This window comes from Taudactylus pleione, unplaced genomic scaffold (genome assembly GCF_031769625.1).
Source record: "Taudactylus pleione unplaced genomic scaffold, aTauple2 ptg000296l, whole genome shotgun sequence".
Taxonomy (NCBI): domain Eukaryota; kingdom Metazoa; phylum Chordata; class Amphibia; order Anura; family Myobatrachidae; genus Taudactylus; species Taudactylus pleione.
Window position 1 is genome coordinate 4,601,591 of NW_028284698.1, and position 72,089 is coordinate 4,673,679.

A 72,089-nucleotide genomic window follows, 5' to 3' on the forward strand; every position below is an offset into this window, starting at 1 on the left:
CTAGATGGGTCACGTGTTTGTGCCGCCCACTCGTGTCGCTTAGCATAGTCATCCAGCTACCTCGGTGCAACCTTTTGGACATAAAAACACTATTGTGAGGTGTGAGGTGTTCAGAATAGACTGGAAATGAGTGGAAATTAAGGTTATTGAGGTTAATAATAGCATAGGAGCAGAAAAACCTACAAATTCTGTGATTTTAGCTGTTATGCTTTTTTTCAAAAAAATACAGATCCAAAACACAAAACCCAGAACCCAAAACACGGAAGGGTGGTTTTGGCAAAACCAATCCAGATCCAAAACACAAAGAAAGAGCCAGATCCAAAACCAAAACACGAAAAGTGGCCGGTGCACACCCCTATTATATAAATATATTTATATATATATATGTGTGTGTATAAAGTCCATAGAGCAAGTCTGCACACTCCTATCCTCGTTAGAAATATCAGGTGCACGGTTCAAATACATACTGTCGGCTGTGGCATATTGGCTCCACATCGACTCAAGCATACTTGCTCCACGGTGGTTAAGATGCATGATGACACTGCAGCTGCCGTTTTTTATGCTGGATTTCTGCTGTCGATTTATTATCAGATGGGAGTCTGTTAAGCATATGCTGCTATTCTATGACGCACATCAGCATTTTATTTGCCATGTGACCATCTCTATTTTCATGCTGCTCAGTACTTAATACTAAGTGATTTTTTTGGTGTAACCTGGAGTGCTGTGTTTTTTCTGTGAATACAGAGAAGTGTGACTATATATATATATATATATATATATATATATATATTATATATATATATAAAATACCAAAATGCCTGGCACTCCCAATAACACACTGTAATTTGTCTGCTGCCGGTGCCTTCACAAAAGGAAATAGTACAGTATAGCAAGGTGCGGCACTCAGGGCATAAATAAGAACACAACTCGCGGCTGGTATAGTCAACGTTTCAGTTCTTGATAAAAGTTCTGCCAAGAACTGAAACGTTGACTATACCAGCCGCGAGTTGTGTTCTTATTTATGCCTTGAGTGCCGCACCTTGCTATACTATATATATATATATATATATATATATATATCAGCTCTTAGTCGCCACCGCTATAGGAGCCTCCGGGTCAGTGCTGCTTCTGGAGATAGCAGATGACTTCCACGTCTCACATCAGTTTAGACCACGTCTAACCAGTTTCAACCAATCAGCATTAAGCCCATTGAATATGGGCACATATTCAATGGGATGCCATTACCGCCGGCATCCCCCGCTGCCGACCCACACTGGCAGCATCCCCTGCTGCCGACACTCCCGCTGCTGACACTACTGGCACCCTGCATTGAGGACACCGGAACCCCAGCTCTACCGACACCACCGTCACCCTGCATCGAGGACACTGCCAGCACTGAGGACACTGCCCACGTACTGATGACACCGTCAGCTACCCCACACTGCCGGCACTCCCACATTGAGGACACCACCGTCACTCCTGCACTGTCGACACTGTCAGTACACGTGCACTGAGGACAGCACTGGCACCCCCGCTTTGCCGACACCCTGCACTGAGGACACTGCCAGCACCCCTGCACCCCCCACGTACTGAGGACACCGTCAGCAACCCCACACTGGCGGCACTCCCACACTGAGGACATCACCGGCACCCCTGCACTGCCGACACTGTCAGCACACATGCACTGAGGACCCGCTTTGCCGACACCTTGCACTGAGGACACTGCCAGCACTCCCCACGTACTGAGGACACCGTCAGCAACCTCACACTGCCGACGCTCTCACACTGAGGACACCACCGGCACACATGCACTGAGGACACCGCTGGCACCCCTGCTTTGCCAACACTACCGGCACCCTGCACTAAGGACACTGCCAGCAACCCCACACTACTGCCCCATGTATTGAGGATGCTGTCAGCGGCCCCACACTGCCACTACTCCCACACTGAGGGCATCCCCGCACAGACGACACTGTCAGCACTTCTGCACTGAGGACACCGCTGGCACCCCCACTCTGCCGACACTGCTGGCACTATGCACTCAGGACACTGTCAGGACCCCCACTCTGCCAACACCACCAACACCGTCAGCACTTCCGCATTGAGGACACCGCCAGCACCCCACACTGCCTGTCACAGTAAGTGCACTATTGGTGTATCCAACCCACACTGTATAACACACTGTGGGCCTGATTCAGAGCCGCTCGTAAGCGGCCGCTCGTTCGCTCCGAGCGATGTTCGCACAACTGCGCATGCGTATGGGTTGTAATACGCATGCGCAAACCAGTCATTGCGGTCGGAAATTGTGTGCTCGCAAAATAGCGAATGCCTGATAATTTGAGTGACAGGATGAGGCGTTTGTGGGTGGTAACAGGGGAAGGTGCTTGAAAACGGGGAGTGGAGATCCGAACGCAGGCGTGCCAAAAGGTCAAAACGGGCGTTTTAAGGGTGTGCATAATTAACAAAGCAGCGTCATTGACCACGTCACTTGGTTGTCTTTTAGCCTGAACTGCTCGCATGATTGCGGAACGAAAATGCTACCACAAGCACTGCGAGCAGTTCATACACCTTTCGATGTACTCGATTAATCTAATAAATAGCGGAGATGACGTAGGATGCGAGCGGCCAGGGGGCATTTTTTCAAAAATAGCGAGCGCATGTTTCGTTCGCTCATTCAGACACAGAGGCGTCAACAGACCGCAAACAGCGAGCGCTCAATTTAAATAGACGGCCCTTTTTTCTGAACGTGCAAGCGCAAATAGCGTCCAGCTCTGAATCAGGCCCTGTATCTGTGGTAGAAGTTGAACTGCCACATGTTAGTGCCGCCCACTGTTGTCGCTTAGCTTAGTCAGCCAGCTAGCTGGATGCAACCTTTTGGCCCTAAACTAGATGGAAAAATCAATATTGTGAGGTGGCCAAAATTGATTGGAAATGACTGGAAATAAATGATATTGAGGTTAATAATACTGTAGGAACAAAAACAGGCCCAAATTATGTGATTTTAGCTGTTTATATGATTTTTTAGAAAAAATACAGATCCAAAAACAAAAAATAAAACACTCAAGGGCGGTTTTGGGAAAACCAATCCAGATCCAAAACAATAGGAGATACAGATCCAAAACCAAAACACGGGGGTCAGCGCACATATCTAAAAACAAGTATTCCAGTAAAATTTGGGGTACTTGAAAATGGGTGCTAGTATATTTATATGTCTCTAAAGTGAACTTATAAAAAACATCAAAAAAACACCTGCGGCATACACCTGCAATCCTAAAAACACCTGACCCATTTTTGCAGACCCCCCAAGAAGTCTATTTCGCTAGTTTTTATGCTTCTCCCACCACTTTTTACTTTTTCACCCTAAAAATGAAAGTACTTATTTGGGGTGTTCATAGGTTTTTTTTTTATTATGTTTTTTGTTAGATTTTTCCTTTGGGGGGACTGTGCCAAGGAGTCTGAGTAATTTCCCCATGTTTCCTCCCCAAAATAACGATTTTGCACTTCTTTTCACCTGCTATTCATTGGAGAAACTTTTTTACCTATTACATTGCATTGAGTTTCCGCTTAGGCGAGATAAGTTCCGAACAGTCGAAAAGAGGCAATATGCGAAACTTTTTCGCAGTTTACGGCTTTTCACTGCTAATTGAATATGGCCCTAAGACTGCAAAGGACAACACTTCCGATAAGAACTGTGATTTGTGGTGTAAGGACTTCTGGGTCTATAACTTGGGAGTCTTTCTTTGCATGCGCGAGTAGCGGGGACCCTGGGAGGGATTGTATTGGATCCCTCTCTGGGAAATTCTGTGGTAAGAAACCCATAGGCTTCTATTATCCGGAGTTTGGTGTATATGGGAAATGTGTTTTTCGGGCATTTTTGAGTATTGTGCATCCCACCCTATAAGTCATTATCGATTAAGGCACTCACACTAAATTAAGACTGCCCCACCAGACTCAGGACAGTTGGCAGATTGTCATGCTTTTACCTACCTGTCGCTGTTGGTGTCATAAGCTCAGTTTCTGCTTGTCTAGAACCTGGAATATTTGCACCCTGTTTGGAAATATATGGAAAGCTTAATACTACCTCTAGGCCTCCTCCCCCCAGCTATTGGCAGAACCTATAGCTGTTCATATAGGTGGCAGCGGTGTGTGATGGAGATCAGTCCACACGTTGAATAACTTAACCAGGTCTTTGGTTTATTAACCAAGTAACATAGCACGGTGTGAGACAACTCAGGATTAATGCAGCGCAACTAAGATACATGCAGTATGATACAGATACAGCCAATAGTTGGTTAACAGAGGTAGCATGTGGTGTATGGGCTTTGCACATGATCATGTACACGCAGTGATGGCAGTGGGACTTGTAGTTCCAAAAGCGGTGATGACACAATGGTAAGTGGGTATGCTGGGTCTTGTAGCTGAAGAGCTACAGGTTGGCCAGGCTTGGACTAGCATATCATGCCTAGCAAATGACCAGCATATCAAGCCCATGAAATGATCAGTTGAATCATTATAGTTGCCTACACTCCCAGAAGGTGTGGTCCCCTGCGGCTCCAGAAGAGTGGCTGGATCTCCCGCATGCTGCCCACTTACTAGCATAGTGAACAGGATGGGGAGATAATTGTCAGGAATCATGGGTCCATAGGGAGGGGCAGGGCTAAAATACTGTACTGCAAATCGCACCATTTTAGCTCCACCCTCTCCCCACAAACCTATGATTTGTGACAGGGCTGGGCCTAATGACGTGAGTCCGGCTCCGCCCCTCAATTGGTCAGCTGCATCTCCTTTCCGGGCTTCTCTTGGAGAGGAGAAACCAAAAGTAGGCAAGTATGGTATACATTAGGTATAATGGGTGCAGGGTGTGCGGTGCACACAGGCACGATGCCAGAGAGGGGGTCCACACGGAACACCTCTTATATTATACCGCCCCTGTTAGCATTCCATGCTCAGCATGAGCAGTGTGAATTAGTGAGCACAAACCCTGGACCCATGAGCAGTGTGACTTAGTGAACACGAACCCTGGACCCATGAGCAGTGTGACTTAGTGAACACGAACCCTGGACTCATGAGCAGTGTGACTTAGTGAACACACACCCTGGACCCAGGAGCAGTGTGACTTAGTGAACACGAACCCTGGACCCATGAGCAGTGTGACTTAGTGAACACGAACCCTGGACCCATGAGCAGTGTGACTTAGTGAACATGAACCCTGGACCCATGAGCACATGACATGACTTAGACGTATGCGCATGAGAAAAAAAATCTCTTAACTGCGTTCAACTAAGAATCAGGCCCATAATGTCAGCACTGCTATTTTAGCCTAAAACTAACCATAACCCTAATTGCAGCCTAACCCTAACCTTAATAGCAGCCTAACCCTAACCCTAACAATAAATACAGCCTACCCCTAATTGCAGCCTAACCCTAACCTTAATAGCAGCCTAATGCTAACCCTAACAATAAATACAGCCTAACCCTAATTGCAGCCTAACCTTAATAGCAGCCTAATGCTATCCCTAACAATAAATACAGCCTAACCCTAATTGCGACTAACCCCAACCCTAATTGCATGTATTGAAATTGTGCCTTTTGACATTCACAGTGTTGACACTTTGAACATATCAACATTGAGAATGTTGACATGATTATTTTTGACATTCTGAATGTCTGGGACTAGTTCAGCTGCATGTTTGATTGTTATTACAATACAGCTGAAATGGTGCTCACTCTTCCAGTGCAGCCCCATTTCTGTCTGCTATTATAATGCAACTGTTTGTCTGTTACTAGCAACCCCATATCTATTGTGTATCTCTTTTACAATACAGCCTGATATGTATCCACCATTGCAGTGCAGCCCCATGCCAGATCACTATTATAGAGCAGCATAATGGTAGGGTTGGCCATCAACCATGAATGATTAGTAAACATTAATGGTATTGCCATCAATGGTGAAGGTGCCATGTTTCCCCGCAATCGACGGCAGAGATCCGATGGTGATAGTGTTTTTTTTAGTTGAGCTGCACTTAGTGCCAGCCTATCTTGCATGTTTAAAAGCCCCGTCCACCTCTGATTGGATACCTGAGTTTCCACTAAATGATTCTACTTTCGATGGAAAGTATCAGCGGGTTCACTGATGTAGACCCATCCTGCTTCTCTGATTGGCTATTACAGCATACCTCAAAATATTTCAAAATCCAAGTTTGGGACAAAAAAAAGCTCTGCATGAACACTGCCCAATCCGAAGCCAAAAAACCCATGTTTGAACAAAACTCTACCCATATTTTGGTTTGCTATTATGAGGTATGTTACAGCGGACACTGTAAATGTACAGAGGGCCTTCAATGGTGGAAAAGAGCTGCAGTCAAGAGACAGGTAACATGTAAATAATGTATTGTATCTTGATGGTTCTTTGATGAAAATTTGGAGTATATTGTTATTTTAAGGTTACAATATTGTGATTTGTTTCTATGTAAAATATATATTATTGTAACAGTGCTATGAATTAAATATAACTTGCTTATAGAAGCTGAAATATTTATTGATGAAGCTTTGGGTATAGACGACCAGGTGGATCAAATAAACATACTCAGTAGGGATCCATCATAAAAAAAAAAAAATAACATATAAATGTTGAATAAATATACTGTTAATATTCTCACAAATCATTAGAGCAATTAATACTACATAATCATCCTATTGTACAGTAAGTTCTTTATATAAGTTATTTGTAACAACTAACTGATTTATATTATGTCATGAAAGTGACTTCTTTTTGTCAATTACTTAGCTGAATAAATATTGTGCTTGTCAAATTTATATGATATATTTTAATATCACTTGCAATCAAAATGGAATTTGGGTTGAACTTCACTGTCCCATTTATTATTTAGATTCAGTAAAAGAAACTGCTTTTATATAATTAGTTCAAATGGTCTGGCAGCTGGGTTGTTCAAACTGAAGTTCATTGATAAAATATGTTATACCGCTTTTATACCGAAATTCCGGGTCTGACCCGGAGGTTGGAACACTGCTCCAATGTGGATCAGACCCGGAATTTCCCCGGCGACGTTCACAATGGAGCCGTGTCTGCAGAGACCCGGCTTTTCCGGCATTGAAGTGGACGCTTGGAGATGACGTAATCTCCAAGCGCCACTGACCCGGATCGCGCCATTTACACTGCAGGGTTTCACGGGTTATTCCCATGTTAAACCCTGCAAGTTACCTGGGTTGGATTGTCGGGACACTCGACCTGGCAATCCAACCCTTTCCCTTTTACACCAAGGAGCTACCCGGGTTAACCCTGCAGTAACCCGGGTTTTAGCTCTGGTGTAAAAGGGGTATACGTTTCTATACCTATGTAACCCGGGTACAATATGAACATCTCTTTGCAACATTTTTTTTATTTTTTTTGTGTTCTAAAGTAGTGGTTCTCAACCTAAACAGGTCATGGCTTGAGGTTGAGGACATGTTTGTGGAAGCAGGTGAAATAATTACTGACCCAGCAGCATAGATTGACTCGCCTGTGCATGATTAACGATATCCACAAAACATGGCCTGTTGGTGGTACCTGAGGACTGGAGTTGAGAACCCCTGTTTCAAAGCATATAATTTCTACCAGTGTACAGAAGTTATTAATGTAATAATGTTAACTATCCACTAGAGGGAGGCAAACACATTTTAAAAGGGGACATAAAAACAAAGTTAGGGATCATTTGAGACAGTACATAACATTAATCATTTGCAGTTTATAGTTTGACCGGAGGTCCGGAGCACATAGAGAACACCAGAGGAACTAATTTACTGTAAAACAATGCAATCATTAATGTTAACTCTTACCTATTTTACCGCTTTGCCAATGTGTTTATAATACATTGAGAACACCCGCTTGTAGCCAGGGCCAAGGCATTCTACCCCAAATTTTGCTATGGGCCCAGGCAGAGCAGTCCATTCTCCAGCGGCTCTCGCTCTGCTCCTCTAAGCATGGGGAGGGGCCTGCACATGTATAGTGTAGTCCCATTTGGACTTCATTACGCTGGCTTGTGGTAACAGCGACTCCTGCAGGAAGTTATGAACTAAGGAGCTCATTCAGACCCGCTCACTAGATGTGTTCGCTGGCTCCCTGCGTATGCATATCCAGTGCATGCCCAACAAAGCAGGCGATTGCAAGGCATTAGCACGCCCACTATGTCTTGGCGTGCGATCACTTAGTGTATGCAGACGCCCACCAGCCATTCTTAAGATGCCCACTTGCGCACGTCATCTCCTGGAACTGCTTGAAAATATTGGTACATCGAGCACCATCGGATATGATCGCAGCGCTTGAGGTTGACAATACCTTGCCGCAAGCACTGTGATCACTTCAGAGTGAAATCCCACCAAGTGACGTGTACTATGATGCTGCCTTTTATTTATGCACGCCTTTGAAACGGCATTTAAACACTCAGGCACGCCTGCGTTTGCACCTCCACTCCCCTGTTACCAGTGGCCGGCCCCTGTCACCACCCACAAACGGCTTCTCCTGTCACTCACTCTGCCTGGCTGTCTATGCGCAGCGAGCGAACACATCCTGATCTCTTACACTGGTTCGCGAATACACGTATGCATATGTAAAAAAGCAACTATTGGCCAGCTACGAGCGTTCGCATCATAGTGAGCTTGTCTGAATCAGCTCCTAAGACCACTGCTTGTTGGCAGCTGTTATGGCACCTCCCCTCCCCTGCCTATAGCCACTGCACTCCATGCAATGGTGGTAGTTCCATAACTTGTTATAGGACACATTTACCCAAATGTATGTTAGGGGGGGTGATCAACTGTGATGCCTACACAAAAATAAAAAAATATACAGTACTGTGCAAAAGTTTTAGGCAGGTGAGAAAAAATGCTGCAAAGTAAGAATGCTTTCAAAACTAGAAGTGTTAATAGTTTATTGTTATCAATTAACAAAATGCAAAAATAATGAACAAAAGAGAAATCTACATCCCTTTGCCTTCAAAACACCATCAATTCTTCTAGGTACACTTGTACACAGTTTTTGAAGGAACTCGGCATGGAGGTTGTTCCAAACATCTTGGAGAACTAACCACAGATCTTCTGTGGATGTAGGCTTGATCAAATCCTTCTATCTCTTCATGTAATCCCAGACAGACTCAATGATGTTGAGATCAGGGCTGTGTGGGGGCCATATCATCACTTCCAGGACTCCTTGTACTTCTTTACGCTGAATATAGTTCTTAATGACATTGGATGTATGCTTGGGGTCATTGACCTCCTGCAGAATAAAAATGGAGCCAATCAGATGCCATCCTGATGGTATTGCATGATGGATAAGTACCTGCCTGTATTTCTCAGCATTGAGGGCACTATTAATCCTGGCCAAATCCCCAACTCCATTTGCTGAAATGCAGCCCCAAACTTGCAAGGAACCTTCACCATGCTACACTGTAGCCTGTAGACACTCTAGCCTGTAGACACCCCACCACCCTCCCCCCCCCCCTTTGTTCAAATAGGGACATAAGATAATGCACCTGAAAAAAGGGCCATGGCCTCATGGGGAAGAGCCAGGGAAGAGATACGGGAAGCCAGGAGATGCTGGGGATAAAAGAAGAGGACGTAACAAGTGTGAATGATAATAAACAGGAAAATTGCCTTTGGGTAAATTAACAAACTTTAACGGCATTGCTGCTGCTGATGATGATGATGATGATGATGATGATGATGATGATGATGACCACAACTACTATTATTATTATTACTACTGTATTATTATCATCAGAATTTTCACTTTCTATTTATATCGCAGCAACATATACTGCACTGTACAAAGATGTTTATTCATCTACTGTATAGTACACTTGTCCCAATGGGATGGGAGCTTACCATCTAATTTCTCTCTACTACAAGAACACAAGCACATAATTTTGTTACAACCTAATTAACCAATTTATTTTCAGTGCAGACTATACCTGTACCTTGGTCAAATTTAAACTCTGGGACCTAATGGTTCTGTGCCACCATGATTACCGGACCCCTCTTAAAAGGCCGGGCCCGGGTAAATAGTATCTGCCCCCCCTTTCGGCGCCCCTGGGGATAGAACAGGTTGAGTCTCCCATATCCAAATATTCCGAAATACGGAATATTCCAAAATACAGAATTTGTTTTAGCATGACTGACATAGTGAAACATTTTCTTTCTGATGGTTCAATGTACACAAACTTTGCTTAAGGCACATAATTATTAAACATATTGTATCAAATTACCTCCAGGCTCTGTGTATCTATTCCTTTATATACAAATGCTTGTTGTTTGCCTTATTATATTGTAGCTTTATACGGCTTCCATGTGGCATGTTTATATAGATTCAGATATATATTTAGTATTTGTTGTTTTCACCCAATAGAGGATAAAGGTATTTATGTATTTTTTATATAATAAATAGATATAATGATTTAAGTATTTGATACCGTGATAAAATTTGGTGCACTGTCTTTTACAAACTTACTGCTCAATTAACAGAATGCAATTAGCACACAAGTGAAAACTGATGATCTACCAAGGTTTGGATAGGTTACCACCCATATAAATTGTAATCCTTGGACACAGTGGTCACTTCAGCCTTTTCATAAAACCCCTGTGGAGGGGAGAAACGCGTCAAGGGAGTGAACTACAACTTGCACTTGTTCCTGGAAATGACACAGCGAGTATCCCTCCAGCCGCTATTCATCTATTCACCGCTACTCACCACATTCATGTGCTCACAGCTGAGAGCTTGCCGGAGCATCCGGATCTCTTGGGGAATACACTGACGGTGAGCGGCCACACTGCATGTGCTATTGCCAAAGTAAATCATGTTTTGTCTCCATCACTTCAGCCAGTACAGGTATTACACTGTATCCACTCCACGCTGTGCTAACACTGGAATGAAATTACGTTGTGCCTTCATCGCTTCAGCCAGCACAGGCATTCTACTGCGTCTACCCAACACTGTGTCATTGTTCCCCTGGTCAATACAAGAGGCATATTGTACTCACAGCATTGCCTATATACTGTCTGAGGACTCTGGGACTTTTTGGAACCTCATATCTGACAAACGGGGGAGCAGTGAGTGCTTTATACCTAAAAGACATTCTCTGCTGGCTTTCCCCTCCTGGAAATTGGGAAGCAAATTACACATTTATCAATTGTGACATTCTCTAGACAGGAGTTTTCACAGACATTTATTTTAATCAGGAAGGAATTATATTATCCATGTATTCATTATTTCTAGGAATCCTTTTTGATGGGATCATGAATATATTTTTATTGGTGCACTGGTGTAATATGCTGGTTGTATTTTTATAAGTACAGAAAGCAGTTCTAGTTTTATATGTATTTTAATATGAATAAATAATTGGAATGAACCAATTTTGAATACCTAATTGCATTTCTGATGACCATCAGCGCAGAGACACTTTTCTTGCATTTGTATTTTCTCTGAGAGGATTTGTGGTAGTCTCCTCTGTATGTCAGCTGCTGTGGATTCACCTAAAGATCCATGATTGATTAAGCACCCCACTGTGTTGGTGTTTTCTGTGTATAAGCTGTATATGAAACATAAATGAATTTCATGTATGTACAAAAACTTTGTTTGATGCACAATATTATTGAAAATATTGTATAAAATTACCTGCAGGCTGTGTGTATAAGGTGTATATAAAACATAAATGCATTCTGTGTTTAGATATGGGTCTCATTCCCAAGATATTTCATTATGGTATGCAAATATTCCGATAACCAAAATACTCCTAGTCCTAAGCATTTTGGATATGGGAGACTCAACCTGTATATGAAATAGACCTCCAGTCTCAGCATATAACAGTGGACCTTCAAATCTGATGGGAAATGTGTTTTAGAAAATATTTATCCAATCTGGTGGATAGTGAATAAAGCAGACACCCAGTTTTGTGGCTAGTATACAAATCAGACCATTTATTTGGTGACTAGTATAAATAGAGATCAAATTTGGTGACTAGCACCAATTTCCACATTAATATTCTTACCCAGTAGCTCTGATTAGCTTCCATTGTTTAACCAGCTTCTACAGTACATCATGCTACTATGACAAAGTGGAGCACTGGGAGTTCTCTAATAGGGGTGAATGACAACACCTGCTGGCTCTTCCTCCTAGCAATCAACAAAAAAGACCGTTGGTGCAACAGGTACCTTTTCATGTTGAATTGCTAGGCAATAGTCCTTAGTCCATCTATTATGGCAAGCAGTGGTCAGAATCAACCCAAGGCCCAGCTTTAGGTCCAAAATCCTTTTCGTTCACAAGATACTCAAGTTTACTTGAGATCTCCTTAATGCAAGATTTTTTTGGATTACAAACTTTTCAACTATCCTGAATCATGGATAAGGGTAATGCAGTGCTCTTGGCTATTTTTACTATTGATGCATGCAATGGAAATATTAACAGGGAGGGCAAATTTGTGTTTTGCCCTTATTACATGAATTATTTAGGGCAGGATGTACTAACACTAACCTGCGGTCAAACCTCTAAAAACTGCAGGTTTTGGTGGTTTGACACCATTTCCCATATGTATCAAGCTCCGGAAAGTCTTGCTTTCCTATAGATACCGAATAGAAGCCTAAGGGCTTCTTACCAGAGAATTCCCCAAGACGGATCCAATAGGATCCCACACACTGGCCCTCATTCAGAGGCGGTCAGAGGATGCAAGCGGTCGCTCAGAAACTGCATCCTGACCGGCCGCCTCTGTTTCGGTCGTTAGGCTGTGGGTTTACACCCACAGCTCTAACGACCGCTAGGGTGACCATCGGGGCTTACGACGAGACCCTAGGGTAGGGTCTCACTTGTCGTAAGCCCCGGAGAGCTTCTGGCCTCCCCCAAATGGCAGGCGTTCCCATGGAAACGCCTCTGTTTGGGCCGCCACTCCCTCGGCCCGCCTTCCAAACGGGGCGAGCTGTCAATCAACATCGACAGCTCGCCCCCTTTGGAAAAAGACCCGCTACGACCGACGCTGTCGGTCGTAGCGGGTCTCACGCATGCGCACGAAGGAGCCGGCTCCCTCGTGCGCATGCACACTGGACAAACATGGAGGCGCCGTGCGGTCGTAGACCATACGGCCGCCTCTGAATGAAGCCCACTGTCCCCCGCGGCTCATGCTTGTACAGGCCGAGGGTCGGTGCAAGGGTTCTAGCTGCCCTAGACAAAGCTACGTAATACCGCCCTTGCTCCCCCCAGCTCCCCACATGCACACCCATTCCAGTCTGACCCTCGTACACATTCACAAGTCAGACTTGCGGCTACTTAAAGATGTGCCATGAGAAAAGACACATGCACCAACCCTCATTCCCAGTACTGGAGTTTCTTCAGGTCATACGAACATAACACAATCCTGACACATAAATACAGAATTACACAGACACACATATACAGTTAAGCTGGGTACACACCTAAAACATATATCTGCATATGATGGTTGTTCAAACACACTGAACAACCATCATCTGTCAACTGGCCACAGGTACCGCTGGCCAGGGGTTGCGTCGCGTCCCCCTTCCCACGGCCTCTGCTGCAAGTGTAATGGCAGTACACAGACACATATCTAAACAAACACAGGCCCTCATTCAGAGCCGTTCGCTATTTGTGGTCGCTCGTTTAAAAACAAGGGGTGGCTATTCAAATGATCCGTACGCACATTGCAGTCTGTTCACACCTCTAAGTCTGAACGAGCGAGCAAAACATACGCTCGTTTATTTGTTAAAAACGCCCCCTGGCCGCTCGCATCCTACGTCATGTCCGTTATTTATTAGATTAATCGAGTACATCGACCAGCGTATGAACTGCTCGCTATTCTTGTGGTTGGTGTTTGCTACCACAAATTTGCGAGCAGTTCTGGCTATAAAATAACCCAGTGACGTGGTCACTGACGCTGCTGTTTTAAATATGCACACCCATAAAACGCCCGTTTTGACCTTTAAGCACGCCTGCGTTCGGATCTCCACTCCCCATTTTCAAGCACCTTCCCCTGTTACCACCCACATACGCCTCATTCTGTCACTCAAAATAGCAGGCACTCGCTATATTGCGTACCAACGATTTTCGGCCGCACTGACTGGTTCGCGCATGCGTACTAAAAACCGTACGCATGCGCAGATGTGCAAACATCGCTCGGAACGAGCGTACTGCCGCTAACGAGCGGCTCTGAATGAGGGCCACAGATTGGGGCAATACAATCTAATTTATTGTCCCTCATACCTTGCAGATTGGGAGTTGTCACTGATAGGAGGGATGGAGCTGTAACAGTCCACTATCTCCTATGTTACATTGCAGGAGGTAGTGTTGTATCCTCTGCTGGGTAGCCACGCCCCTTGCTAGGACACTGCTTCATCCTTCTACTCTTCCTTCTGCCAACAAGGCAATTTATCTGAACTAATGGCTTAGAGGGGTCCTTGAGGGAGAATGGCCTGTATGCCCCCATGGCACTATGACCCATCACCCTTAGCAGCAGTTGCTAGCTCCTTGTCTGGAAGGCAGAGCTCCTGCCCAGTGTTGCCAACTCTGAAATGTAAAATAAGCAACCAATAAGTAAAGAACAAGCCCAAAACAGGCCCAAACCAATCATAAAAAGCCCAATAAAAAAGCCCAATTTATGGGGGTGTCTCTTTGTCCTCACTCTCTACCTGCCTAACTTCCTTTATTCCCCCTATCACTAACCTAAATATTTTAGTGTGTGCACAGCCTTATTATCTGCCTATATTGCTTTTCTCCCTCTACACCAGCCTCCATATTTTTAACTCCTCCTTCATTTCATACCTCATTCCCTTGCCAGTCTTCAGCTGGGTACACACTTGCTGATGTGTGTACCCAGCGAAACGATGCCCGACCATGCAATATATATCGGGCGGTCGATAGATACTGCACGATGCGGTGACCGAACGCCTGATATGTCGGGCACCAGCTCCATCCACTATGACAGCGTCGGCACCTGGGTCGATCCATCAGCCCTACATGCAGGCTGACGGAAGGACCCCAATGGACAACCCATGGGAGTGCGCATGGTCACGCATAGTGGGTACACACTGGCTGATTTGGACAATATGTCAGCCCAATCAGCAGGATCCAGTGACATATAATCTAGTGTGTACCCACCTTTCCTTTACCTGACTCCCCATTCTTCTCACCCCTCTTTATTACCTCCTTCAATCCTGTCACCTGTCTAATTCTATTATCCCTTCACTATAACAGCCTCATTTCCATCATCTAGTTTACCTCTCCCTCTTACTTGCCCCCTCCAACTTCACCCTGTCCACCGGCTACTGCCCTCTATTCCCCAGGCACAGCCCCCCCCCCCTCCCTCAGTCACTACTGGTGTAAAAAATACACACACACATACACTTACCTCCAGGGGCGCCTCGGCAATGCACACAAAAAACACAAGCTCAAAAACAAGCTACCTTAAAGAAAGAATCCCAAAAACAAACAACTCTCGAAAAAAAGAAGCCCAATTCTTCGGACTTGGGAACTATGCTCCTGCCTGGCTAGGAGGGAAGTGGAGGCGCAGCAAGAGCAGGATTGGAGATGGCTGGTACTCAGGAGAAGCTCAGTGCTGCACTGGCGTTGTACAGCACACATGTAAGTAAGGGCCATGAAGCATAGAACAGGAAGAAGTGTTTAGATAGCGCCAGCTGCGTCGAAGAAAGAGACATCCTTTACTTTTTTTTAAGAGTGATGGCAGGTGGTCTCTTTTGCAGTTTTAATCACAAAACTATATGCATATGTCATTGATAAACGCTGCTATGCATGCGGTAAGTGATGGGATGTATCACATTCTAAATGTGATGCATTATGCATCCCGCTCTTAGAATGATCAGATGTATTTTGGTCCTTTTTCTATGAGGGAATGTTTAAATGGACATTTTTTTAGAGGAGAGACAGCATGCCATCCATTCAAACAGAGTAACCTTGTCAGAAGTCTTGCCGGATCTTACATCAAGTCTGTCCCAGGATATGACATCGGGCTCCAGATAAAGAAATTAAAAGGACCAATCATATTTTTAAAATTCCCACTGTATTTGTCTAATGCAGTGGTTCTCAAACTTGGGGCCTGATTCAGAGCCGGACGCTATTTGCGCTCACTCGTTCAGAAAAAGGGACCGGCTATTTAAATTGAGCGCTCGCTCTTTGCGGTCTGTTGACGCCTCTATGTCTGAGCGAGCATACGAAACATGCGCTCGCTATTTTGTAAAGGCGCCCCCTGGCCGCTCGCATCCAACGTCATCTCCGCTATTTATTAGATTAATCGAGTACATCGAAAGGCGTCTGAACTGCTCGCAGTGCTTGTGGAAGGATTTTCCTACCGCAATCATGCGAACAGTTCAGGCTAAGAAACAACCAAGTGACGTGGTCGATGACGCTGCTTTGTTAATTATGCACACCCTTAAAATGCCCGTTTTGACCGTTTGGCACGCCTGCGTTCGGATCTCCACTCCCCGTTTTCAAGCACCTTCCCCTGTTACCACCCACAAACCCCTCATCCTGTCACTCAAATTAGCAGGCACTCGCTATTTTGCGAACACACGATTTCCGACCGCACTGACTGGTTGGCGCATGCGCATTACGAACCATACGCATGCGCAGATGTGCGAACATCGCTCGGAGCGAACGAACGGCCGCTTACGAGCGGCTCTGAATCAGGCCCTTGGTCCTCAGGACCCCACACAGTTCAAGTTTTCCAGGTCACCAAACAGGAGAACGGGTGTATTCATTACTCACTAACACATATTATAAGATCTACAGGTGGAGCTAATTATTTCACTTGTAATTCTGTGAGGAGATCTGGAAAACATGCACTGTTTGGGGTCCTGAGCACCGAGTTTGAGAACCTGTGTTCTAATGAATGTTAAGAGCATGGGCGTAACTACCATAGGTACAAGGGGTGCAGCTACTATGGGGCCCAGAGCTGAGGGGGGCACATCTTCCTTGTCAAAGTTACATGTGTTCTATACACTTTTCTTCTTTCTTGTCAAAGTTACATGTGTTTCATATACAGTATGTTTCACCATTGGGCGGGACATAGGGGCCGTTGCAAACTTTTGCTATGGGGCCTTCAAGAGACAGGGCCGATGCTAGGTTACTTGGCACCCAGTGCTGTCCTGTGCTCCCCCTCTGCCTCTTCCCTCCCCGCTCACTCCCCCTGAGCTTATACTAATACCGCCAGCGGGTGGGTGGAGGGCGGGGTTCTTCCGATGCCGGACCATGGCGCCCTTGTGTGGCTGCACGCACGGAATCGGCCTCGGGCCGGCCTTGTTAAAAGATAATTTCTAAGATTTAACCTAGTTTGCGCATACTATGATTTCATTGTGGACATGACCACAATGTATCACAGTGTGGGGTTGATGTACTGTATCAAGCAGTCAAAAGAATGAGAAGTGGACCAGTGGAAAAGATGCCCATAGCAACCAATAAGCTTTGATGTAGCATTTATCAAGTATATTCTATAAAATGACAGGTAAAAAGCTTACTGGTTGCTATAGGACACTTTTCCACTGGTCCACTTCTCCACTGTTTTCTATGCTTCATTCATCAGCCCTGGTCTGGTGCTAGGGTGTTAGGTGGGGATGCAGTCAGGAAGCCGATGGTCGAAATGCCGACCGCCAGCTTCCCGACTGTAAAATCCCAGCAGGGTACTAATGAGAGGTTTTGAAATCCTGACGCCTGTCATTATACCTATGCCAGGAGCCCGAAGCCCGGCATACTGAACGAAGGTAAGCCGGGCGGCGGGCGCGGAGAGCCACGGGGGGGAGGGTTAGGTTAGGGGCTCCCAGGGGGGGACTTAGGGCTAGCCACCCCCTCTGGGAGGGTAAGGGTTAGGCTAGGGGGGAAGGGGGGTTTACGGTTAGGCACCCCTGGGCGGAGGTTAAGGCTAGGCAGCCCCCCCGGGAGACTTAGGTTTAGGCTGCGGGGACAGGGGGGTCAGGTTTAGGCACTTAGGGGGGGTTAGGGTTAGGCACTAGGGGTGGAGGTTAGGGTTAGGCACCCCTAAATTAGGGTTAGGAGGGGAGTAGGGTTAGTAAATACTTACCTTTTTAGCTGTCGGGATTTTCACCTCTGCCGATCTTCCGGTGTTGGGATTTGAACCGATCCCGTTAGGTGGCCCCCTGCAAACTATAAATTTGCACCCTCCCTCCTATTTGTAATAAAGGAACAGTTGAAGGGGTGCACCACAAAATGGGCGTGATCTCACAAAAATGGGGCTTGGCCACACAAGAGTACCCTCTATTCAAATGATGCTGCGCAGTAGCACAATGTTATTTACATTACACCGCACATAGTGCACCTGATTCAGAGCCGCTCGCTGCAGGCAAGCGCTGGCTTTGAATCAGGACTTTTTTGTTTTTTCTTTCCGCCTCCATGCCGCTCGCAAAGCTGTGGGTGACCACCCACAGCTTGTGCGAGCGGCCTGGCGATGGTCGTGATTATCACAACTATCAGGCTTGCGACGAGACCCTGTGGTAGGGTCTTGGCTCCCGCAAGCCCGAGTGGACTTCCTGCTCTAATAGAGCAGGAAGTACACTACTGCCATCACGAGTGAAGTCAGTAGGGCCGCCCACAAACGGCAGGCGTTCCTAAGGGAACGCCTGCATTTGTGCAAGCCTACAAAACGGGGCGAGCTGTCAATCAACATCGACAGCCGCCCCATCTTGTAGTGAGCCCCGTAGCAACTGAACTTCAGTCACTCGCTGGTGAATCGGCAGCCAATCAGGAGTGGCCGCAGTGGTGGCTCCTGAATGGCTGCCGGGTTGCAAGCTTCTATTGACTTGCGCCTCGGCACCAAATTTGAAATGCCGCTGCCACTTGGGCTCCTCTCTCTATCTGGGACTGGGTGAGTGCTAGTGGCATGCAGGAGCAGCAGTTCGGCAACCATCTGCCAGCGAGGAGAGGTTAGCCGTTAAGAGAGCAGCTGGGGAAGAGAAAGCAGCAGCGGGGGAGAAGCTACCTACAACCACTGCCATGCCATGTGATGTGAAGAGGAAGTACCCTCTCGGGCCGGAGAGGCTTCAGGGGATCCCACTTCCCATCCAGATATTCCTGTTACAGAGACCAGGTACAGACCAGTACAGCGACCCCTGTTATCACACCCTCAACCTGCACTCTCACCCTGCGCTCTCACCCTGCACTTACCCCCTCACCGTGCTCTCACCCCCTCATACTGCTTTTACACCCACACTCTTTTTTAAACTGGTTTCCCCACCAATTGATTCCACACCTCCACTGTAGCACCACCCACATTATTCACAACAATACCCACCTCTGACAAACTGCCCCCCACCCTCCACCTGTCAAAGGTAAGGGGCCCTGTCTGTTTTGCCAGTTCGGGGCCCCACAATTTCTGATGGCAGTACATTAATATGGGTGCAGGTAGATTTTTGTGTAATAAAATTGCAATTTAAAAAAAAAGTTAAAAATACACCTGGTGCAGCAACCTGCAATGTTTAAAACACATGTCCCAGCCCCCCAAAATACTTGACCCAATACTTTAAACCAATTTTCCAACATTTTTTATTTTTTTCACCTCATAAATTACGTATCATTATTAGCCAAATTAAGATAATTAAAAAAATATTTTGCCTAATTTGTCATTGGGGGGGTGTCCAAGGGGTTCTGAACCAAGAGCCTGATTCAGCGAGGAACACGTATGCATCACAGTGCGTGAACTAGCCATTGTGATAGGAATAGGCAGTGACTATGCAGACCCATCGCAGAGTGATTAACAGGAAGTGCCGTTTGTGTGTGGTGACTGCGGGGTGGTTGGGCAAATGCAGGCGTACCAGCGCGTTTCCAAGGCTTGACAAAGACCAACAGGTCAAAACGCGTCAGCGGCAGGTGTATGGCCTTAGAAGGATCGCCCTGGATATCATATAAGCTCTGGGACCCTCTGTTTTGACCCTCTGGAAATTTCCGGAATTTCTTTGGGATACCGGTAATCTAGGGGTCCCAGTGCTTCTACTCTGGGTATGTTCCATTTTTATTCATATCCCTGAGAAGCGGATAATTGATTTATTTGGTGTACATCATTTGTACATCTATATGTTGATTCAATATGCTTGATTGATCTACTGATAAAAGTTTTTATGAGATATGATGTGTATGATAATTTGTTCTCATTAGTTTAGAGATTGAAGCGCTAGAAAGTTGTGTCCCACAACCCATTTGTCTATTATTATACTTGGTCCAAAGGTGAATAGGACCTGGGACAGAACACCAGCAGCTAGAGATCTATAGCGCCCGGGAGTGCCCTACCCCCACTTTAAAGATATTGAAATGCCTGTTATTAAGTGGAGAGTACACATGTTGGTGTTCCAGAGGTACAGCAGCGAATAACGGTGTGGTTGGGATAACTAGTGAACGTGGTTGGGATAACTAGTGGACTGCCACCTTATTATTATTAATATTATTATCATCCTGTATTTATATGGTGCCACAAGGGTTCCACAGCACCTTGCAAAGTACATAAACAAATGAGCAAACACGAAGACAGTGACTTACAGTACAAACCAATGCAGGACTAGGACATGGTTTATAAACATTGCTGCATTAGCGAATATAACACTCAAATAAGCAGCAGGGTGTTAGCAACCAAGTATTAGGTGGCATTGTGGGGACTTAGGAGTAGATGATAGAATGAGTAAGGGAAGGAGAAGCACATGAGAGCTTACATTCTAAAGGGGAGGGGCAACAGACAGGGGTGATGAGGAAGGAGTAGGTGATGATGAAGAAGCTGGTCTTGAGAGCCCATTTGAAGATTTGTAGAGAGGTGGAGAATCTGAAAGGGAGAGGGAGAGAGTTCCAGAGGTAGGGAGCAGCATGGGCAAAATCTAGCAGGTAAGAGTGGGAGGAAGTAATCACTTTGCAGGAGAGGCGACGTGCATTTGTTGAGCGAAGTGGGTAGGCGGGAGTGTGAAGGAAGATGAGGTCTGAGATGTAAATAGGAGAGGATTGGTTGAAGGCTTTGTGAGTGAATGTAAGAACTTTGAATCAAGTTCTGAAGGGGAAGGGTAGCCAGTGTAGTGCTTTTGTAGGAGAGGGGAGGCAGATATAGAATGTTTGGAGAGGAAGGAGAGACAAGCAGCAGCATTGAAGATAGATTGGAGTGGAGAGAGGAGGGAGTCAGGGAGGCCAGACAGAAGGAGGTTATAGTAGTCCAGTCTGGAGATGACCAGTGAGTGGATGAGGGTCTTAGTAGCATCCATGGTGAGAAAGGGTCTGATCCTGGAAATATTTTTGAGGTGAAAAAGGCAGGACTGCAAAAGGTACTGAGTCAAGGATAACTCCAGGACAGGACATTTGGGGGCTAGAGGAGATGGTTATGCTGCCAATAAATAATGAAATTGTGGTAAGTGAGGTTATGCAGGAGGGTGGGACGATGATCAGCTCAGCCAACCTGTTAAGTGAAAGTGCTGAGACATCCAGGAACAGACAGCACAGAGACAATTAGAGATATGAGTGAGGAGAGAGGGGGAAAGGTCAGGGAAAGAAAGGTATATCTGAGTATCATCAGCATAGAGATGATATTGGTGGCCAAAAGAGCCAGTGAGTTCATCTAAAGAAGATGTATAGAGGGAGAATAGAAGATGTCCAAGGACAGGACCTTGGGGAACACCTACCATTAGTGGAAGTGGAGAGGGGACAGAAAAGTAGGACAGCCAGGAGAGGGCAGAATCACATAGACCAAGGGAGTGAAGGATTTGCAGGAGGAAGGGGTGGTCCACAGTGTCCAAATTGAGGAGAATTAAAGAGTAGTGGCCCCTGGATTTGGAAGCATTTAGGTCGTTGCTGACTTTCGTGTGGGCAGTTTTAGTGCAGTAGAGAGAATGGAAGCCAGACTGATATGGGTCAAGTAGGCTGTGGGAGGAAAGAAAGGCAGTAAGGTGGTTGTAACAATATGCTCAAGGAGTTTGGAGGCAAAAGGGAGGATAGAGATGAGTTGTTAGTTGTAGAGACAGTTAGGATCAAGGGTAGTTTTTTTTAAGAATGGGGAGACAAGGGAATGCTTGAATGCAGAAGGGACAGTGCCTGATGGTGATGACGAAAGTGGGAAAGATGGGAACAGGTAGAAAGAGAGAGGTCACGGAGGAGGGGGAAAGGGATAGGGTCAAGAGGGGAAGTAGACCAGATGAGGGCCATGACTTCTTCTCCAGATACAGGGGAGAAAGATGTCAGAGTTGGTAAAATGAATGGGGAGGAGTGGTCAGCGAAAGAAGTGGGTAGAGTGCTGAGGGTCTGGTGGAATGCAATATCCTGATGTATGGAGCCAATTTTAGATATAAAATAGGTGGCAAAGTCAAGGGGAGAGTGTGAAGAGGGGGTGCGCATAGGAGAGAGTTGAAAGCGGTGAAGAGACACCACTTACATTCATCTTAAATACGTTACGGAAATGTGATGAAATATAAAACAGTAGGTGTGATTAAGGATTAAGGACCTGATTCAGACCCGCTCATTAGAAGCGATCGCTCGCTCCCAGCATATAGAAATTCAGCAAAGTGACGTCAAGGCAGCCGCTCGCAGGGCAAGTCATAAGCACACCTACTATGTATTGGCGAGTGATCATTTTTTGTTTTTAGATGCCCACCAGCCTGTCTTAATATGCCCACGTGCGTATGTCATCTCCAGGGAGTGCAAGAAACCATTGGTACATCGAGCACCATCTGATGCGATCGCAGCTCTTGAGGTTGACTATACCCTGCTGCAAGCACTGCGAGCACTTCAGTGTAGATTTCAAGCAAGTGATGTGTCCTATGATGCTGGCTGTTAATTATGCATGCCTCTGAAACGGCGTTGAATTTCTCAGGCCGCCTGCGTACGCACCTCCACTCCCCCGTTTCCAGTGGCCAGCCCCAGTTACCACCCACAAACGGCTTGACCTGTCACTCATTCAGCTGGGCTGTCTATGCTTGGCGAGCGAGAGTTTCCCCATCGCTCGTACCAGTTTGCGCAAGTGCAATACGAGGCGTACGCATGCGCAGATTGAAAATCATTGCTCACTCCGATCGAGCGGCCGCTTGCGAATGGGTCTGAATCAGGCCCTAAGTCTGCACCAAAACTATCACAAAGTGGTTACATCTCTTCATTGAATCAGGATTTTTATTGAGGGCCCTCTGACCTGTAACTGGTAGCACCAGTGCCAGTATAGTAGATGTAATTGGAAACAGAAAACTTTAGGTCTGAACTTTTTTAAGTAGTAGCAGCATAAAAGCAATGTAGCTTTATTTTTCTGTTGCCACCAGACATGCCACCTGTAAATTGGATTAAAGCCAGTCGCATCTTTTATTTTAGAAATAGTTAATAGCTGCACGCTGATATTTAGCGATTTTCCTGAAGGAGCAGAGTAAGTTGGCAAGTGATATGCTGGGGGAATTCCTTCTGCTATTGCCGGAACACAGAGAGCTGGCAATAAGGTGACACTTACACAACTTCTGCACCATAGGAGAACTATACAGGGATAACAGGTCCTCATTAGCAATTCTCACAGCCTAGTTCTATAGCCAATTTCACAAACGTGCATTGTAACCAGAGCACATATGTAATGGTCCTCACTGTATCACACCTATGCTTTCTTACTGTTTATTATACAACATACATAAAATGCCACCTTGGTGTTTAGCACTGTACACTGTTACCACATGGAAAGATCAGAAACAAATACATGGTGTCTTGTGGTACTAAATCCTCTAAAACAACAGTAATGAAACACATTTAGTGACAAGCTAACATTATTATATATATATATATATATATATATATATATATATATATATATATATATATATAAACTAGAAGAGATAACATTGTAACCCTTATATTATTAGCAGTATTGTGTTTCATTCAAAACTAACATGAATATAACCCTAAAGATTCTGCCAGAATTGTATTATTTTAATATATAACATTCTATGTAATATTATCTAATCATAACTGTCTACTCTAAAACTAATCTGGATGATGTTGACATGAATTGTGACATTTTGTATAATCAATTACTTTTATTTTTATAGATGAACCCTATTTGGGGGGATTATCATTGTTAAATAGTTGTACTGCATAAAAAATTATAGAATACAAACTTTGCAATGCTCCCTTATAGATCTGCAGAAACTGCTTTCAATGGAAGTACTAAGTAAAGTGTGTTTCATGCTTTGGATTACACGAGAGGACTATACAGAGTGCTAGTATGTACACAGACCTTACTGCTGCATGAACCACTGAACGGTCTTTTTCAGAATAGGACAATTGTTGCCGCGTAATAATCTCTGACTCCCTGTGTTGCTTAAATGCTTGCACCGGTTCCTGCTTATAAATTGTCCAAAAGGTACCCACCCCATTGCTGATGACATGGATTATGTGACCCTGTGGAAGGGACAGTGGCAGGACCAATGAGAGGGGCAGAGGAGCATGCTCCCTAGTGACAGTGCTGTTGTGCATGTTACATCTTCTGCCCATCACACACAGAGCAGTCACCATGCAGACTCCAGCACCCTCCTCACAGGACAGCTCCACAGAGACAGACTGTCCCCAGCAGCCTCCTGCTCACACCCTTACCCCTCACTGCATAGACAGCATTCTGGGAAGAGCACCCACCTCAGATGGAAAGAAGAGATCCCCAGAGGACCTAACAGAGACCTCGTTAAAAAGTTGTGAGTACTTGTTCTCCTGTCTCAGGAGTTCTCAGTCTGTACTGTGCGGTAGGGAGAGAGGGTACCGTACATATAAGTAATTCTAACAACTATATTAAGTTGTTATGGACATCTTAAACCCCTTTGTGCTGCTACTAAAATAACAATGTTGATGTATCGGTTATTAAAAGTGCTTAAAACGTATAAACAGTTGTTACAATTAATTGTTAAGGAATTATTTTTATATTTCATTAACTTTATGGTATTAAGTGTTATTTGTATGGTTAGGTGGTTTTATGTGGTAGACTAACAAATATACATTTTAGTGCTGCGGTTTCCAAATCACTTATTCAAACTAAAACAATGTTTAGCTGTTTTTTATTGCTTAACTGTTATTATTTAAGTATGAGTTTCTCTCTCTTTGGATAGTTAAAGTTTTTATTTTTTGGAAATTGTACACCTGTGCAATATATTATACTAATTTCCATATGCGCACCCATTTGGTAGGCTTTCATCCTACCTATGTGTTTAGTCACTAACAATTATACATTTTAGTGCTGCGGTTTCCAAATCACTTATTCAAACTAGAATATCGCTTAGCTTGCATTTCAATTAATGATGTATCTTTATAGATAAACATATTTTTACAATAAATAAACTAACTGAAATGCAAAATAATACAATGATAATATGGTTCGAATTACATCAAATGTTCAGGCTTTATTCTTAACCCTGTAATAACTGGTGATACCTGCCTTGCATGCACTGCAATTTAGTAATATGAGCTTTATATCCCTATCCCTTTATAAATGGTGGTACTTGTATATCACAATTTTGCCTATGACCACAATATTTAAATATGTGGTTGAAAACTAGATATCAGTCTTTTTAACAATGCATTCAATCTACAGTACTTCAACATAAAAGCATTACTGTATATGTAACTTTAGGATAAAAACACAAACTCATAATGTAAAAACACACAGATAACAATCAATCTCCCAGGGATCTGCATATATATAATAGTGTGTTATCTCAAGCTTCTTTTCCTTTTGTAAAAATATATTTAAACAATTATAGATTGCCTGCTTTATACTGTACCTGTAGCTTGTATACTATATAGATTTATTTATATGGCACCATAAAATGTATGCAGTGCATTAAGGCATACCAATCTAATATACTGAGAGGAACAGCACCCACAGACATAAGAACATGGTGTGCGAGATGGTCATGCTCCAAGCCTAACTAAATACGCAAAAATCAACTTTCTCAGCTACATTCTCTTCCTTACATGCCCTGTGTCTTATAAAATATATACAGTAATATATATATAATTATATATATATTATATATATATATATAATTTTATTTTTACCTAAGGTGCATTCTTAACCAAGTCACAATAGCATTGAATTATAAACTATGTATGAAACATTAGATGTGGAAAATGATAACCAGAAAAGCATTAAATCTATGACTTTTGTTCAGGTCTCACAGGTGAAATAGCCTCTCCTGTGAAAAGTATCTATAATCCTGCACCCCATGTCCAGCATACAGTGGGAGAAAGTTCACCAAGCAGAGTGTCCAACGGGAGCATCCATGCAGGAGAGGGACCAAGGAGGAATGATGAGGATCGAAATGCAGAAAAGAAAGAACAACCTGAGAAACAGTCCAGTACTGGCTGTGACCCGTCCATATCCACAGGGGCCGAGAAAAGGAAGCAGCGACGCTACCGCACCACCTTCAGTAACCTACAACTAGAGGAGCTGGAGCGGGCCTTTGTGAAGTCCCATTATCCAGATGTATTCACCAGGTCATTTTCATTAGTTTACTTTACCTTTCTGTTGCATTGATAGCCTGCCTAACATATATATATAACTTTTAAAATATCTTCAAACCTAACCATGCCATTTAAAAAATATATCATTACCCAGCAATGAGCTATCTCCTTATAAATATCCTGAGAATGGTATAAGCTCTAAACATATGCCACTCCAAACCGCACCAAGATACAGGAATAGGTAACCTTAATGCACAATCGGCTGCTGAACCACACCATAGCCTAGGATATGGGTTAATTTGTAATGGAGACAGAACACAACTGGGATCCTTTAATATGAAGTTACCTTAGTACTTAAAAAGTGTCCTTACTCTTCATTTTGGGTGCCAAACACAGGACAATTATTCATTGTTAGGGTTTATAGGGAGTATATGTGGACTTTTCCTGGATGAACTATATTATGTGAAAGCCCCACTGAAAAAGCCTAAGCTGGGCTCCTAAAAATCTCCTATGATGATTGGGCATTGGGAATGAACACACTCCTCACAGGTGAAACTTGCACATTTAATAAATTAACCATTAATACCATTAATATTATTGAAGCGTCATGTATAATAGATTTTCCATATACAGAAAATACAATGCAAACACAATAATCAAAACAGTAAGATGATACAAATATACATCTCTATATATTAAGCTGACATTATAAATTTAATTGTAACAGTGTAATATCTTTTGTAAATATATTCAACAAATAAATTGTCATTTATATAAATAATATATAACAAATTAAATTAAATTAAAATAAAAGAACTGTCTCCTTCCCTTCCCAAGCACCCCACCCCCTCCCCCCACTGCCGGCCCACCTAGTCAGGATCCGCATCTAAAATGATAGGCGGATAATTATCGACCATTCGCAGTAAATACCATGAAGTAGTATGGAGACTTTGGTGTATTTGACGTCTCATATCTATAGACAACATAGAAAAATGTGAGTTCTATTCTTACCCAATTCATCAGTGGGTGAAGCAATGGTACTAAGCAGAGGTTACGATGCACAAATGTATCTTCCCCTCCTGGCTGTATCTAGGAGTCTCAGTCCTACAACAGCCCTTCTACAGTATAATACAAGCAAAAAATCTAGACAGTCTTAGAAAAATTGGGACAAATGATAGCCATTTTATAAATCTAATACCACTGAGATAAAGGCCGTTTCAAAAAGTCTTTTGTATTCAGGGACCATTAAAAAGTAATATTTCATATGTATGAATAGTAGTGTGCCTCCTGTTCACTGTCTATCACTGTCCTATGGGTATAAAGATTGCTATAACTAAGACTAGTGACACTGTACATTTGTTCACTTACAGTTTCATATAACTGGATTCTAACTTTAAGATTTAGTATGATGAATTATCAGTTACAAATTGTAGTATGCCCCATGCTTTTGTGATGCTATCTGTCAGATATGACGGGTACAAAAACATTATTTCAGGCTGCCATGAAAGTAGCTGACTGACACATCCAGTGTAATGGACACGTAAATACAAGTGGTTGTTCCCAGTCCCAGATAAATCACTGAAAAGTATAATCACATAATATTTGTAAGACTATGGGCTGCAGCCTGACGGGCAACACAGCAGGTTTATTCAGGAAACAACACCATACAAGGCATTAGCTCTGTATTCATTACAGGATGTGAAACTTTAATGCACATTAACTTTAATTTACATGCACAGTACTTAGTACAAAATTCATAGTGTATCTGAGCCCCAGGCAACTACTGATGTTTCCAAAATGTAAATTAAGTAATCATTAACGCAAACAAAACCTGTAGTAATTAAGCATTCTATAAAATTATATTTTCAAATACCATAAGGAGTTTGCAGACTGGTTTTCTCGCACAAATAGTTTTATTATTTGAATCTGTGATGGGAATTAAAATGCAGTAAAAGCTGTTACTCAACAGATTGTGGGAAATAATAACAGTTTTATTAAAAGGTTTTAAACTAAAATGAATACACAATATTTATAGCAAACAAATAGTGATATAATGTGTCTCAAAAAAAAGTGATAACAACTAGTGGAAACTCCCATGGAGCGTAGAAAGCATTAGATTTGGAATTATGGGAATAAATTCCACATGTATTATTACAAAATATTGCATACAATAAAACACAATAAAATAATATTCAAATTGAATTAGTACATATACAATAAAAACGGATACATATAGAATAAATGGACTACGGAATAACTGATAACATTAAATTTCCCTCACTACTGCAGTTGGAGGAGATAGTAAAAGTTGATTGTTTGCACAGTAAACAAATAGATATCTCCTGTAAGACACTGGTAAAGTTGATATTAATGTAATGATGGTAGATTAATCCACAATGGTCTCAAGGGCTCAAAGTTGAATACTTCATTAATCCTGGAGAAATCCGGGTATTAAAAGACATCTCTTGGACTTGTTACAATTCTGCAATTTAAATAATTTACTAAAGTAGCAGCTGCAAAGTTGTAAGCATCACTGCTCTCTGCACAGACACCCAGCATTCATATATAAATATAAGTATATATCTATGTACAAGGCTGGATTCAGTGACATGAGATGACCAGTCAGTGAGAGAATAACTGAGCCCTACTGTAAGTGTCTGATTAGTAGTTATAAGCTGTATAACCTTATAATAGAAGAGTCCTGTCATCAGATCTCTCTGGTTATGCTCCACAGAAATGTAGAGACATAATTATAACTATAATGTATTATTATGCTATTTATATTTCACAAAGGCAGCAAACAGTTTAATTGCAATGTTTATGTGGGGTAATTCTTTATTATCTAGCCAACTTAGAAAGGAATATAAATCTATTTAGCTTGATAAAGTTACAGCTCTTATAAATGACTCTGTAACTATGAAATTACAGCAGGAAATAATATAGGTTGTGTCCCTATATTATATAGGAGCTAAACAGAAAACATGATATATTTGGAAAAGTCAGTGTAGCAGACATCTGTGCCTACATGTCAGTATGATTAATTACTATTTTATACTTTCTATATACTGGATGCAGAACATAGGGACAGGTGTGTACTATGAACACAAATGATGAGCTGCACACACTTTATATACATGGGGACTACATATACCGCGCACTGGACACAGAATGACTACTTTCTGTACACACTCACTTTCAATACATTTTGGCAAAAATAGACTAAGAACATATTTTGGGATTTTCACACACAACAAGATACATGATACTAAGACTGTATCCATCCTTACAGATTAATAATAGTACTGAGAATTACAACCAGATATTGAGCTAAGCACAGGTATATCGCTGCCCAGCATCCCGTCCACAGGCAATATAACTACATCCCTTTTGTATATGTATACAGCATTATATGAGAGAAGTACATGCAGCAATGATCACTGTATTATTCAGATGGTCAAAAAGATGATAAAAAAAAACACAGGGACATTCTCACAGGCAAACATTTCCAGGGACAAATCTTTACAACAAGGGACTTAGAGCCACTTAATAAATATGTTACTTAAATTACTTCTACCATCTCAGGTTTAAGGTTAATCTACATGAACGGTTTCTTGAGCTTCATTTCAAACAGGATGGGATACTTAAACCTTTATTGCACACCTGCTCTGCTGTCCCTATGCACAGCAGTAATGTACACAGCTCTGAAGTTACTACAAGAAAATTATACTACCGTTTTTCCCCGATAATAAGACACTGTCTTATTTTTTTTTTTGGTCAAAAGAACTCCATAGGGCTTATTTTCGGGGTAGGGCTTATTTTAATTGACATTGACAGCATCATGCCCTCAGACCTGCTTTTATCCCCATCATGCCCTCAGTCCTGCTTTTATCCCCATCATGGCCTCGGTCCTGCTTTTATCCCCATCATGGCCTCAGTCCTGCTTTTATCCTCATCATGGTCTCAGTCCTGCTTTTATCCCCATCATGCCCTCAGTCCTGCTTTTATCCCCATCATGCCCTCAGTCCTGCTTTTATCCCCATCATGGCCTCAGTCCTGCTTTTATCCCCATCATGCCCTCAGTCCTGCTTTTATCCCCATCATGCCCTCAGTCCTGCTTTTATCCCCATCATGCCCTCAGTCCTGCTTTTATCCCCATCATGGCCTCAGTCCTGCTTTTATCCCCATCATGGCCTCAGTCCTGCTTTTATCCTCATCATGGCCTCAGTCCTGCTTTTATCCCCATCATGCCCTCAGTCCTGCTTTTATCGCCATCATGCCCTCAGTCCTGCTTTTATCCCCATCATGGCCTCAGTCCTGCTTTTATCCCCATCATGCCCTCAGTCCTGCTTTTATCCCCATCATGCCCTCAGTCCTGCTTTTATCCCCATCATGGCCTCAGTCCTGCTTTTATCCCCATCATGCCCTCAGTCCTGCTTTTATCCCCATCATGGCCTCAGTCCTGCTTTTATCCCCATCATGGCCTCAGTCCTGCTTTTATCCCCATCATGCCCTCAGTCCTGCTTTTATCCCCATCATGCCCTCAGTCCTGCTTTTATCCCCATCATGCCCTCAGTCCTGCTTTTATCCCCATCATGCCCTCAGTCCTGCTTTTATCCCCATCATGCCCTCAGTCCTGCTTTTATCCCCATCATGTCCTCAGTCCTGCTTTTATCCCCCTCATGGCCTCAGTCCTGCTTTTATCCCCATCATGGCCTCAGTCCTGCTTTTATCCTCATCATGGCCTCAGTCCTGCTTTTATCCCCATCATGCCCTCAGTCCTGCTTTTATCCCCATCATGCCCTCAGTCCTGCTTTTATCCCCATCATGGCCTCAGTCCTGCTTTTATCCCCATCATGCCCTCAGTCCTGCTTTTATCCCCATCATGCCCTCAGTCCTGCTTTTATCCCCATCATGGCCTCAGTCCTGCTTTTATCCCCATCATGCCCTCAGTCCTGCTTTTATCCCCATCATGCCCTCAGTCCTGCTTTTATCCCCATCATGGCCTCAGTCCTGCTTTTATCCCCATCATGCCCTCAGTCCTGCTTTTATCCCCATCATGGCCTCAGTCCTGCTTTTATCCCCATCATGCCCTCAGTCCTGCTTTTATCCCCATCATGGCCTCAGTCCTGCTTTTACCCCCATCATGCCCTCAGTCCTGCTTTTATCCCCATCATGGCCTCAGTCCTGCTTTTATCCCCATCATGACCTCAGTCCTGCTTTTATCCCCATCATGACCTCAGTCCTGCTTTATCCCCATCATGACCTCAGTCCTGCTTTTATCCCCATCATGCCCTCAGTCCTGCTTTTATCCTCATCATGGCCTCAGTCCTGCTTTTATCCTCATCATGCCCTCAGTTCTGCTTTTATCCTCATCATGGCCTCAGTCCTGCTTTTATCCTCATCATGGCCTCAGTCCTGCTTTTATCCCCATCATGCCCTCAGTCCTGCTTTTATCCCCATCATGCCCTCAGACCTGCTTTTATCCCCATCATGCCCTCAGTCCTGCTTTACAATTCTTTACTTACCATTATTTTTTTTTCCTCTTTTTTTTTTGTTAGGGCTTATTTTTGGGGTAGGGCTTATTTTGGACCATTTTTCAAAAATAAGGGTAGGGCTTTTTTTCGGGGTAGGTCTTATTATTCGGGGAAACACAGTAGCAGCATAGCGGTCATTGGCTAATGTAGCGTACTGTGTTACAGACACTGTTCCCTCTATGCAGAATCCTAATTTCCAAATCACTCAATGTAGCTGAAACACTGTCTGACAGAGCAGTTTATTTTCCAATCTATGGCAGCAACTATGTTTATAGGAAGGAGATTCCCAGTTTAACATGGGAGCAGTCAGTGAGTAGCTTCTAAATTATAATCTAGATAAGTGGTTCTAAACTTAGGGGTTCTCGTTGGGACAGTCATGGGTGCTTAAAAAATTTCTGTGGTGGGATGGGACATCCAGGTGATAATTAAATACATAGAAAAAGCAGTGTCCTAGGGATCTTTAGCCCTGTGCATCACAGACACTGATAAGAAAATGAAAAAGACCATCCCTGTATCCAAGAAAAAGAACGCAGATGTGGGCTAGAGTCTTATTGTCAATATTACATTTTCCATAAATTGTAATATGTAAGAAATATATATGTATAATCCATTCTACTCTGTTTTAAAATCTTTTATAGCACACTTATTACATATATATATATATATATATTTAAAACAGGGGAGGTACTGGCGCCAACTTATATGCTCAGCAGAGGATTTCTAAAACCACAGTATGTAATACATTCTCCCGAATGCAACAGGGTGTCAGCTGCACCTAGTGTATATAGACCTTTGGATGAGGCCTTTAGGTGAAAATGGTGTAAATTTACTAGGTTTTGAGCGACTGACGTATATCTTGTGACAAAAGTGCAATTGTGCAAAAAGATCTAGTGCATAAACTAATAGGATAAAATGTGACCAAATGTTTAAAATATTATCAATTTAATATAGTATGTAAAAACATATATCAGAACAAACAAACACAAATAAATGCTTATACATGTCTCAATCCTGATCATAGGATTTGGCCAAATAGTTCATATACAGGCACGTTTGTGCAAATATTGTATATAAAGTGCAATGGTGGTGCTGATAAATAATCAATAAAAAACGGTTTAAAGGGTATTCCAATTAATATACCGCAAACATATAAGATCAAAGTAAGAAATAAATATAGCAGCACGGGAGAGTATACAAAAAGACAATAGATAAACAATAAAAATTTCGAGGCTAAATTCAAAAAGTTTTTAAAATTGCTTAAAATATAGTTGAATAGCTTGAAAGAATTCATATGATGCTTATCTGTGGTAAGTTAATTTCAAGGGACAGCTGCCTCTTGCCTGAAATGAACTTACCACAGATAAGCACCGTACAGTTCATTATACTTTAGTTAGTCTGCAACAAGTAGCCTGTGACTCGCCACTTAGCACTGGTAGGTCTTCAACAGCTTAAGCATCATAGATTACTTGCTTACCCATCAACATATATTATGAAGGGTTTGTTCTACTATTATTTGTAACACACTGACAGATTTGCCTGTTTCCTTCAGCAGAGAGGACCTTGCCGTGCGGCTGAACCTCACTGAAGCAAGAGTGCAGGTATGTATTACTCCTATTTTCTGATACATAGGGCCTAATGCTGAGTTGATCTTATGGCGGTTTTGTATTATTAAGTGCACAAATTTGCACTGTGCATGCCCAAAAGGAGAATGCATAGAAATACAAATAAAAATGCAGACTTACTCGCTCCTGGCACTTACTGTACACCTCCTTATAACTGGAGAGACAGAAAAGGGAAGAGAAGGGACGTGGAAATACATGCAGAGTACAGCAATGGTTTAGCCACACAAATTTGCAGAGCTGCAAAACACTCCTGTTAGGAGCAGTGACGTGCGGTGAGGTAAATTGTTTGGGAGGCACTGGCTTGTATCAGCCAGATTTACAGATACATATATGAACCTGAGGGCTCATGTGGGCATTATACAAAGGTACAGCAGTAACTAGTGCTGGTAATTTGTGTATTTTGATCAGGGATGTGCGGAAATGATAGACAGGGGAGGCAGTGCCTCACCTGCCATACACTTTTTACTCCAGAGTTTTGACTATAAAAATGATTAGATAATACAAAGAAGATATTTATAATATTTTCTTACATTTTTTCTTCTCATTTTTGTAGTCAAAACTTTGGAGTATATTGAAGTATGACAGGAAGGTTCTGCTAACCTGCCTCACCTGACTGCACATCACTGGTTAGAAGACATATATTTTACATCTACCACAGGCCTGGGCAGGTTCAAAATCATAGCAACGATGATGACTTAGCATATACTGTACCAGGCACATATGTTCCCAATGCCGAGCTAGACACATCTCAAGATTTGTATGGCTCTGCACATGGGCCAGAAAAACACTATTTTTTCCTGCTGTTTTTCTTTGTGTCATTTATGCTGGTTTTATGAACAGCTTTGCATCAGACCTATAAACTTTACTGGAAGACACAGGAATATGTATTAGAAAATGTATTTTAGGACCTCTTGTGACCAATGGAGCTCAGTCTACTGGTATTTTGTAAGTAACTGTGTCTAAGTGACGTTTTTATATAACGTTCTCTAGCTAAGGGCAGTAATCAGTTATGGTACTGCTCAACAGCCGCTTGTGACACAAACAGACATTTTTGCCAGCAATATTAGACACTATCCTATCTTTTGCAAACAGTCTATGGGACAAATATTTTCCATATACCTGTACTAACTAATTGAAATATTTGATCTCAAAGCATTATACAGCAGAATGACAGATGATTGTACATCTTACATAGATTAATTTGCAGCAGCGGAGAGAGCAGGCTATGCTATCACAGAGATAAGAAGCAGTAGTATATTAACTAAATGTCATAGGGCAGGTTCCCCCTTTCATTCTAAGATGAAAAGATTGTGTTAACAATTTCATTGTTTGCCCTTCATGAAGCTGAATTAAGGTTTCCATTATTTTACTGTACAGTATATCCAGTTTGCTGAGTTAGAAAGGTTCTTGCTAGTCTTGTAGCACTGTCCTGAGGTCAACCACCAACTGAATTAATTTTGTTTTTGTTTTTTAAATATATATTTATGCGCTAAATTCCTCAAAAACATTTCCTAGTACAATATTGTCTATTTTTCACTAAAGTTTGTACTGTACATTAGAAATTATATCTTTCATATATTATAATTACATATGAAGCTCCACACTCAGAAATGTTGTTTGTTTACAGTATTTTCTTTACATTATAGTATGTTGGGCGTGAGGATGCATAATTATACTCATCAATTAGGAATTAGTGAGGAATATTAACTTTCTATTTTCCGTTGTTACTGTTCATTATTTAAGAGGCTGTTTTAGATGTAGCATCATGTAGACTGTAAATTATGTTATTTATTTTGACAGGAAAATTTCTTCTTAATAGAAAACAATCTCTTTAACAGATGATTGAGGTGTTGTTAGGGCTACTTCTGGAAAATTATGTCAGATGTAGACTAGAAAAAGACATATAGATTTCTTCACCTATAGCAAGCCGCCCTAACTATAGAACGATATATGCTCAAAAGTACTTGAAGGCCCCCATGACTTCAATTTCAAAGTAGAAGGAACTTATAAGTGTCAGCTACCATAGGAATATGGAGACTAGCTTTAGGTATGGGCAGGTAGCAAGACAGCATGTATCAGTAAATGTAGCTAGAGATCATAACAGGTAACAGACAGTGTATACCAAATATTCCCCATGTAGCCAAGGTCAGGGCAGTAATAATGTGTTCCAGCTAAACATAACCAAGTCTGGGCAGTAGCAGGCATTGGATTGCTGTGAAATTTACCCAAAAGGTCAGGACAAGTTAGAGAACAGTGGAGGTTTTGAACACTGCGCAAGAGCAGGACTTTGAGGCTCTGTACTCCTTGGCATTTAAACTCCCCTTAACTAATTAGATCACTGATATGGAGTAGGCCCTGTCAGTGAAACAGCATTGCAGCCATATGACTATCAGGAAGTCTAGTAGCGACATCCAAGTAGCCTAGCAACAAGCAGCCAAGACAAAAATAAAGATGACTGCGACTTCATGCACAGGAGCCTTGCTTGGAGATGTAAGATTGGGGACCAGGGGGTAGATGTACTAAGTCTTGGAAATAGATAAAGGAGAAGGAGAGATAAAGTACCAACTAATCAGCTCCTGTCATTTTTCAAACACAGCCTGCAACATGACAGTTAGGAGCTGATTGGTTGGTACTTTATCTCTCTCCAATTTTATCTATCTCCAAGGCTTAGTACATTTCCCCCAGGATGGCATAACCTAAAACTTCTTTTCATACTATGACAGTTGCATATACACTATAATCTTCTGCAGCATTACCTCTGGTGCATTTATTGGTTTATCACGTGAATACAGTCTTGATATACACTTTCAGCATGCTTTATATGAATAGTTTGTATTTTTACCTATTTTTTCTGTTGCAGGTTTGGTTTCAAAATCGAAGAGCCAAATGGAGAAAACGAGAGAAAACAGAGCTGCTGAGTGGTCTCCCTGCCTTCCCCATCAGGCATCCTTTAGGACTATATTTTGATCTCCCTTTAAATTCCAGTCACCTCATGGACCCTGTCTGGAAAACATTGCCTCTTTCAGCAGTGACATCAGCACCAGTCAGCCCAGCCTTCCCCCCTGCACATCTCAGCTCACTCAATCTGAATCACATGTCCTGGACATCACTCTTCAGAAACCCTGTTTTGAGTCCTTACTTTGGAAGGTAACAGATTCCTGTTTACTCCAGATCTTCTTCTACACCAAAATGATTAGAGTATATTTTCTTAAATTTGTCACATGTTAACCATATCCAATGACAACTGCCATCCTTAGATGTGTTGCATGGTGTCATTGTAAGTAATGCAGACACCGGGACAATACACTTTCATATATACTGTAGTATATATAGTGCTTTATTGGCTATCACTGAGAGAACCCTTATTGCACTAGAGCTTTGAAAAATACAGTGAGCATGTCTGCAGATGTAAGCAAAGCAGTGGCATCGCTGTCCCTCCCCATGGTGACACCCGGTGTGGGGAGGATTGTAGTGGAAGCGTGACCTCGTTGATAGGGCGTGGCTTTGTGTATAGGGGGCATGTCATGAGGCCTGAACCATTTTAGTCATTCTGGGAGTACCGGAGATGTGGACTGCCCCTGGGGATCAGTCTGTGTGCAGTGCCGGCTCCTTCACTGTATTAGGAGCCGAGTTCTGCACGTAATGCTACAGTGCAGCACCCAGCTCCTGTCACCGAGGAGGAGTCGACACTTTGGTGTCACCCCTCAGCGGCCCGCACCCCCCTTGTGACAGTGTCTTCTGGGAGGCTTGGGATGTAAATACTGATATGACATAGCCTGTTTTCTTCATCTTAACTCTCTATGAGAATACTTTGGCTGCCAAAGTTTTCTCATAGAAGGCAGTAGATGAAGAAACCAGGCCATGTCATATCAGTATTTACATTCCAAACCTCCAAGAAGACACTGTCCATCAATGCAGAGCTGTTTGCAGTGTATATTTTTCAGGACCTCTACACTTTCTTATTTTTGTGGAAAAACAAGCTCATTGTATTTTTAGCAAAGTCCCACCTAGAGGACCCTCTTTGCTCTCAGAATTTAACTGAGAAATGTTATAGATCATGACCTCATCCTAGAAGTTCTCTCATGTTGAACAAGGACACTCTGATCTGCCTGCTGAGACAAACTTGCCTCATACAAGCCCTTATTGGAGTAAATCTAGTGCAGATTAAGGCCACAAAACAACTCTTATGAGACCCACATGATCTTTATAATGGAGGATACAAATGGTAATCTATCAATTTGGCTGGGGAAGAGGCATCTATAACTAAGGTACCTGTAATTTTAAATATAAAGGCGCATTACATTTCACACTTTCAGATATGCAAACCATTCTAGAATTGTTTGTCCTTTCAGACATGTGAGGGAGCACACGTCCTGGAAAAAATGACTCATTATTTTCTACATATACAACTTGAAAAGAAAGATTTTTGGGGGACTCTGACATCTGGATACATGATGTAGAAGCAATGGATAGGTAATTTCCAAAAAGTAAAACTCCCGGCCAAAATGACCCGCCAGCTGAGTTCTACAGAAATGTGCACCCCTCAAAATACAATTGTATCTAGGTTTTGTAATGCTTATGAATCTTTCCTTGAGACTGAGACTCTTCCAAAAGCCATGTACAATGTAATTATAGACATTATTCCGAAGCTGCAATGGATACCTTATGTTGGTAATCAGACCTACTGTATATCACAACTAAGGGGCTGATTTAGTAATTTGCTCCTTAGCAGAACCATGTTGCACTTCAGGTGGGGCAGATGTAAAACATGCAGAGAAATTTATATGAGAGGGGCGTGTTCTAACTCAGATCTAATTGCAGTGTAAATATAAAGCTGTTCTGCATTTGTGGGCTACATGCAAAAACAGCCAGTATTTACCCTGCAGGCAAACAAATACATGTATTTGCATTACTTGCATTGCAGCATGGTTTATATAGGTGTACAGTTGCACCCTTTTTGTAGTTTGCTCCCAAATCAAAATCACATTAAAAAGAAAAAAACTGCTGGATAGAAACAGTCACCAACTGACACAGTACAATAATATATTGTAACAATAAAGATATTTTGCTACACAGTATAAACAACTGACTAGTCACTGCAAAAATGATTCTGTGTTCAGTCTGGAATATACATGGAATCAGCTATGCTGATTATACAATGAACTAGAATATAAAAATAATGACACATGAACCATACATACACCCTGAATCGAGGTTCGCGATTCGGTATCCGGTCATTATATCTACATTGTCTAGATAGACAATGTTTGGGTAGACAATGGAAGATAGACAGGCAATAGGTCGACAGGGACTGAAGGTCGACAGGGTCTGAAGGTCAACACACTAAACGTCGACTAGTAACAAGGTTGACAGGTACTGAAGGTCTACATGGTCGTTAGGCTGACACTCATATAGTCGGCATGCAAATGGTCAACACCCTTGGTGCCCAACCCTAGCCCCTAACCCTAACTGTTGGAGTAAGTGCCTTACCCTAACTGTCGGGGCAAGTGCCTAACCCTAACCATCAGGGCAAGTGCCTAACCCTAAACATCGGGGTAAGTGCCTAACCCTAACAAAAAAAAAACATGTGTTGACCATTTGCATGTCGACCTTATGAGTGTTGACCTAATGATCATGTCGACCTTCAGTACCTGTCGACCTTGTTACTAGTCGACCTTTAGTGTGTTGACCTTCAGACTCTGTCGACCTTCAGTCCCTGTCGTCCTATTGCCTGTCTATCTTCCATTGTCTACCCAGACATTGTCTATCTAGACAACGTAGATCTAATGACCAGATACCGAATCGCAAACCTCGATTCAGGGTGTTTGGTGGGAAAGAAAGCCTCTTGTGCTCAGTCTGGACAACGTGAAGGTAAGCAAGACAGCAACTAGTTTCGTCCAACACTTTGAGCTTTTTTAAGCTCAAACTAAAATCAGCCCCTAAATCTCAATCTTGCACAACTGAATCAAGTGATATCATAATTTGTTCACTGAGACTTAAGGTGCCCACACACATACCGACTTGCTCCCAATCAGCCGATGTACACGATTTCCCCTGAACTCTCCCCAGGCAGTCGTGGTCACGATTTGGAGTTAAAAATGTCCAATCTGACTAAAGATCTATCTTGCAGCCAATGCATTGTATCCCAGATTGGCTAATCAGCCCTACAGCACGGCAGATCTGAAGATGCGAGGTACGACGAGCGGGGACGCGCATCGGCATCGTGATCAAGAGTAGAAACTCACAATTTGTCCATTTTTTACATGATCTGTCATCACGATTCATTGAAATCGGCCAAATTGGATGAAAAGTCGGTATGTGTGTGGGCACCTTAAGTGGACATGATATCCAGTTAGTTTAGGAATACTAAAATCTGTTTTTCAAACATGCAAATCTTTAATGAGAATAGTAGGAATATAGAGCTGAGACAGTTCTTCTGAAAAGCAGGAAGAAGTGTCCTGTCATCACATCGGAGCATATCAGTCTTCAGTGTCATGGCTGAATGTGCGTTTGGATGCTCACCAGGTTACGCTCGTGCAAAGTGAAACAAATGCACTGTGCAGCGGGAACAGTTCCAACCCACCAGGGATGGACCAGAAGACCCCTCTCCAGCAAGACTTCCCCCATAGAGGAAAGTGGAACTTCTTATATAGCCCCAGTAATAGTGTCCCCACAGAAAATTATGGAGACGGTTGCTGTGAGCACTGTTATTCTGAAGGCCTGATTCAGTAAGGATTGCTATTGCGATCGCAGCTCCATAATGGACGCAGTCTCACTATGAAAATATGCTAATGATTGCAATCGCAATGCCATTGTAGCCTAACATAAGGGTGCCCACTTTACCTTACACACATCCGTAATACTTACCAAAACTGCAAAACCATAAGTAACATCGAGTACCATCGCAGCCTTACGCACACTTGCACAAGGTCAGACCTTACTCAGGAATTGCTAACTTCATCGCACGCAGTGAAAATCCATGCTGCATATGGCATCACAGTGGCTAATTTATGCACACCCCTGCAACGGCGTTCAAACGCACTAGCACGCCTGCGTTTCGCCAACCACCCCCCTGTCACCACCCCCCAAATGTTACTTCCTGTCAATCACTCTGCGATTGGTCTGTGTAGTCACTGCGATCGCAGTCTTTGCACACTGCGATGCATACGCAGGCGCAGAACACAACAATCAGCCAATTGCATGCGTAATCACAGTTTTGATCGGTAATGAATCAGTCCCTGAATGCTGAAGCTATCTCCGATATCTCTTGTGTTATAGTTTTCTTAAATAGGGGTGACATCTAATTCTGCCTTAAATATGCAGAAACAGACAAGATGTTACCTGAGGTATTTTTCAACACAGAATCATGGTACACCCTAACCAGTTACAGCATGATATACTGTAGCCATAATTCAACAATACCACCCAGCCTTTAAATTTTGATATTTCATTTCAGGTTCCTCAGTGTACTGAACCCACTTGTCACCACATCTCCTTTGCTTATGAAAGACCCAACTTCCAATTCAGATCCTGAACTGCCCATTCTAAATGATTCAGTTGCCAGAGATTGGAAGTCACCATCGTCCAGTGCTGGAGGCTTGAGACTCATCTCTAAGGAACACTCTGAACATACATCTCCTATAAACTTACTGCCAGGCTTTTCCAGCATCAGCAAAGACCTATGCTAATAAATCGGAAACAGTTGCCAAAGGCACCATCTCACAGTGCAGATTCTGGTCATAAGTGAAACACTGATGATGAAATTAGCATAATCATCTGCGTTTTTGTTCCTACTTGATAACACAGAATGAGTCATCAAATCACAGCCACCCCTTCTTCTCCTACCTCCTTCAAGCGAGACTTGATTAATCTTCCATCTATTTTTTACAAAGATGGATCAAATAATGATCACATTGAAATCAGTGGTGGAAGAAATGTACTCTTGTATACAGTAGGTATGTCATGCATTATGCTGCACACACACATTGTAAAGGGATATATTAAGCAGTCAGGCACCACTTATTTCACAAGAAGGATTAACAAATAAAGGAAAATTCAAGCGCTGGTGAGGGTTGTTTGTCTAAAGCAGCTACTAAACAGCTGAGTGGTCACCTCCAGTAGAAAGAAGTAAAAAGACAATATATACTGTAAATAGCAGTGCTAGAGAAAACAGGTATTAAATTGTGCACCAGTAAGTGGATAATCTGACTGATAAAGGGTAGCAAAATATTTAATATAAATAATGATAAAAAATCAATGCTTGTACAGATAAAAAATGGTGAATAATACACCAATAGAACAGAAACTCACATGATACATATAAATATAAAAAAATCAACATATTGCAAGCATTCAAGCTTGTTCCTATATAAACACTGGACCCTATTTAGAGAATTAATAAATGCTGGGACTCTTGTTAGCATGGGGGCATGATCCGCAGATTGAGTTAATAAAAATCACCGCTGGAGGATAATGTCTCAGATAGATAGGTAAACAATGCAGTATCCCATGTGTTGTTAAGTCCTCACCATATATGCAATGACATGGTAGCAAAGCCTCATCCACTGTTCTGGAGAATTCCAATTGCCTGAAAGACAGTCCCAAATGAGGTGATGTGTTGAAAAATGGGTGTGGTGCTGGTCCAAGCGATAATGGCAAGGAAAAGTTCCTTGGGGTATAGAAGGGGTGGACGACTGACGCGTTTCGCTGCTGTCCTGTGCAGCTTTATCAAAGGTGACTGTCCGTTTCATGGTAAGAGATATATACCCCTCTAATTAAACAATGATTTCCATCTGGTGCGAGTTCTTAATTACTTAAGTTCATTAAACAGAAGTTTAAAACCATTCATAAAGCATATGTTAAAATATAATGACATGAAGGCAGACATTGTACAAATTGTCATCTTATTAAAACAGAAAAGATCATAATACATGTTACTATGTTTAGTGTCAAAGCCAATATCTGGTAGTTGAACCCCGCCTGGAAAAAGAATATTCCCAAAGGCCAAATGTTACGCCTTAGGAGAAACTGTTCCGATTTAACATCTTTCGAAAATACAAGTTGAACCTATGATAAAATCTTCTACAGAACGGGGCTATCCTGAACAATTAGGGAGGAGAGCCCTTGAAGAAACTAGAAAGGCAAATAGAGAAGATCTCCTTATCCAGAATAGAACAAAAGATCATCAAAAATATGAGAGATATTATGTTCATCTCTACATATAACAACAGATACTCTGAAATTAAGAGAATCATACAGAAGAACTACAATATCCTCAAACAAGACAATATATTACAGAATATTCTACCCCAGAAACCATGTTTTGTTTTTCGGAAAAATAGATCACTGGAAAATATATTAGCACCCAGTTTTTTAAAACGTCAGGAAACATCAGAAAAGAACCCCTATATGATGAATAACTGGCTTCAAAACAAAAATAAACAACAGGGTTTCTTTAGCTGCGGCAAAAATAGATGCATTACATGCAACTATGTACAGTACTCAACAAAACTTGCACCATCAAAATTGAGGGGGAGGAGAATCTATATGTTCTAAAGAGTTTCATGAATAGTGACTCCATCTACATTATATACATGTTGGTATGTAGTTGTAATTTGAAATACATTGGAAGGACGACGTGTCCGCTTAAAGTTTGCTTTTTCCCAGTGTATCCAAACTATTCCCGCATACTGACTTGTGCAATAAACCCTGTATTTCTCTCTGTTTTTATATAATATATAATAGTCTTTCTCCCTCTCCCATTTCCCCTCCCTCCCCAGTCTCTCTCCTCCCCCCCTCCCTCCCCCCCTTTTTTCCTTTCATCAGCACTTCACACACAAAATGAGACTACCTCAAACAGTTAACAATAGGATGATTCCTTTTGGTAATAACAGTTTGACACAGTTACTATGGCAACCGCAAATACAATAGTTTACCTCAATTAAGTACTTTCCCGAAACGCTATTTAAGTGGTTTTCAATTAAGATTAACACTATTAAATTAGAGATGTATGGGTTAAATATGTAACCGAACTATTTTCTGTCTTAAAATATGAAAATACATAAGAAAGCGCTGTTTGCACTCAATTGACAGGATACAACGTCACTCTCTGCAGCTCATATGCTGGAAGTTCCCGGTCAACTACTGACTAGTAAGCAGGGGAATCCCGGCACAATCTAAACACTAATGTGCTATGGTCGGATCTCTCTGACGAGATACTTACATCAGATGATCCACGCATTCAGTAGAATGACCAATAGGAAGATTCAGAGGTTAGTGTTACTTATGAGGGGTATATATCTCTTACCATGAGACTTGGACAGTCACCAATGATAAACCTGCACAGGACAGCAGTGAAACGCGTCAGTTGTCCACCCCTCTATACCCCAAGGAACTTTTTTTTGCCATTATCGCTTGGACCAGAACCGGACCCGTTTATCAACACATCGCCTCCTTTGGGACTGTCTTTCACGCAATTGGAATTATCTCCAGAACAGTGGATGAGGCTTTACTACCATGTCATCTCATATATGGTGAGGACTTAACAACACATGGGATATTGCATTGTTTACCTATCTATCTGAGACATTATCCTCCAGCGGTGATTTTTATTAACTCAATCTGCAGATCATGCCCCCATGCTAACAAGAGTCCCAGCATTTATTACTTCTCCAAATAGGGTCCAGTGTTTATATAGGAACAAGCTTGAATGATTGCAATATGTTGATTTTTTTATATTTATATGGATCATGTGAGTTTCGGATATAAGCAGTTGTTCTATTGGTGTATTATTCACCATTTTTTATCTGTACAAGCATTGATTTTTTATCATTATTTATATTAAATATTTTGCTACCCTTTATCAGTCAGATTATCCATTTACTGGTGCACAATTTAATCCCTGTTTTCTCTAGCGCTGCTATTTATATATTGTCTTCTTACCACTTATTTCACAGTAGACCTACAGTACTTGAACAACTGTGTGGACTGCTATTACCCCACTATCGAGATACATAAGTAGCATACAAGTACTATCAGCATTGACTGCCAGCTGCTGTTCTTTTTCTGATACAGTGTAATTGGTTTTAATTTCTTTCACATTGTTGCTAATTATTATTTTTATTTCTAAAACTAGATTACTGAAAAGACCGGATATAGCAAAAACGTACATACTGTATCCTGATAAGGTCCCTCACCTGCTGCCTAAATATTCAGTGAATTAATGTGAACGGCTGCTCTGAATATAAAGAAGCTTAATGTGCCTTTCAGCACAAAACACCATTTTGGTCTGGTGTGATATATTAAGTTGACATTCAGAATGCTAACATTCACAATGTCGACATCAAAATGTTGACATTGCCAGAATGTCATCATTGTGAATGTAGACAGTTGGAATGTCAACAATGCAATTTCCAATGCACTTTTTATGTAACACCCTAATCCTAATTTCAGCCTATCCCCAATCTAACCCTAACCCTACAATCTGGTGTCAGCATTCTGACAAAGTCAGAGTTGACATTGTGAATGTCGACAGGTTGGGATGTCGACATTCTGACTGCATTCCTTTTGGCTATCCAACTGTGTAAATTGAATTGGCTATGATAAAGATAAGGAGCATTAAAAAAAAATACAACACATCAAAAACTTACTGACAAGTACATATAGAGAAATGGGAACAGAGGACCTCATTCAGAGCCGCTCGCAAGATGCGATCGCTCGCTTGCAAAAAGGGGCCAGGTATGCAAATCAAGCGCTCGCTCTTTGCGCTGTAAGGACGCCCTCTATGTCTTAGTGAGCGACGGCAGTTAGCGTACGCTGGACTATAAAACCTCCCACCTGTCACTCGCAGCACACGTCATCTCCAGGAAGTGTCTGATTAATCGTGAACATCGAGGGCCATCGGAGCTGCTCGCAGCGCTTGGGGTTGACCTAACCTACCCCAAGCACTGCGAGCAGTTTAGGCTAAAAAACAACCAAGTCACATGTGCAATGACGCTACTTTGCTAATTATGCACACCCATTAAACGCCGTTCTGACGGTCAGACATGCCTGCTTTCGCACAACCACTCCCCCATTCACAAGCACCTGCCCCTGTTACCACCCACAAACGGCGCAATCTGTCACTCAAAGTAGTGCCTGTCTGTACTATGAGCACTCGATTGTACATCGCAGACGCTAGTTTGCGCACGCGCACTGCGACTTAGACGCTTGCGCAGATGGGCGAAAATCACTTCTAGCAAGCGAGCGCAGCTTAGCGAGCAGCTCTGAATGAGGTCCAGAGTGTACACAGAGTATAAAATAATTGTCTATTATGAGTAGAAATTCAACCAAACATCACACTGCACAATGGGCCTGATTCAATAGGGATCGCAATTGAGATTACGCATGGAGACCGGCGATTGTAGTGTACTGCGCATGCGTATACATCACAGTGCACGTGTGCGATGGTACCACTGCGATCGCAGAGACAACCATACCCATCGCAGGGTGATTAACAGGAAGTGCATTTAAACGCTGTTACAGGTGCGTGCATAAATTAGCCACTGCAATGGCAGCGGAGTTCTCACTTCTTACAGGAAGTTTAGAAGTGAGAACTCCGCTGAGTACGGTCTGACCTTGTGCAATTGTGCGTGAGGCTCCGTTGTTACTTGATGGTACCGATGTTTTAGCAGACTTGCCAGGTATTACGGATGTGAGTAAGGGGAAGTGGGCATCTTTATGTTGGTCTGCGACGGCATTGCGATTGCAAACATTAGCATAATTTTGTAGCACATCTGCATGCATAATCGCAGCTGCGATCGCAATAGCGATCCGTAGTGAATCAGGCCCAATATCCAGGCCTAGCAGAAACAAAGAATAAGATAAATATAAAATGTGTTTTCCCAATGTCCCCAACTCAGATAGGGGCAACAGAGCCACAGGACAGAAAAATGAACTACAAATGGTAGATGACACAAACGCAAAGAAGCATCACAGAGCTTTCTCATCTTAGGTTAAACACCACTTCAGAGAAGCCGATATCATCTCAATTCAATGGAATTAGAAATGGTGGACCTAGGCACACACAAGATGTATCTAATTCACAACATGATGCTAATATATTGTTATTTTGTAATCTATATTATAAACTAATAAGTCACCCATTTGTTTTATTATTCCCTTTTGTTAACTTAACTTAATCCTAAACCTAGAAATAAACACACTGACACATGTATATGGAATTCAAAGAGATCACAGCCAGAATTTATTGATCAAATTGAAATTCTAGAATAGGTGGCAAGAAGAAAGCAGTGCTCCAAGGCCACAGCCCAGTGGATATCAATACAAATAAAAAGGGGCGGATCCCCGCCCTGCACAGACTGACCTGGGGCAGTACCATCCTTCCCTAATTGGCACAGCATTGGTCCCTCCCTTGGAACAATGACCATGTCCCCCATATGGCGGTGACAAACTGGCCACTCTCAAAGGAAGAATGCTACCACAGGCACTCCTGCACTAATAATAGGCCGCCCATGAGCACTGCTTCCCGCCAAAGCCCGGTTCGCAGAACCAGGCCCGCCACCAAAACTGTGACCTTCTTAATGAAATTGAAAACTGCAGAGGTCATCGGTCAACCGCTCTAGCCGCGCGCTCGTGAGATGTACCCCGTCGGGCCTATGCAAGCTCTCTGCCCCGTGACATAAACTTGGGTATTGTATGACGCGTCCACCAAACGCTAAATGACAAGCGTGCAATGGCCATATCTGTTCAATACCCACGAACGCGACCAAATCATTGCCTCCCAAGTCTGGCCCCAAACTTCTCCTCTGCTGCCCATGGGGCATCTAGCAGGCACTTACAGTGCATTTCTCGTAATCCTAAGCAATGCCACTTACGCACTCACAACCAAAATTGGGCATGTAACTCCAAAGGGTGCTGGCTAGCCCAGTAAATATAGGAATTTTCCCACACCCGACAGTTAGCACTCACCGACAACCCTGTCCGAAAGTTCACCTAGACAGAATTGGCATTTATACAGATAGATATTGGTATTTAATACAAACAGAAATTGCTATGTATAATAACAACAATAATCTAACCACAAGGAAAGGGAAACAAATAGTTGGGTGACCCATCTGAAGATGAAAAACAGCAAAACCTCCTTGAGGGCAAAAGCTGAAAATCCTTTCAGAATCCCTAGCGGCAGTAGGCATAAGGCCCCTGGGTTTCCCAACAAACTCGCAAGGAGCGCAACTACTTAATGCTACTTGTTTCAAATACGACTTCCACTGCCCTAGCTATAATATAATTCTGAAACACCCTCGTAAAGTACGACCTGGACAAAAGGGAGTTAGATTAACATGGATAACCACTGCCCGCCACCTGGAGGGCAAACCCTATTAAAGTACCCCAAAGAGCAACTGGCCAAATCACTGGATCTGCATGCATCTGAATAGAAATCCTTCGCTCCCTGCCAGTTAATCTGTCTTAGACCCATCTATTCAGCACAAGCTCAATACCGGTTTGATAACCACCTTATTTTAACATTAAACCTGATAGCGCAGAAATCTTAGTAGCAGCAACTAGCTCACCCATTCTAAAAGCCCTAAAGTAAGCTAATGAAAATGCTAATCAAAAAGGGGGGGGGGGGGGAAGGCGCCTAGCACTTGACCGAAGCCACTCCTTTACTGGCCCAATCAAATCCTGTAATAGGGCTGCGTTGATGGGGCTCCGCGCAACGCCTTTGTTAGGACACTCCCTTGCCCACCCTATTAAATACCTTTGTTAATACTCTCTTGCCCACCCTATTAAATGCCTTGTTTAATACAAATAATTTGTCAGGATCCGCCAAACGTGCAACTTGGAAATTATACTGGGTAACACTGGAGACAAGCCGCCTTGGAACGACCCCTGTCATAGCAGCTACAGACAAACTCTGCCATACAATCATTAACCATCTGAAACCGCCCGCTCTTGGAAGCTAAACACCTTGCCAATCGCACAAAACTAGCGTGTAGGTCTTAATGTACTTGGTGCCCATGACTTCCGTGCTAGTCCCTGGATGCCGGCGTGACAATCCGCCAGGCATGGAAGGGGAAGGAGAAACCATGTAAATTAGCAGGAGGCGCGAGCGAATGAAACATGTCCTACTGAACGATATAAGATGTCCACTATCTTGGTAGCAACGCCCGAAACATGCCGTGCCCTAAACTCAATATTCCTTAAACACATAGATGCCTAACCACTGCGAGGCCGGATCCAAGTCCGTCCTAGATTAGAGCCTTCTTATACCACACCTAAGTTATCACCAAACAGGATTTGCCTAATGCAAGGCTTGCTGGACCGCAGTTCGACCGCCACTACAATTGAAAAATTCTCAAGAATAAGGATGTTCCTGTCTAGGCCCTGAACCCCACAGGAAACCGGCCAAGGCTCCCTGCCACACTCCCCTTCAAATGCACCACTTAATGAACAGGATGCATACGTAACGGTCTAAGTTCGGACTTGGCTACGGGTGACGTGTGCAGAACTTTACTCCATTGAATTTGCGCATAAAAAACAAACAAATGCGCAGCATGTCCACTCCGCTCCAGAGGGACACATATGAGGTGACGAGGCTTCCTAACCCCTGCTGTGGCTCCTTCTAGCCGTCTACTGAAAAAACGACCCCTATGTATGACTCTAAATGCCAAACTGAGGGGGCCCGATAGCGACTGCAACTGTACTAGCGAAACTTTTTTTTTTTTTTTTTGCCAAAATGAAATGCTACTAGCAACTCCCCAAAACGCCACGCCTTCGCCCTAGGCAAGCGGCATAATCCTATCAAGGTATCGATTCCTATCCGCAAATAAGATAATGCGCATAACTAAACCTTCTTACCTGTCACGAGCCATCGGGGCTCCCATAACGACTAAACTAAGGAAATTAATTGAATACTGGCAAACTCTGGTATCTACTAGCCCCATAACATGAAAACATCCAGGTAGCGGGACACAACAGTATGTCCCAATACCCGCATGGACAACTACTGCAAAAAGTAACTAAAACCTTCAACTAAAGTACACGAAATGAAAAAGCCAATCGGCCGGCATGTAAAAACAGTCATCTTAACCACAAGGCCATAAGGGCTTTCCCTCTGTGTAACGTAATTGAGCCCTGCAACTCCAAACCCCAAATATTTAAAGGACTCGGGGTGAAATGGGCAGCAGTCAAAAAGCAGATGCGATATCTACCTTAGCTAGTAGAGCCCTCCCCCCGTTTGTTAAACGGCGCAGTGATCTGACAGATATTTTGTGTGATTGCCGAACCCTTCCATTTATGTAAGAGACTCTGTAACAACCCCAATTTACCCAATTCCTTCTACGACACCCCCTTCAAGGCGGTGCACCTAAACCCTACCAAAAGTGGGTGGAGCAAAAGGGGCCACGCATGGGCCCCCACCCGACTTCTGCGTTCAGATTCCTCTCAGAAACCACGGATATTCTTGTGTCAAAGATAAATGCAAACCCACGCCAAAACACCCCAAATTAATCAATGACGGTGCTTTTCTGAACACCTCTGCGCTGCTGCTGCAATATTCTCCTTGACCCTGTGCGGCAGACCAACGCGTACACCTTGGCTGGATGAATGCTCCCACAGAGCATGCAGATATGACTGTATCCACAGCCTGCCCCATATGACCCTGCGTGTTATTACACGCGTAGCACTACCAGCGGCTGATGCCCACAGATCTGGGCAGGCCAGAAAGGGCTGCTTCCGACCAACCGAGGATTCCGCAGGCAAGCTAAGCAGTTGGTCGAGCAAGCCAAACCTCAACATCCTTGAAACCTAATTGAAAACACTGCCTGTCCCTCCTGTTGTGTCTGGACTCAAGGTAGCACGCCGCAAAAAACATAACATACCCGAAGGCCCCCGCCATTACTCCTGCTGACTTAGCCTGAACTAAACCTACGTGCGTCAGCCGTAATCACAAACATATCCACAAATTTACTCTTCACTAACCGCTCCCTACTTTAAAACTTTAAATCTTTAAGGATAGCCGTATTCGCTCAGTGAACCATAACCTGCGCTTCATCCGGTACCTCAATTGCTGACACTGTGTTAAATCTCTAAGGGCACCCTTGCTACCCATTAAATTTGCACTAAGTAACGCCTAAGCTTGCGCGGATTTACAAATGAACTGGAAGAATCGCTAGAATCATCAGTGGAAGGGGAATGTGTGCTGCGCAAATGGGTTAACACCATGCTCACCTGATCCTGACGTGGAAGGCCCAGCCACTGGCTCCTTTGTGTTCGCCAACAGTCCCTCATTGCGCGGTGCGCCCACCACGACTTGATTCGACATCAGCACCATCTGTCCGCTGGACTTCGACAATGGTCCTAGACGCTCAAAAAACTGTGACCTGGGGGCTCGAAAAAATATCCGGTGAAACCCACGCAACAAAGTCCCTCCGCAGAAGAAAGAGCAGGAGATGCCGTAGCCAGCGGGGGTACGGGATCAGGTTTTGGGGGGAGGGGTGTGAGGAGGGGGTGGAAACATGTATGGGTTCAGGAAAACAGCTGTAGTGGCATGCGGCTGGATGGGCATAGCTATTGCGCCTTGTAGTGAGGTGCCAATCCCTGGGAAAAAAGGGGGGGGCCGCGTTAGCAGTGGAGGGGGTGAACTGGAGGAGAGTGGGGGGCAGTGGCTGGCAGTGCATAAGCGGGGCGGATGATAAGGGGCTGAAAAATGCATTGGGCTTATGTGCAGCATCCCGGTGGCAGGGAAATAAGGGGGGGGGGCAGCCCGGTGGCGCGTCATTGTAGGCTTGAATGGGGCAGGATTATTGTGCTGTGCACCAGCCGCCCCTAAATGCAAGGGGGGGTGTAACCCCCACCCCAGGGTGCGGGGGGGGAAAGGGGACAAGTTGGAGGGTGGCGCGCTAGGGGACACCGCACCAAGGGGGTCTCTGGTGCTGGCAGAGCAGGGGGGCTGTGCAGGGAGGTGTCCCCCTGTTCTTAAGTAGTGGGGGCATGGGGGGGTCGGAGGGGTGCAGCAGAGCACCATGCGGCGCCTGGCTGCACAAGATGGCCGCCGCAACCCTGTGGGTGGAGCTAGCCACCGGTGCAGGGAGCGGGATGGCCGCGCTTAGCGTGAGGGGAGACGGGGAGTGGGGGCCATCTAGCTAATATTGCTGCCGCTTGAGAGCAGGCGGCCGCGGGGAAGGGGTGGTCGATGTGGGGGGGCGGCAATTGAGAGCCGGCAGCGGGAGTGCAGGCAGGTGGAGCCTTGCGCCTGAGCGGACCATGGCCCTCGCCTGGCTGGGGAAGCAGCCACGGAGGTGAGAGGCCTGGCAGCCGGGGGCGGGGGGGGACACGGGGCCTGTGTATCTGGAAATGACAGGGAGGGAGGGCACTGGCAGGTAACAGGGACTATATGGAAACACAAGCAGGGGAAGGGGGAGGAAAAGTATGGAACATGTGCAGAAAGGAAAGGACAGGGGGGAAATTAGAAAAAGGAAGGTAGTAAAAGATAAAATTAACAGGAGACAGAGAGGGTGGTAGACCAGGGGAAATAAATGGGGTGTGAAATGTGAAAGAAGAAGAGAAAGACAGACATATAAAATACAATACATATGTCACTTAGCCAGCCTGGTTGAAATAAACTGGAAAGAGGAAGATGGCTCCCCTCACCAGGCTATTTATATGGAACCTCTAAGCCCTCCCTTAAATCCTACCATAGGCTTATACTCCTCAAGTGACGAATACTAACCACATCCCCCGCCAGCTTTTAACCCTTAACTTACCTAACAAAATTACATATCAAACAGGGTGCTTATCTATCCTCAAACTTATTCAAGTATTCGGATGCATTTAATTATGACATCTGGAATCAAGATATCACCAATATCCTTTCATTGTACACTCACAAGTTATTTCAGACATACGAGGGTAAATCTATAAGTTTTTTGAGAGATAACAAAAAGCTCATTTAATAGCATTCCCCACATAGTCCCCATTCTTACCTCATTATATAAAAAGATTCACAGAGATCATATTCCTTTCCCTAGCTTTAACGAATCCCACACTATCCTGCTTCCGAAACCAGACAGGGACCCCAAACTTGTATCTTCATACCGCCCCATAACTTTGCTTAATCAGGATTTCAAGATATTGTCAAAAATAATGGCAAATCATCTTCAGTCTATTCTGCCAGATATTCTGATTTCACATCAATTGGGATTTACCCATGGTAGATACTCAGTGAAGGGAGTCCGAATCGCCCTGGCTGCGATTATCTCAGCAGCCAATGATAAAAGTAACATCCCAACCATGCTTCTCAGCTTAGATGCTGAGAAAGCCTTTGACACTGTTTCCTGGGTACATTTGCTGCAGGTGTTCGAGATCAGGGCCTTCAGAAGCGATTTCTCCCAACTCTTTAGATATCTTTATACCTCACCGTCTACTTCATTGATAGTTAATGGTGAAAAAGGCTCCCCGATCCCCATTGCACGAGGTACGAGGCAGGACTGCCCCTTGTCTCCCCTCCCATTCAATATAGCCCTGAACCCTCTCTTAAGACTCCTGCAACTACGGACAACTTTCCCAGGTATTAAATTAGGTTCATGTGAAACAAAGATCGTAGCTTTTGGGGCTGACCTTTTATTATACATCTCACATCCAGAAACCACTTTACCCTTTGTATTACATATTTTGGAAGATTATGGTCAGATCTCTGGTTTTACCATTAATCATGATAAATCACAGGGTATGTTGCTGGGCTCCCAGGGTCACACCCCCTGGTGTGCAGATTTTATGATTAAATGGACCTCCAATTCCATTAAATATCTCGGAATTTCCCTTCCCAAAAACATACATAATTTATATAGTTTGAATATACAAAAGATAATTAAAGAAGCACTGGGGGAATTGGGGAAATGGCAACATTTAATGTTATCATACCTAGGACAGGTACATATATTAAAAATGATTTAATTGCCAAAACTCCTTTAACCACTTCAGATGCTTCCGATACTGTTGTCAGTAGAGGATGAAAAACTAATAAACACCACATTTAGAAAATGTATTTGGCAGAATGAGAGACCACGCATAAGCTTAATCAAATTACAACAGCCTATAGCCAATAGGGGAGTAACCCTTCCAAACTTAAAATTATATAACCAGGCAGGTGTTCTCCGCTACATCCAAGACTGGATTCATGGTAAGGATCATTACACAACTTCGGACATTGATCAATCCTTTTTACTACATCAGCACCTTTTATCATCCCTACACAATCATCGTCAGGAAATAACCCCCTTAGAGTATCAGAATCCACTCCTGATGTCTTCTTGGATTGTTTGGCACAAAACCAGAAACAAAATTGTTAATAGTTACCACTCGCTATTTCTCCCATTGATAGCCAACCCCGAATTCCAAAAAGGCCAAGCAGCGCAGCCTTTCCTTTCCTGGTGTTCTAAAGGTATATCCCAGGTTAAAGCTCTAGTAGATAACACATCTCATTCACCTCTGCAGCTACAAGTACTGGCAGATAAGTATACCTTACCCAAAACACATGCTCTAGCCATGTACCAAGCTCAGCATTATGCTAGCTCGATTGCGAGACGCCTCTCTGCAGAAGATTGGTCCAACCCTCTCCATGTTACATTAACTAGACAATCATCTGACAGGAAAGCTATATCCACATTCTAACAAATACTACATGACCCTCTAGATCTCACAAAATCAAAGGCAGGAATCTTTTCTTGGACACACATTTTTTCTACTCTAACAATAGATATACTTTTGAAAACCTTTAATTACTCCATACGAACATTATCTTCTTCCATGTACAAGGAAATGTTTTACAATATATTTCATAATGGATATCTATCACCACATCGTAGATTTGTAATTGGGATCTCTGATTCTGGGGCTTGACCAAAGTGCAAGGGCCCAGATGCCACATTCATGCATTGTATGTGGGATTGCCCACTTATAAATTATTTTTGGAAACAGGTTAGACGATTCGCAATGACCTACCTCCTTAGAGATATGCCTCTTTAAGCAGAATGGGCAGTTCTGGGATATATGCCCCTTACAACCAAAATGGTGCAAGGAAGTAAGAGGTTGATGCTTATAATTTCTGCAGTAGCCTGTAAGAGTATATTACACCAGTGAATTCATGGGGAACCCCCATCCATACAATTGTTCAAGGCAAAAATGTCCCACGTATTCCACATGGACTGGTTAGAGGCCTCATTACACAAGGAAGAGCGTACTGAAATTTTTATTCACATCTAGGAGGGGTTCATTGATTCTTTATCACGGGACCTTAAAACTCAGTTACATAAATGTTTTCACTCCACAAGTTGGTATGAAACCAGATTGTTATTGGGATATACACCAATTGATATGCAAACAATGGTTTCTTAGATCTTGGTGTATGTACCGGCCGCGCCTATTGATTTTGACTTTGATTTTTGATCCTATTATGTTTCTCACTCTTTTTCTGTTTTGAGAAATGTTGTTGGTCATTTTATAGTTGTATGTATGCATGTAATTATACATATGTATACATGTAATTTATTTTTCGATTATACAATATTAATTGCGACACTGTTGAAGAAAGTATATAATTTTTGTGTAATTTTCCAAAGTTCTGAAATAAAAAGAAATTTATAATAAGGAGCATTGTCTACAGAAGGGGTATTCAACAAATAACCCTCAAGCTGCATGGAACTACACACCCCAGCAGGCCTTGGGATGTCTAGTTTCATATGTTGAATACCCCTGGTTTTCGATTAGATCTTATCAGCACTTTCATAAAACTTTTTTTAATTTGAAAACCTGCTCAGAGGAGCCACAGACCACACGGTGCAATGTTTGTGCAATGTCATCTGGTTAAATGGGTAAATGTATTGCTCAATTAGGTGCAATTGTGTAAAACTAAGTAAAGGCGCTAATTGCGACTCAGACTTGCATTGCACCACACTATAATAAATGGCGCCCTTTGACACTATTATGAATCTAGAAATAAATTGTTCTGTAAAAAAAAACATTGTACAAATTGTCTGTAATGTAATTTTAAAAATACATACATAATCTAACTATTTTTCAATTTTCTTATAACAAAGAAAAATAAAAGGAAACTTTTTAGTGATTCTGATAGAGTATTTTTTGCTTTGAAGACTGACAGGCGGAGTATGTGACATGCGTAATATAAGTGGAGTAATGTATAAAAGTGGATGAAAGTAAATAAAATATGGTCAGGGTTGGCCTATGAAACAAAACTTTTACTGGTGCTGCGTACACGCGATTGTGCTGTTATGCACAGACCAATTTATCTGCTTGTCCATGTGGAGTTCAAAGAGTTTAGAGAAATGACAATTGCTCTAAATGGAATAAAAGAAGTGAATTGCAATAGCAAACCTTGGAGCCGGGTTTTACCCCTTTCATACCGGCAGCTGAACCCGGGTTATTTCCTGGGTCTAACCATTCACACCGGATCCAGGTATTCTGTGACCCACGCCTTCCAGCTTTACAGTGGACGTATGGAGATGATGTAATCTACAAGCGCTACTGAAGCCAGCCAATCCACTGATTTGAGGCATGACATCGTGATTCAGGTCATGCCATTTACACTGCACCTTTTCCTGTGTCCGTCCTGGGTGCAACCCTAGTAGCAGCCATGGTCTGATTCCCGGGTCACTTGATCTGGATTTTATTTCAAGGGCTCTTTTACACCGGGCCGCGACACTGGTAGACATAACCCTGGTTATTGCAGGAGTGGAAAAGGGTTATTGATAATAGCACCCCTGTCCACGGCGTAGGATGATCAGACGACATCTCCACTTTACACCTTTATGTTTGAGGCACAAAGAGGCAATAAATATTTGGTACGGGTTTCATCTGCAACAGTAAGTGTGAGGGAGGGCTGATGTGTATAAAATCCTTATATAACATAGGGGTGTGCACCGGCCACTTTTCGTGTTTTGTGTTTTGGTTTTGGATCTGGATCTTTCTTCGTGTTTTGGATCTGGATTGGTTTTGCCAAAACCACCCTTCCATGTTTTGGGTTCTGGGTTTTGTGTTTTGGATCTGTATTTTTTTGAAAAAAAGCATAAAAACAGCTAAAATCACAGAATTTGTAGGTTTTTCTGCTCCTATGCTATTATTAACCTCAATAACCTTAATTTCCACTCATTTCCAGTCTATTCTGAATACCTCACACCTCACAATAGTGTTTTTATGTCCAAAAGGTTGCACCGAGGTAGCTGGATGGCTATGCTAAGCGACACGAGTGGGCGGCACAAACACGTGACCCATCTAGGCGTGAAACTGCAGTGGCAGACAGGATGGCATTGAAAAACTAGGCCCCAAACTGTACATAATGCAAAGAAAAAAAAGAGGTGCAAGATGGAATTGTCCTTGGGCCCTCCCACCCACCCTTATGTTGTATAAACAGGACATGCACACTTTAACAAACCAATCATTTCAGCGCCAGGGTCCGCCACACAACTGTGGCTGAAATGATTGGTTCGTTTGGGTCCCCACAAAACAAGCTGGCAATTAATCTGTCCCTGCACAAACTGGCTCTACGGAGGCAAGATGTCATCCTCATCCTCCTCATCCACCGATTCCTCACCCTCTTCAGTGTGTACATCCTCATCCTCACAGAGTATTAATTCATCCCTGCTGGAACCACAGGTCCCTCTGTACGTTCTGGAGGCTGGTCTCCCTGGAAGAGTTGATTATTCATTTTATGAACATCATCTTCTCCACATTTTGTGGAAGCAACCTCCTACGCCTTTCGCTGACAAGGTTCCCGGCTGCACTAAACACTCTTTCGGAGTACACACTGGAGGGGGGGCAACTCAGGTAAAATAGAGCCAGTTTGTACAGGGACCTCCAAATTGCTTCTTTTTCCTGCCAGTACAGGTACGGACTGTCTGACATGCCTACTTGGATGCTGTCACCGATGTAATCCTTTAACAGACAGACGCACACTTGTCGCTGCTGCTTTGAGGATTCAAGTGCGGCTACAGCCCACACAATTCACAAAGACAGAAAAAAAAAAAGAATATTTTTATTGTTTGTGGAGCACACTTTGAGGGTTACACCACCCTTTAACAGACAGACGCACGCTTGTCGCTGCTGCTTTGAGGATGCAAGTGCGGCTACAGCCCACACAATTCACAAAGACAGAAAAAAGAAGAAGAATATTTTTATTGTTTGTGTAGCACACTTTGAGGGTGTCACCACCCTTTAACAGACAGACGCACGCTTGTCGCTGCTGCTTTAAGGATGCAGGTGCGGCTACAGCCCACACAATTCACAAAGACAGAAAAAAGAAGAATATTTTTATTGTTTGTGTAGCACACTTTGAGGGTGTCACCACCCTTTAACAGACAGACGCACGCTTGTCGCTGCTGCTTTGAGGATGCAAGTGCGGCTACATCGCACACAAGTCACAAACACATTAAAAAAATAGTTTTTTATTTTTTGGAGCACTTTGAGAGTTACACCACCCTTTAACAGACAGACGCACGCTTGTCGCTGCTGCTTTAAGGATGCAGGTGCGGCTACAGCCCACACATTTCACAAAGACCGAAAAAAAAAGAACAATATTTTAATTGTTTGTGTAGCACACTTTGAGGGTGTCACCACCCTTTAACAGACAGACGCACGCTTGTCGCTGCTGCTTTAAGGATGCAGGTGCGGCTACAGCCCACACAATTCACAAAGACAGAAAAAAGAAGAATATTTTTATTGTTTGTGTAGCACACTTTGAGGGTGTCACCACCCTTTAACAGACAGACGCACGCTTGTCGCTGCTGCTTTGAGGATGCAAGTGCGGCTACATCGCACACAAGTCACAAACACATTAAAAAAATAGTTTTTTATTTTTTGGAGCACTTTGAGAGTTACACCACCCTTTAACAGACAGACGCACGCTTGTCGCTGCTGCTTTGAGGATGCAAGTGCGGCTACAGCCCACACAATTCACAAAGACAGAAAAAAAAAGAACAATATTTTAATTGTTTGTGTAGCACACTTTGAGGGTGTCACCACCCTTTAACAGACAGACGCACGCTTGTCGCTGCTGCTTTGAGGATGCAAGTGTGGCTACATCGCACACAAGTCACAAACACATTAAAAAAAAAATTTTGATTTTTTTGGAGCACTTTGAGAGTTACAACACCCTTTAACAGACAGACGCACGCTTGTCGCTGCTGCTTTGAGGATGCAGGTGGAATCTAGACGGGATTTGGAACCGAGGACACACTACCTCCATCAATTGTCTAAATCCCACTGCACTAATGTCGGATACCGGACGCACGTCTAACACCAACATAGCAGTCAAGGCCTCAGTTATACGTTTTGCTTCAGGATGACTGCTGTCGTACTTCATCCTCATCGCTAGGGACTGTTGGAGGGTCAATTGTTTAGTAAAAGTAGTGATGTTCCTACTTCCTCTCTGGGATGATGAACAACTCCCAGCAGCAGCAACAGCACTAGGAGGAAGTGGTTCTTGATCTTTCCCTATTTTATTTTTATCGGAGAAAGTTTGGTCCTCCATTTATGTTATATTGATATATAATATACGTGCGGCTAAAGCGCACACAAACACAGAAAATATTTTTTTATTTTTGCTGGAGAGTAGTGCACTTTGTGGGTTACACCACCCTTTAAGAAATGAGCCAGCCGGCTCTTTACTTATGGGACACAGGCGCACGCTTGGCGCTGCTCCTTTGTTGATGCACGTGCAGCCACAGTGCACACAAGTCACAAACACAGAAAATATATATTTTTTTGGTTTGGAGTGTACTTTGGGGGTTACAGAACCCTTTAACGGTCAAGCCAGCCGGCCCTTTACTTATGACACAGGCGCACGCTTGGCACTACTTTGTTGATGCACGTGCGGCTACTGCGCACACAATTCACAAACACAGAAAATAATTTTTTTTTTGGTTTGGACTGGAGTGTACTTTCGGGGGTTACAGCACCCTTTAACGGTCAAGCCAGCCGGCCCTTTACTTATGACACAGGCGCACGCTTCGCACTACTTTGTTGATGCACGTGCGGCTACTGCGCACACAATTCACAAACACAGAAAATAATTTTTTTTTTGGTTTGGACTGGACTGTACTTTCGGGGGTTACAGCACCCTTTAACAGTCAAGCCAGCCGGCCCTTTACTTATGACACAGGCGCACGCTTGGCACTACTTTGTTGATGCATGTGCAGCTACTGCGCACACAATTCACAAACACAGAAAATAATTTTTTTTTGGGTTTGGACTGGAGTGTACTTTGGGGGTTACAGCACCCTTTAACGGTCAAGCCAGCCGGCCCTTTACTTATGACACAGGCGCACGCTTGGCACTACTTTGTTGATGCACGTGCGGCTACTGCGCACACAATTCACAAACACAGAAAATAATTTTTTTTTTGGCTTGGACTGGAGTGTACTTTGGGGGTTACAGCACCCTTTAACGGTCAAGCCAGCCGGCCCTTTACTTATGACACAGGCGCACGCTTGGCACTACTTTGTTGATGCACGTGCGGCTACTGCGCACACAATTCACAAACACAGAAAATAATTTTTTTTTTGGTTTGGACTGGAGTGTACTTTCGGGGGTTACAGCACCCTTAACGGTCAAGCCAGCTGGCCCTTTACTTATGACACAGGCGCACGCTTGGCACTACTTTGTTGATGCACGTGCGGCTTCTGCGCACACAATTCACAAACACAGAAAATAATTTTTTTTTTGGTTTGGACTGGAGTGTACTTTCGGGGGTTACAGCACCCTTAACGGTCAAGCCTGCCGGCCCTTTACTTATGACACAGGCGCACGCTTGGCACTACTTTGTTGATGCACGTGCGGCTACTGCGCACACAATTCACAAACACAGAAAATAATTTTTTTGGGGGTTTGGACTGGAGTGTACTTTCGGGGGTTACAGCACCCTTAACGGTCAAGCCAGCCAGCCCTTTACTTATGACACAGGCGCACGCTTGGCACTACTTTGTTGATGCACGTGCGGCTACTGCGCACACAATTCACAAACACAGAAAATAATTTTTTTTTTGGTTTGGACTGGAGTGTACTTTCGGGGGTTACAGCACCCTTAACGGTCAAGCCAGCCGGCCCTTTACTTATGACACAGGCGCACGCTTGGCACTACTTTGTTGATGCACGTGCGGCTACTGCGCACACAATTCACAAACACAGAAAATAATTTTTTTTTTGGTTTGGACTGGACTGTACTTTCGGGGGTTACAGCACCCTTAACGGTCAAGCCAGCCGGCCCTTTACTTATGACACAGGCGCACGCTTGGCACTACTTTGTTGATGCACATGCGGCTACTGCGCACACAATTCACAAACACAGAAAATATATTATTTTTTTAGCACTTGGGGGGAGCACCCCTGATGGACAGAGCACCCCCTGGACAACACTACAGCACCCCTTTAGGACTGGGACACTGCACAGGACTTTGGAGTGGACACAGCCCCTATGGAGAACTGACTGCACAACACAGTCCAGCCAGCCCCTATGGACTTTGAAGTAGTGGACACAGCCCCTATTAACAACAGCAGCACAGCACAACACAGCCAGCCCCTATGGACTTTGAAGTAGTGGACAACAGCAGCACTACACTACACTACACTACACAGCCCTAACTCCCACCCTCCCTCTTCACTGTCCACAGCCGAGTGAGAAAATGGCGCCGACGCGGGTACCTTATATAGGATCCAAAACCCGCGAGACTCGGAAGGCGGGATGATGACGTTTTGCCTCGATTTCAGATCCGAGTCAGGCGGGAAAAGTCGAGCCTGATTCGGATCGGACTCGGATCGGGGGGGCTCGGGGGGGTTCGGATTTCAGAAATCCGAACCCGCTCACCCCTAATATAACATGATGGGAATATGCAGATCTAATAGTATGGCGGTGGGTTTAATGGGCATATAAGGAACATGTGGGGAGATCTGATGGCATGATAAGCAGTGGTGTAACTAGTCCTAGTAACTAGTAGAGTACCATAGGTGCATGAGCTGCGGCTGCTATGGGGCCTGGCCGTCCCCCTGCACCTACGCTCCCAGGACTTGGTCCGTGCCCCTCCCTCTACACTCCCATCCCCGCACACTTCTCACTCCTCTCTCCTGTGACTTACCTGCTCTGTGGTAGCGTCCTCCCCCTTCATGGTTGCGTCCTCCCAGTCAGCTCCACCTCTGGCTCTCCTCATTGATACAAGGAGGAGGCATGGCCGCTTCCAGCATCAGTCAGTGAGGAGAGATGGAGCCGACCGGGAGAGGAGGTGTCCCTGCCCTGCGCAGAGTAGGTAGGTTGAGGAGAGGGGAGTGAGGAGTGCGGAGGGGGCCGCAGGCTGAGGAAGAGCTTGGGAGCCTTGAAAATTTTGCTGTGGGGCCCCCCTAGGTCTAGTTATGCCCCTGATGATAGGGGTAGGTAAGAATGTCTCATGACATGTTTGGGACATTTGGATATGTCCGTTGGAATGTTAGGGGCATGTGAAAATGTCTGCTGCCATGTTCCCTATACAGTGATTGTGACAAATATATTGATAGGGGCCCCCAAAAGTGTGATGCCCAGGGGCCCCGATGATCCTTAATCCAACTCTGTTCATAAGGATGGCCATCGAACATTGATGGCTAGCAACCATCAATGGTTTGCCACAGATGGCTGAGATCGGATGGTTCTCCACCTTTTATGGTAGAGAGACAACGGTTTTTTTATTTTTTATTTTTCTGGTGCGGGTTTAGTCCAATGCCACAATGCTCCACTTATACCTGCCCTGATTGGCCATAGATTAGTGAAACCATTGATGATTTATCTTTGATGGATTCATGCCATTGATGGTAAACACCAATGGCACCATTGGTGGAGACCATTGATTTTTAACCCTACAATAACTATCCCTGTGGTGTCAGCAGACCCTCCCCATTATTTAAATAGGGACACCTGAAAAAGGGCCATGGCCTCATGGGGAAGGGCCAGGGAAAAAATAGGAGAGACCAGGAGATGCTGGGGATAAAAGAAGAGGAAGCTACAAGTGAGAATGATAATAAACAGTAAAATTGACTGGCCCAAACAACGCCCCCTGCCCTGTGGTGCCCTGTGCCATGGCACTGGTCGCACTACCCTAGTTACGGCCCTGGGTGTCAGTCGTGCAAGCATTTCATTAATGCCCCTTTAGTTCCATTAAAAAAAAATGAAAATACAACCCAAATGCTTAGCTCCCTTTTCTTTAGTCTATCAATACTTCAATTTATTTTGTATCTTGTGTTTTTTAAAAAGCAAATGTAAATCTCTTTGAGTCCTAATGGGAGAAAACTGTTATACAGTATAAATAACATTATTATTATTATTATTATTATTATTATTACTACACTAATAGAAAGCCATTTTATTGGCATTGTGATGTGCAATATAACACTGTAACACTGTGAAGTACTGGATGAAATTTCAGGATATAACTAGGCGGGGGGAGTGTGTACTCTTTACCTGGGCCTGTTGAAGGGGTCTGGTAAGGGCCCGTGTCCTGTAGCCCCCCTCCTCGCGCCCTCTCTCCCCTCCCCCGCTGCCGATGCAGTACTTCAGGCAGGGAGAGAGAGGACTGACTTCTGCTGCAGGAGCCTCTGTCCCCAGCTCAGCAGACATGATGCTGTCACGCTGTGTGCTGGGCCAAGAGAGAAGCTGTTCTGTGTGATGTGCTGGGGGGAGCAATCACACTCAACCACCTCCCCCACGACTCCGGCGCCCCCCCTAACGCCGAACACCGACACCCTCCTCTGCGGCGTGCAAGCCCACTATATTTTTTTCTTTTTCTGCAAGGGTCTGACCACATCTCCCTGAGTTGACCACACACCCCACCCAGTATTTGGACCCTGCAGAGCTGTCGGAGGGCCTGGATATAAACAGTGCAATCCTGCTAAATGTAATAGATATGCTAAGTAACATATAATTATCAATTATTTAAATAAATCAAATAAATATGTCTATGTATAGCTAATAAATGTTTTTATACCAATTGGAATCAATTATTTCATTAAATCAAACAAATCTGATTATTTCAAATATCAAACTTGATTATAACAATGTAATAATTACCTGTTACAATAGTTAAAATTAAATATCTCCTTTTCCTCTCTGGCACAAACAAACCACTAAATTCTTTTTTGCTTTGAAATGTTGATAACTTGTGTATGTAGCTTGTCTTAAACACCCTGTGCATGCCTATAACAGCATATATTATTTCCACTACGGGTGACATGCCGATCACCTGTACCCATGCTGCAGGGACCTGGCAGTGAGTGCCAGCTCAACTGGGCAGGCAAATTTGAATACCCACCCAGTTGTGACATCAGGCCTGACACATTGGGAGGACGACTGATAAGTGTATATGCACTTACCAATTGTCAGATAGGTCGGTGAGTTGGCCAAATGGCTGACTCGTCGACCTAGTGTGTACTCAGCATACGTCTCTATAAAGACATCTCAACTAAAGCTGGCCACACACTAGACCAACTTACATTCAACCAGCCAACTTGTTGATTGGTTGGAATGAAAATCTGGTAACGTTTGGGAGTAACTGATGATCAGCAATTTGCTCCTAAATGCAAGAAACAGATGAAAATGGTCGTTCAGACATATTTGTTAAATGTTTGACCTAAACTATTTGTTCATACAACATTTTTGGTCCATTTTCCGGCATTTGGGAGCAAATTGCTGATCATCACTTGCTTTCATACCTTACCAGATTTTCATTCCAACCAATCAACTAGTTGGCTGGTTGGACAGATAATCTTTAGATGTGTGGCCAGCGTAAAGCTGGCCACACACTAGACCAACTTGCATCCAACCAGCCAACTTGTTGATTGGTTGGAATGAAAATCTGGTAATGTATGGGAGTAAATGATGATCAGCAATTTGCTCCTAAATGCCAGAAAACAGATGAAAATGGTCGTTCAGACAAGTTTGTTAAATGTTTGATCTAAACAATTTGTTCAAACAACAGTTTTTGTCCATTTTCCAGCGTTTGGGAGCAAATTGCAGATTATCATTTACTTTCATACGTTACCAGATTTCCATTCCAACCAATCAACTAGTTGGCTGGTTGGACAGATAATCTTTAGATGTGTGGCCAGCTTAAGGCCTGAGGTGTTTTATGCAACATGAAATGTGAAAGGGTGGATGTGGAAATAACTGCTTTAGCTATTCAAGTTTAATTGTAGAGAGATAAATGAGATACTCATGTTCATGTTATATGATAAGCTACTGAGAACTCCTTTCACTAAATTCTAAGTTCAGCCTCCACGTTAGCTGAATAATGATGTATATAACAGTACAACCTTCTATACAACTTTGTTGAACTCCTTTGCAGCTGAAGCATTATTACTCTGCTTTTGACTTTTAATTTAATTTTCTCTACATTGTTCACTCCAGAGATTTTCTCTGTGTGAATTTTATACCAGCTGTGGCAACTAATAATATAATAAAAGCACACAAGTAATGTCATAACATTCAAAATCAGCTTATTTGCAAAGCTGATCAACTCAAGTCTTGCTGGGGAACCCAGTTTGCTGATATTTCTGTGCTCATAGGGCCTGATTCAGCGAGGAACGCAGTTGCTAATACTCACGCAATCAGACGATTGTTGCGTACTGCGCATGTGTATGCATCGCAGTGTGCGTGCGCGAACAAGCCATTGTGATCGGGACTGCGATCGCAGTGACTACGCAGACCCATCGCAGAGTGATTGACAGGAAGTGCCATTTGTGGAAGGTGATGGGGGTGGTCGAGAAATGCAGGTGTGCCAGTACGTTTGAACGCCGTTGCAGGGGCGTGCATAAATCAGCCACTGCAATGCAATACGCAGCGTGAGGCCTAATAGTGTGCGCTGAAGTTAGCAATTTCTAAGTAAGGTCAGAGCTTGTGCAAGTGTACGTGAGGCTGCGATGGTACTCACTTGTACCGATGGTTTCACAGTCTTGCTAGACATTACGGATTTATAAGGTAAAGTGGGCATCCTTATGTAGTGCTGCGGTGGCATTGCAATCGCAATGAATTAGCATACTATCCCAGTTGAACTGCTTGCGTAATCACTATTGCATTCGCAGTTGCATTCCGTAATGAATCAGGCCCATAGTCGGAGTGCACTGAAGCAAAATTCATGAAGAAGTAACTGTCTGCATATTGTGACAGTGAATGGTATTGTGTTAATCATCACCATATATTGTACGTCATTTTGCTACTGTTTGTTGGATGATGCAATATTTCAAATTCTATCCCTCTAAAAGTAGTGTATCTCCATTGATAGTCTGGGGATTAAAGTGTTCGCCAGTAAAAATAGGTATAAGATTAAAAAAAAAAAAAAAAATGAGGAGAATGTCAACATTGAGATGTCGTTCATTTTATGGTGTATACATCCTCCTCTAACTTGTACGAAATAAATTGCTGTATATTATGATGAGTTTCCTCCTTGCTTTCCAGCCATGTGTTTATATCACAAGGCAGACATGTTTATTCCCTGGCTTTATGATACAACATTAAGCTGCTCTTGTGATACAACCGTGTCCACGAAGAGACCACAGCAGAACTGGATCATGTTCCAGAGCAATGCGAAAAACATTTCTGTCTTATAAGATAAATCAATCATGGAAGGCAGGGGTGGAGTTACATCAGGGCCAGATTAAGACCTTTAGAGGCCCTAAGCACTTAAAAAATTTGGTACCCCCACATATATTTTGCTTCCCAAAAAATCCCAAAGAAAAGATATCTCTACAATTCTCGCCACGGTCTTTAAAAACTCCAAATTTGGAGTAAACACCCCCATCTGGCAACACTGTACTGCGCAGCGCTGCACTCTCTCAGTGGACGACTGAATGGGACAGCCGGCATTACCAAGACAAGAACGATCACGTGGGCCTCGGTGGACAGTGTGGCAGTTTACCAGTTACCAGATTCTCATTTTGTTGTATTCCAAAGATTAATATATATCATTAACCTCTATTATTACTATTTTATTATTATTTTTATCATTACTGTATATAGACCATGGTTCAGCTATACCATTTACAGTTTTGCACCATATGATCCATGGTAAATCTGGTAATGGAAAAATTCTGTGGCTACCCCTTCCCTTGTTGCCTTAAGCATGTGCTTATTTTGCTTAATGCAGCCCTGAGTCAGAACTCTGTAAACAGATATATAGTTGAGCAGCAACTTTAGCAGACCGATATGTAGGAACCCCAAGCACAGTAATACAGGAATAGTAGTAACTATGTTGAATGATGAGAGTAATGGGACTATGGCCCTCATTCAGAGCCGTACGCTCTGAGCAGAGCGCACGCTCTGAATGAGGGCCGGCCTCCATGAAAATGGAGCGTCCTTCTGGACGCTCGTATAGCTGTGGGTCACCACCCACAGGCTATACGAGCGTGCATTTGGATGGCCGCGATGGTCGAGACCATCGCGGCCATCGAAATTGCGAGCCGGAGCTTGCGGTTGAGGTTTTCAACCGCAAGCTCCGAAGTGATTTTGGCTCTATCAGAGCCAAAATCACTCCCACTGACATCACTAGTGATGTCAGTGGGCCGGCTTTTGACGGGAGGCGTGCCCGTGGGAACGCCCCCGTCAGGGAGGCACGCCCCCGGCACGCCTACCAAAGGGGGCGTGCTGTCAATCAACATTGACAGCACGCCCCCTTTGATCGGACACAACGAGCGAAGGACTTTCCTTCGCTCGTCGCGTCTGGCGCATGCGCACGACGGAGCTCCCTCCGTCGTGCGCATGCTCAGTCCAGAACATCGACCCACTTGCGAGCGGACAGCCGCTCGCGAGTGGGTCTGAATCAGGCCCTATATTCACTATAAATAATATTTTCCTATTCTCCATACTCATAAGTGACAGGCTTTCACCCTGCCTACATCCCTCCCTTATTAGAGGGTGTCTTGGACAGCCAAAGTGGCTTTCCGGCAATCTAGCATTGCCTGGGACAACAAAAATCTGCATTGTGCAGATGTCCTGTGCAATAATGAACCTCAAAAAACATTCCTCACAACCATCCCAATTTTAGTGTCACGCTGTCCCATCCATGGGCCACAGTGTCCGACAGGCAGTGGTTAGTTTGGGGGAGCAGATTCATCACAGAGCAGTGATGAATGGATGATGCTCACAGGCTAGAGGCTGGCCAGCAACTTCCAAAGGGCTGGGAAAGCCTCCAGTGTGGCGTAAACTGAGGCATAATGCGCAGTCATGCACCCAAAATGTGCACAATATGGGGCGTGGCCTTGCACTTCATTAGGCCATTGCCATATTTTGGACGAAAGTCCTGACCCCGTCCTCCCCAATGTTGGGATGAATGCTCAAAAGAAAAGGTTTGGAGTACCAAGTACGACCCACCTTGCCAAGCACAAACAGTCATCCTGCATGCAGGGCTAAAGGAGTGCATTAAAAGGCAAACCTTTATGCCATCATTTTAAAAATACACCTTACAACAAATAGGTTTGCTTCAGATATTAAAATACATACATGTTAAATAGTCGATTACTCAACTAAACAAAATAGACAACACATAATACAAGTTTAAATAAATTCAAAGAAAAGAAAATATGCTCGCTCCTGATCATAGAGGTGTATAAATGACACTAGGGACCTCATTCAGAGTCGGTCATTGCGGCCGCACGGTCGTAAGGGAAAAGGGGCCGGATATGCAAATGATGCACTCGCAAGTTGCGTCCTTAAGATCGGATCATTAGCTGGCCGACCAAGGGGAGGATGCAAAAAATGCGCCCCTTCTTGTACGCATTACACGTCATCTCCGGCCATATAAGGATTAATCAAGACCATCGGAACTGGTCGTAGAGCTTAAGGTTGACCATACCCTCTCTTAAGAACTACGATCAGGTCAGTGTACAAACCACCCATGTCACGTGTGCCATGACACTACTTTGTTAATTATGCACTCCCATAAAACGCCGTTCGCATAATTAGGCACGCCTGCGTTCGGATCTCCACTCCCCCATTTTCAAGCACCTTCCCCTGTTACCACCCACAAACGCCTCATTCTGTCACTCAAACTACCGACCTGGCTGTGTTCAAGGAGAGAGAAATTTCTGATCGTAGCAGCTAGTTTGCGCACGCGCATTGCGAACTTTACGAATGCGCAGTTTAGCGAACATCGGTGGCGTACGACCGTGCGGCCGCAACGACTGATTCTGAATGAGGTCCTAAGTCTCCCCCCTCTAGAAATTCCCTCTCCAAGGAAGTATTTGAGAAAACTTCTGTGTCATGCAGCCAATCTTTAACGTAACGCATAAGAGCCGCCTGAGGGTACCACTGCACGTTTGGGAAGTTAATTCCACTTTGTGTGTTCTGTGCTGCACCATAGTGTATACCAACCTGCTGGTTCAGGGGGTGGAATATTCCCCTGATAATCAGCTAATATCTTGGTGCTCTTGCCTCCTGGAGTATTTTAGTGATGGGCAGAGGTGTCCAGTGCCACGTGGAGCTGCCTGGTAAAAATGTACACACAACAGATAAGACAATATTTGGGCAATCAGAGAGCTGCTTGGCAGCAAAATCTCATTTCCAAGTCCTCTTCCTGGCGCAGGGGACAACTACTAGGAAGCACAGCAATGCTAAGGCCAGCCATAATAATCCTGGGTCAGTCCTATGGTGCCCATTGGAGGCTGCAGAATTCACCAAAGGAGGGAAAGACACACTGTAGCAAAAGCAATGACAGTTGAACACAATAGGCCTCATGCAGTGTTGGACATAAACACAAAGCACAAGACGTTCCTCTTTTTCCCTGCTACACGCTTTTTATTATGTACGTATTTGTGTCACTTTGCAAAATGCATTCCAAAATAGCCACCTAATAATATGTTAATGTCTTAGCTTCTCCTACAGTATTTTATGTCACTTTCTGACTATAATTATGGATTCCAGTCCATAGAGATAATTAAATAAACACGTTTTCCAGCAATATGTCACTATATCTTATCAGACACTGTTGAATTCTTCATTGCGGTTGTTTCTATTATTATGTTTTTCCTCTACTCTTCTATATAGTTATGACAGATAACATAAACCTTTCATTTCCATTGATTCTAGAAGAGAAGTTTTTATAACTATTACTACTGTAAACACTGTATTGCTATAACTAAGACATTTTTTGTACTTTATGATCTTGCGTTTATAAACAATAAAATACTTTAATAGACTGCAAGATTATTGCATTATACCAATATGTATCACTGTTTTCTAGCAGGACAATGTTAATAATCTCTTTAACAAGATGACTTTATATTATACAGATTTATGCACAGTAACCTTTTAGTGTATTCTTTATTGAGTAATTGGGGGGCATTATATTAATAGTGATAAGATGGACTTTTAATGAGTAATTTGAGACAAGTTAAGAACTCATTTTCTGGACACTTATAGGGTAACTATTTAGCTACAATCAAAGAAACACCAACTAAATTAATTCTTCATTCATACAGTAGCTGCAACTAACTACAGTATTCTGGGCTATAAGTACAGTATATGTGATATTTGTCTTGTCAAGTATATTGTGTCCATAAATCCCATTATGAAACCTGCAAAGATAAAAACTTAGGGCCTGACACAGAGATGGACACAAGGCAGATGTTTATGCAGTTGAGCGATTATAGGTGGCCTATGCATGCGTCTGCGACAAGTTCCATTACCATTGTCACTTGAAGTGTGGATTTATTGGCAAAGTGAGTGACAGGTAGGGATCATTTGCTGGAGGCACCCGGGGGGTGGTGACAAAAATGCAGGTGTGTAGTGACCGTTTTCGGCATGTGTCTCAGCCTGCGACTGCGATCCCGTACCAATAATCGGCTGATCTGCGACTGATGCTGTGTCTTTGTACACAGTCGCTTGGATTTGCAAAGGTGGGCATCACAACACAAATCCCGGCGGCTGCGACACTTGCATATTTTTGCACAGCCGCTGCGTACAAATTGGTAACAGTGGTGGCATTAGCGTCCCTCTCTGAGTCAGCCCTTAGGTTAAATTGTAATAGCCTGCGAGATGTAGGTAGAGGCGTATCTGTAGCTGCCCAATGTTTTAAAGCGGCAATAATTTAAAAGGCAAACCTTTGAAACATCAGGCAGACATACTGGAATCGCGCCCATGCCTACATCTCGCAGACTACTACATTTCCCCCTGAGCATGCATTATGAATAAAACTCCTTTATTCCTATATAAGATCTAATGAGTTAGTTTCACTAAGAAATAGAAAAAGATAGATTTCCATAGTGTATAAATTGTGTGACTTGTGATGACCTACAGTACTCACCATTTACATGGCCCATGACAACTTGTTTGCACATATTGCAGGAATAAACAATCAAAAATACTTTGCACAGAATTTCACAATGTATTTTTATTTATTTTTTGCAGAATTTATTTCATTATTGATTCAGCTGTGTGTTTGCTTGGATTCAGCAAGTCAAACATGGATATTTGGTTAATATTTTATAGAACAGTTTAGGATATTGGGCCTGATTCTGAGTTGGGAGTAAAGCAAAATAGAACAAGTAAAGGATGGTGCCAGAGACACGGGGTATGATGGTGGAGACACAGGGGGTATGGTGGTGGAGAGTCTAGAGATGCAGAGGGTAATGGTGCTGGAATCACAGGGGGGATGGTGCTAGAAATGCAGTGAGGAAGGTGCGGGAGACACAGGGGATGGTTCTGGAGAGACATAGGGGAAATGGTGCTGGAGAGACACAGGGAGTAAAGTGCTGTTTTTTTGAGTTGTGTCCAGCCTGGAGACCATGCGTCAAGATGTAAACCTTCCGAAGACAGGTGGAACTGTGTGCGGCATCCAGGATCTCATGGAGGTTTGTTCTTAGAGCTTTGGTCTTAGACACATGCACAGAACGCAGATTATCACTCAACAGCAAAAAACATTGGAATATATATATATATATGTATGTATGTGTGTATTTTATATATACGTCTATTGATGACGTACTTCCCAAAGGGGGTGGTTGCTAAGCAACCATAATGCTGGCTCACGGCACCCGGCGGCTGTGGGATATAGTTTTAAAAACAATGAATAAATAGTCGATCATATACAAAAAATATTAATGATCGATCATATACATAAAAAAGATTCATGCATGAAGTGTATGAAAGACTATAACCTAATTTACAAAAAAAACAAAACAAAAACAAACATGACACTTAATACTAATGAATCTCAATAATGTACCATGAATATGCTAAATGAGACACACTATAATATGGAAATATGTTATAATACCGTATTCCAAGAGATTCTTTCATTAAGTCCCTTAGGGGTAACAGTCTCCAATTTATAGATCCAGGACGCCTCTCTTCTCAAAAGAGCTTTGGAACGATCTCCACCCCGTATTGTTTCTGGTATATGGTCTATAATTTTATATCTTAAAGTAGCCAGCTGGTGACCATGGGCCTGATTCAGACCCACTCGCGAG

The 72,089-nt window shown here is 43.3% G+C and overlaps 1 protein-coding gene across 1 annotated transcript; it reads left to right on the forward strand.

Annotated features, from left to right (window-relative positions):
* The first annotated feature begins 24,515 nt into the window (after positions 1–24,515).
* ESX1 (ESX homeobox 1) lies at positions 24,516–41,296 on the forward strand. The gene is made up of 5 exons (XM_088482890.1): positions 24,516–24,694; positions 26,195–26,485; positions 33,539–33,584; positions 36,469–36,755; positions 41,065–41,296. Exons 1-5 carry the CDS (start codon positions 24,516–24,518, stop codon positions 41,294–41,296), a joined length of 1,035 nt encoding a protein of 344 aa, XP_088339016.1.
* Positions 41,297–72,089: the final 30,793 nt, after the last annotated feature.

Excerpts from the sequence above, each read along its gene's own strand:
- ESX1 (XM_088482890.1), top strand. The coding sequence starts at position 24,516 with ATGCAGACTCCAGCACCCTCCTCACAGGACAGCTCCACAGAGACAGAC. Across the intron at positions 26,486-33,538 it reads TATCCAGATGTATTCACCAG|AGAGGACCTTGCCGTGCGGC; the intron begins GTCATTTTCATT and ends TTCCTTCAGCAG. Across the intron at positions 33,585-36,468 it reads TCACTGAAGCAAGAGTGCAG|GTTTGGTTTCAAAATCGAAG; the intron begins GTATGTATTACT and ends TTTCTGTTGCAG.